This window comes from Callorhinus ursinus, unplaced genomic scaffold (assembly GCF_003265705.2).
Source record: "Callorhinus ursinus isolate GAN/ISIS: 27379988/994484 unplaced genomic scaffold, GSC_fseal_2.0 scaffold13, whole genome shotgun sequence".
Classification (NCBI taxonomy): Eukaryota; Metazoa; Chordata; class Mammalia; order Carnivora; family Otariidae; genus Callorhinus; species Callorhinus ursinus.
The window spans coordinates 26,903,047-26,974,726 of record NW_027397075.1 but is presented as its reverse complement, the minus strand read 5'-3'; the positions used below and the strand labels follow the sequence as shown (position 1 = coordinate 26,974,726).

General features: G+C 46.4%; 1 protein-coding gene, 1 non-coding gene and 1 pseudogene across 2 annotated transcripts; all 3 read right to left on the bottom strand.

Annotated features, from left to right (window-relative positions):
• Nucleotides 1-33,344: 33,344 nt before the first annotated feature.
• Nucleotides 33,345-34,014, bottom strand: LOC112828660 (large ribosomal subunit protein uL1 pseudogene; annotated as a pseudogene).
• Nucleotides 34,015-37,467: 3,453 nt separating this feature from the next.
• TBX19 (T-box transcription factor 19) lies at nucleotides 37,468-61,383 on the bottom strand. Its single transcript, XM_025877892.2, has 8 exons — nucleotides 61,173-61,383; nucleotides 50,911-51,175; nucleotides 49,479-49,613; nucleotides 46,668-46,729; nucleotides 45,377-45,438; nucleotides 43,542-43,730; nucleotides 41,652-41,787; nucleotides 37,468-38,275 (listed from the first exon to the last, which is right to left on the bottom strand). Exons 1-8 carry the CDS (start codon nucleotides 61,373-61,375, stop codon nucleotides 37,990-37,992), a joined length of 1,338 nt encoding a protein of 445 aa, XP_025733677.1. The 5' UTR covers nucleotides 61,376-61,383; the 3' UTR covers nucleotides 37,468-37,989.
• LOC112828914 (U2 spliceosomal RNA) lies at nucleotides 46,002-46,200 on the bottom strand. Its single transcript, XR_003209612.1, has one exon. It is a non-coding gene; the product is annotated as a U2 spliceosomal RNA (small nuclear RNA).
• Nucleotides 61,384-71,680: the final 10,297 nt, after the last annotated feature.

Here is a 71,680-nt window from a genome sequence, read left to right as displayed (position 1 = left end):
CTCATCTGAAAACCTCATTAGACACAGGGAAGAAACAAGAGCCAGATGTCCTGCCGAAGAACTGAATCAGGACAAAGCAGGTGGGAGCCAAGGAGACCCAGGCCCAGAGCAGCTGGGGAGAGAGAGAGAGAGAGAGGCTGGGACACAGAGCATTTGGGGGCAGGCCACAGGGAGGACAGGGAAACGTGAAATGCCAAAAACAAGGCTGTGGAGATGCAGCAGAGGGTGAGGTCATTCTTACAAAGGGTTTCTCCCAGAGAACACAAGTGAGACTCTCGCAGAAGGAATCAAGAACTCACACAGAGGTCCCTGGAAGGAATTATTACTCTTCCTTGCAAAATGCATCACTGAACAAGTATCATCATTCATAAATGATGGGAATTTCCCTGAGGCAGGAAACTGACACAACCCTTTCTGGAAGGTAATTCGGGTCTCTCTAGTAAATACTTAAATATTCAAACCCTTTGATCTAGCAAGTCAACTTTTAGAAACTTAATCAACAGAAGTGCTCCCACTCTCAGAAACTTCTAGAGAAATCTGTACAAAGACACTCATTGTTGACAAGACATGCATTTTTGACTCGTTTTGCCTGTGAAATTTTTTGCTCATTTCCTTTTACGAGAAACATTGTGCATCAATGAGGTGGCTGCTTAGGATTCATGACGTCATTTGACTTCGTAAAGGAACCAAGACCTAGTATTTTATCATTTGTTTTGAAGCTGATCTCCGCTAGTAGACCTGAGTCCCTTGAGGGCAGGGGCCACGTTCTAGCCACCATTCCTTTTCAGACCCGCCACCACACACACTCTACAGTACGTGCTCAAGTGCTATTTGTTAAATGAATTCAGGGCCTTGCCACCTTGAGCGCAGTATTCTGGAAACACAGCCGGTAGAGACCTGCCTCACTCTCGGCTGTTCCCCTCTTCAGGCCATCACTGCTTTAGGAAGGCAAATGAAGAAGTTCAGGAGAAAGAAGGAGGAGGAGAGCATGACTGGCAATTTAAGTTCTTAAGATGAAGTAAGTCAAAGTTTCCAGCTTATTGTCCGTACCTTGAACCTCCTGAAATTATATGCAGCCCTTTTCTGGGGAAACTGTGTGTGGCTTTTAGGAGCTTCTCCAAGAACTCACGTCCATGACACTCTAAAAAGTGACGAAGAATCACTGAGCCGAGGGGCACCTGGGTGGCTCAGTCATTAAGCGTCTGCCTTCGGCTCAGGTCATGATCCCGGGGTCCTGGGATCGAGCCCTGCATTGGGCTCCCTGCTCCGTGGGAAGCCTGCTTCTCCCTCTCCCACTCCCCCTGCTTGTGTTCCCTCTCTCGCTGTATCTCTTTTTCTCTGTCAAGTAAATAAATAAAATCTTAAAAAAAAAAAAAAGAATCACTGAGCCTCGCTATTTTGACTCAGAAAAGGCTATGTTCAGACAGTCTCTGCCAAGGAGTAACAGAAAGCCACAGAAGAAGGCCAGCCAACGTCAGAAATAGAGCTACAAAGGACTACAAAATAAACCATGACACTGATGTGCCAATCTTCCTTTTTGCAACCCCTTACTATGGTGTTTCAAAGCCCTACAATTTTAAAGGGTGCTTATTATAATCCCTACCCAGCTGCTAAACTTACCTTAACACTGTCGTCTGCCCCAGCGAAGTGTGAAGTGGTGTTTTCTGACTTCTAAGAAACTAAGAAGGCATAAAAGAATCTCAGAGAGGAACAAACTGAACCTTCCAAACATCACCTACAAAACAAAACACAACATGGGGTGTGTACTACACCATTCACCTTGATAGTAAAATTATTAATCAAAGACTTTCAGGCAGGCAGGCAAAAGCAGTTGATTTTCTGTGACAGCATTTCATTAAACTTAGCTCAGAATCATTTTGGGAGTGAGTGAGGAATACTGTTAAGCCATTTCCTAATTCCTCAGAACACTGGCTTCTCCCCATCTAACACAGCCACTATTGTTTTACAAAAACGGCAATCAATTTAGCCTCAAGTTACTTGCTTTCAAAAAGCTCTGCTGTGGGGCACCTGGGTGGCTCAGTCGGTTAAGCATCTGCCTTCAGCTCAGGTCATGATCCCAGGGTCCTGGGATTGAGTTCCACATCCGGCTCCCTGCTCGGCGGGGAGTCTGCTTCTCCCTCTCCCACTCCCCCTGCTTGTGCTCTCTCGCACGCTCGCTCACTCTCTCTCTCAAATAAATAAAATCTTTAAAAAAAAATTATTTAAGCAGGGGCACCTGGGTGGCGTCTGTCTGCCTTTGGCTCAGGTCATGATCCCAGGGTCCTGGAATTGAGCCCCACATCGGGCTCCCTGCTCAGCGGAGAGTCTGCTTCTCCCTCTCCCTCTGCCACTCACATGCTCTCTCTCTCTCTCTCTCTCTCTCTCTGTCAAATAAATAAATAAAATATTTAAAATAAATACAAATTTTTTTAAAAAGAATATATAAAAGTGCAGATAAATATGTGAAAAGACACTCCATGTCATATGTCTTCAGGAAAATGCAAATTAAAATAACAATGAGCCACCACTGCACACCTATTAGAATAGCCAAAAATCATGAACACCAATTGCTGGCAAAGACGTGGAGCCACAGGAACTTCCATACATTGCTGCTGGGAATGCAAAATGGTACCGCCACTTTGGAAGACAATTTGGTATTTCTTATAAAAGCACACATATGGGGCACCTGGCTGGCTCAGTCATTAAAGCGTCTGCCTTCGGCTCGGGTCATGATCCTGGGGTCCTGGGATCAAACCCCGCATCGGGCTTCCTGCTCGGCGGGAAGCCTGCTTCTCCCTCTCCCAGTCCCCCTGCTTGTGTTCCTTCTCTCGCTGTGTCTCTCTCTGTCAAATAAATAAATAAAATCTTTAAAAAAAAAAAAAAACCCATACACTTAGCACATAATCTAGTAAACACTTTCCTTGGTATTTACCCAAAGGTGTCAAAAACTTAGGTCTACACAAAAACCAGAGATAGCATCTTTGTTCATAGTTGCCAAAACTTGGACACAACCAAGATGTCCTCCATTGGGTGAATGGATTGATAAACTGTGGTCCATCCAGACAATGGAATATTATTCAGTGATAAAAAGAAATGAGCTATCAAGCCATGAAAAGACACAAAAGAACCTTAAATGCTATTATTAAGTAAAAGAAGACAATCTGAAAAGGCTACATACTGTATAATTTCAATTATATGACTTTCTGGAAAAGGCAAAACGACAGAGACAGTAAAAAAGCAATGGGTTTCCATGGGCTGGGGAGAAAGAAGGATGAATTGGTAGAACACAGAAATTTTTCAGGCAGTGCAAACACTTTGTATGATACTGTAATGATGGATACATGCCATTTTTGTTTGTCCAAACCCACAGAATGTACCGACACCAAGGATGAACCCTAATGTAAACTGTTGACTTGGGGTGATTATGATGTGTCAGTGTAATTTCATGAGTTACCATAAACACACCACTCTGGTGGGCATGCAGATAATGGGGGAGGCTGTGCACTTGTAGGGGCAGGAGGTATATGGGAAATCCCTGTACCTTCCTCTTAATTTTACTGTGAACCTAAAACTGCTCTAAAAAATTGTCTGTAAAAAAATCATGCTGTAAAATCAAATGTTGCTCAGTTAATGTTTTTAAGCAAACACATTAGCATCCATGGTCAAGTACTGCTGGCCATCAGTAAAAAGGAGGAAGAAGATGTGAACATTCCTACAGAAGGACAGGCAGTGGTGCTTCAAGGTATCACACCTGCATTACAATTCACTCACTCTCAATCATCTTTGTCTGTCAGCTCCCCAGATGCAACTCGGTGATGATTTCCCCAGAGACCTGTGTCACTTCCCTAATTTCAACCTTCCTGAGTTCACTCCCCTCATGTCTCACTGAAGGGCGGAAAGAAGAATCAAATTTACCTATCACAACCATCCTGCCAAAGAAAAGAGGATGATACTCCCTCTCTCAAGAGAAGAGGGTTGCTTCCTTTGCACGTGCATTTGCCACATACATCAATATTGAAAAAAATAGGTTGATGCGCACTAGAAAAGAAATTGAAGAAGACTATTTCCCAGGAGGGTTTAGGGTTCAATGTGGGAATATTCTGTTTGTCTACGAGTGGGACTAAATATTTCCACATTAATACTTTCAATTTATTTATGACATTTCTATGAAAACAAGAGGATTTTACTTCCTGGTAAGAGATCATTGATGAATATTCAGGAGTAATTGTTGCATGCTGTGTATCTCCCAGCAGTGGGGAAATGAGCCTAATGAGCCTCTATGACCTCCTGAAAACCTGTGTTCTCCTCTTACGAGTGAAGGCACACCCACGATGTATTTCTCACTACCTACACTCCACCACGTTTGGACAGTGGTCCGTGCGGCTAAATGTCAGAGACATTTCTTAGAAACCTGTTTCTTCGGGGCCCCTCATCTCCGTGCCAGCCTTCCAGTCAACGGAGGGGGAAAAGGAGACAACAACCAAAGAGATGGCAGAACCCATGCTTCCTTTTCCACACCTTCATCCTCAGTGCCAGGTCTGACCCTCAGCAGATGGAGGCCCCATTCCGACCCTCTGTGACACTTTCAATTTAAAGAGGTTTAAAGGGGAATAAGGGATAGGATTGTGGAGATTCAAAGAAGTAATGGAAATTAGAAGCATTTTACAGGCACTCAGTTTGTCACACCATCCTTCCGCTCCGCTTCCAGAGTCCCAGTGTTCAAGACTAGGAGGCTCTCAGGTACACAGGCAAACGTCTGGTATTTCAGTGGCCACCATTCATCCCTTTGGCTTAATCAAGGCTTTTTTCTAGACTCTCTCTGAAAAATGAAAGGATCCCTGGGGTGCCTGGGTGGCTCAGTCAGTTAAGCGTCTGCTTTTGGCTCAGGTCATGATCCCAGCGTCCTGGGACCGAGTCCTGCATCGGGCTCCCTGCTCCGCGGGAGTCTGCTTCTCCCTCTGCCGCTCCCCCTGCTTGTGTTCTCTTTCTCTTTCTCTGACAAATAAATAAATAAATCTTAAAAAAAAAAAAGAAAGAAAATGAAAATGAAAGGATCCCTGAGATGGAAAAGTGCAGGGCATTCTAGAGAGTCAGGGTTTCAATGAGACAGAAAATTGTACTAGTTATGATATTTCCGTGGTAATTTACAGTTAACCAAACGCTGACAGACCTAGCTTCCCGCAAAGGAAGCAATTCTCACTAACAAACATGTGGCTTAAAAAAGGAGATCTTTTGGGGGATTATCATTTCCACATAAGATATCTGATGGCTCAAAATACGGACCTCCCTCCACCTGCCCGATCCTATCCGAAGTAAAAAACTGAACACAGACCCAAAGCCAATCCCACCATCCAAGGTTGGAGCTGGCCAGTCGTCCTTACCTCTCCTGCCTCCCACATCTAGTGGGGCCCCTAGTCTGTTGCTCAAGGATCCCAGCTCTGCCAGTGTCCCAATCCCAGGGACCCTCACCTTCCTGGGAGCAAGCGCCTGAAGGGTCCCAGGCCTGTCTACCCTGTGTTACCCTGCTTGCAACTCCACTCTACACAATTCAAAATAACAAGGCTTCACTGAGGACCTACTATGTGCCAGGCCCTAGGCATTAGGATACAGCAATGTAGGATTAGATCCAAAGGTCCTTCTTCCCAATCAGGACTCTCTGCTTTGATTATGCACCAGAATTGCATGGATCTTTATGTCAATGGTGAAAGTAGTAATAATAATGCCTAAAAGTTATACAGAATTTAGGATGTGTAAGGCACTAGTCTAAGCATTTGCCTATACTAACTCATCCAATCCCCATAAGACACTGTTCATGTTTAACAAATGACAAACTGAGGCAGAGCAGTGGCCAGGTAAGGCTACCCGCCAGTACGTGGCAGAGAAGACATACACAGGCAGCCTGGGAGCGATGGAAAGAGAAGCAACGTTCAATGCAACGTGTATTAGCTTAAACCTTACTAGGTGCTCAGACCAAGGAGTCAGAGATGAATGGAAGTGCCTCCAAGAGGGAACTTCCTTCCTCTACCTCCTTTCGTAGACGAGGCCAGCCCAGGCAAACACACCTCCAGCACAGAGGGTATTCTAGCAGATGGGGCCTCCCGCCTCAAAATCCCCTCACCCACTGTGTCTACCCTCCCTTCACCCTGCTCTGCCTGCCTGCACCCTCCACCCTGGATGCCAGAGTCACCCTGGCAAAACCCCCTTATTCCGGTGACTTTTGGCTCTACCTTGCACTGCCTCTGTGACCCGATTCCGACAACCTCCAGCTTTCACACTCCCTGACTTGGGTAATAGGTCCGCCCATCCCCACCTAACCTGTACTTCTCCCCACCCGGAGGTACCTTAAGATGCTAGCTTAGACTTTGTACCTATCAACACAACATGCATGCTCGATCCACCTCTGCTGCTTTGATTCACCTTTATTCATTTATTCCTTCAACAAATAATGTCCATCTACCATATGCCAGATAATGTACAAAATGCTTTACTGGCAAGCATGATTCCTTGCTATCCCCCCAAGATCACCATTAGGGTTTTATTACCTCCATTCTATATATGGGTAAGCTGAGTTCTTGGCACTTCTATCAAGTTCTTGGGGAATCGTTTGCCAGGCCGGGAGCTCCTCGAAGTTGAGCCTCCCTTTCCCTTTTCTGCCCCAGCCCTCCAGAAGGCACTCAGCAAATAGTTATTAAATTGCGTTAGATTAACAAGCCAGCTGGGTGCTCTGAGCAGCCTGACTCCTGATAATATCCAGCAGAGATCTTGCTGTTCTGAAAGCCCCTCTCTCATTCATGTTCACACAATAAGACTTGACCTGAACACCACCTGCTTTATCAGCGGCCACCAGACACTACCAGAGCTTTGCAAATGAGAAATGGTTAGGAACCTCGCTCTCACCACATCTCCCAGGGAACAGAACCAAAAGCAATCATCTGGGGTGAAGCCTGGACCCCTGCCAGCCAGGCCTCTTCCTGGGGAGATGAGCTCTCAGTCTGGGCACCTGGAAATAAAAGGCACACAGCGTCTGCTCCTCATTGCCCTGGAGGCCTTGACAGCTGTCAGATGTTCTGACATATCCTGACAATAACGAGCCCATAATTCCTCTTCAGGGTCTGGCTCAGTCATCAGATCCCTGGGTGATGCCATCTGCTGGGGGGCAGGGGGAGGGGCACACCCAGAGATTCTGATCCCCAGGCAGCAACCCGGGATTTGTGCCAGGCACAGAAGCCTGACCTAACGCTGCAGGGTTTAGAATTCAGAGCCAATAGACCAAGTGTCCCCAAGGAGAAAAGCAAACGATTTTCTGAAGACAGTGGGACCTCTTGTTTCCTCTTAGGAACCCATTAATAAAATGATAATAAAACTAAAGTCTTAAAAGAACATATTTAAAAGAACATATTTAGATCAATTGTTCCCTTCAGCAGGTTGTAATTCCTGTAACTCTCAGGGAACAGCTTTGAGCTCTGCATAGCAGCTCCCACACAAGACACAATCTGTCGCAGAGGGGATGAGTCAGCCTCCAGCAGGGAGGGGACCAGGTCAGCCTGCCGCCCTCCCTACAGCAGCTCAGCAGCTCAGCTGGGTTTTCTTGCAAGATGAGCTTTTCACCTGCGTTCCAGGTCATTTCTCTCTGTTTTAAAAGGAAGAGTAAGTAGCTCAGAGGCTTCCAAATTACGAGGAAGTGGCCTGTCTAAGAAGCAGGTGTCCTCCTTCAGAGCAGGCATGGTGCCTGCCCAACCTTTCCCCTAGCCAGGGTTTTCAAAATGCAAAGCTCTACAGACATCTTTGACCCCTCATTTCTGTGTGTTCCTCCCATCTTCAATACCCCCAGCTATAAAGTGACTTCATGCGCCGTCCTAATGGGCGTTGCAGGCATTTACTCATTCATTCATTCATTCATTCATTCACCAATGCTTACTGAGCATGATTCTGCACCTCATGCTGTGTCAGGTGTTGGGAAGTTAGGCTGAGGTGAAAGCACAGCACCCGACCTGGGTGCCGTCCACTCGGCCCTTTTTCTTACCCTCTCTTCCCCCAGTAACAACAAGGGAAGCCCCGCAGGTGAAAAGCCAAGGTTGGACACTGGCCTGCCCGCCCTGGTTCCAGGGACTCCCGCCTGCCCCTGGCCACTGCCTGCCAGCCCCCCTCCCCCTCCCGTGAGCCTCTGCCCCAGAAGCCAAGCCAGAGCGAGAGGCCAGGCCGAGCTGTCTGCAGCCCAAGCGCAGAGCCGAGCAGGGCAGAGCAGGGCTGCTCCCTCCCACCAGACCGCTGCACCCACAGACCAGGCTCCCTGGCTGCCCCTGGCCATGGTGGGGCGTCTCCTGTCCCGACTGGGAACTGTGCCTCCGACCCCCTCCCCCTGCAGTCCGCAGTTTGCCCGGGGTGGGGGGGAAGGGGGAGGTCATTTTGTCTACCTCTCCCTTAACTGCCTACAAGAATGTCGATCAGGGGCCCACCCGAGATAACTTTTTATATCAGTAAGACTTATCTGAGTGATAGGACAAACATCTGTTTCCCGAACATTTGCTCTTCCCATCTTCCTGTGACCTGTCTCCCTCCCCTGGAGGCCCCAGACCCCTACCCCTTTCTCCTTAGGTCAAGATGCATACAAGTCTCAGTTGCCTGACTGGCTTGGAGCCTCTCGTGTCTGTGGGGCTCCTGTACGTAGGAAATTAATTTGCTTTTCTCCTGTTAATCTGTCTCATATCCATTTAATTATTAGACCAGCCAAAGGACCTACTAGGGAAGGGAACAGTTGACCATCCCTACAACCCCCACAAACGGGCATGGACTCCAGCACTTGAAGAGGTAACGGTCGTCAGCCTCATGCAGGGAGCAGCTGTGACCTCCGGAGTCAGGGTCAGCACCTTTGGGCTGGGGGCAGATGACAAGCGCCTTCCTGTTCTCCGACCATTCACAAGCACAGCTCCTCGCCCCGCATGTCCTCGCCCGCCCCGCGCTTCCCTCACCGCGGCCAGAGTGGCCTTTTGAAAATTTCTATCTGGCCATGTCACTTCTCTGCCTAAAACCCTTCGATGAGGCCACACAGCACCATGGCTGAGATCATGAATGCTAGAGCTGGACTGTCTGGTGTCAAATCCTGACGATCCCATTACGACCCAGGTGACCTTGAGCGAGTGACTTAACTTCCCTGGGCCTTGGTTTCCTCATCTGCAAAGTGGGGATAATAACAGTGTCTATCTTTTAAGAGTTGCTTGAAAGACTGACTAAAGTCAACACTGGGCTTAGAACAATATCTGGCACAGAGTAAGGGTTCTGTACGTTCTTACTGAATAAAGAACGGGTCCCTACTGCTTAGCATTTAAACTCCAGCTCCTTAAATGGTCTACAAATGTGTCACCGTCAGCTCCACCGAACTTTCCGGTCTCTCCTGGCACCCCAGGGTCAGTGGGCAGTGCTCCAGACTCAGGGCCAAGTGCAGACCCTGCATGTACCTCTGCCCCTCCATCCCCATCTCCCTCCCCATCCCCCGCCTTTACTTAGACTTTCTTCTGTCTGAAAGGTTCTTCCCCACTAGCTCGTGGCGTCCCTGCCCACCCTTCTGCTCAGCCCCTGGCTGCATCAGGTTCAGTGGCCTCTCCCTGTTCTCCAGCTCCCTCAAGGCACTTCCTAAACTATATTCTAATCCCTTGCTTCCCGCTAGCCTCAAAAACCCACTCATCTTCTCAGCATGCCACACCGTGCTTATTGCCTAGTAGGGGCTCAATAAATATTTGATGAAAGAACAAATGTCCAAGCTGTATGATAAATTAGTCATCAGCCATATTTCCAACTCCCCAACCATTGCAGATAGAATCACAATTTGGACTCTGCTGTCAGTGCCAGGAAGAAGGTTCTTCTCTTCCAAGGTTACCCACATCTCAGACAGACGGTGGGGGGGGGGGAGAAGGGGCACAGGCCGAGCCTAGTTCCCCAAAAGGTGGCAACTGCAATGTTCCAGAGAACACGGGACCCCAAAGCATTGAGGAAAGGACGCCTGGACACTGGGTGGGATCAGAGACCTGACTGTCCCACTGACGCATCAAACAGCTTTCTTGCCTCTCTGGGCCTCAGTTTCCCCACCTTTAAAATGAGGGGCTTGGCTTTGTGCTCTCTGAGGAGTCCTCCAACTCTGAAAACAGTTGAGTCTATGCAAATACCGAAGATGACTTTATTCAAGCCAGGTCATCCCTCCATGCCAAACATCCTCATTGGCTCCCCAGCACCTTAGAGTCAATACTCAGCGCCGTACCTGCAACGGGATTGTGTGCTCTCACTCTGGCCTTCTCCTGGCTAACTCCCCACTTCCCATCCAGGCGAAACTCTGCCTTTGCCTACTGGAAAGTCCCCTTCCCTGTCCCTCCTGTATCCACCTGAAGTACCTTCCCTCCTCTTTGCGGACCTGACATCCTCCTTCGTTTCTAGAACCAAGTCAAACCTCGGCTCCTTCATGCAACTGTCCCCAGCCACCCAGCCCACTGGGATCATGACCTTCCTTGTTTGTCTACCGTTCAGGTCTGCATAAGTGCATCAGACCGCATGATTTACTGCCTCAGATCCTGCCTTCGCTGGTTCCTACATAGGAGAATTTTCTCCTCAGTAGGAGTGAGGGCTTCTCAAGCAAGAGGCCCTGTCTTCTTTCTTGCCACCCCTCCCTCTTACCCTGCCTCAATAATCCGTGAGCCAGAGAAGAGGATTTGGTGAACAGTGGCTGAACAGCAACTTGCTGGCTGAATCATAGGTCTTCCGAGTAGTCACAGGTGTTCAGAGGAAAGGGCTAGATGCGAGCGATGATAGAAGGCACCACTGGTTTATCAACCACAAAGACAGTTTTCAAAAACAAGATGCCTCAGGGTATGCCACCGGTCTCATCAGCAACCGGCCAGTCACCTCCCTCGTGTACCTGAGGCTCCTTCCAAGAAGAGAACCACACATTCCTACTGTCATCTTCCTACTCTCTCATCTGGCCCCTATACATCCTTGGTCCCATCCCTGATGGTACCAGAAAAATCAAAGCTGAAAGGAAATTCGAAAGAGAAAAGCCTATCAAAGCGCCCCACCTCCCTGTGGGCCTCCTGCTGAACGCCAATCCGTCAATCTGTTCTGGCCTTGTGGACCCAGTCTACTTTTCATGACTCATTTTTTACCTAAAATGGACTCTCCTGACTGCTTATTTTCTTTTCGCCAACAAGAATGCCAGGAATCCCTACCCAGTGGTATCTGTTCTGAGGTATCCAGGGTTGCTGCTCCTTTCGTGAGTCTTCCAAACATAGAAGATTCTAGCACTCACCTCCTCACTTCCCTCCCTTCTTCTGTGCACGCTTTCCATGCTTTGTACTAATAATCATCACAAGCACACTCGCCAGGGGCGGCAAAGCCCTTCACAGCCCCCATCTCGTTTCCGTGGAGAAGCAGGCTTGCCAGGAGCCCTGCCCCTGAGCCCTCCACAGCTACCACCATCCCCAGACCTCCAGCAGATGTCTAGGGACGGAGGGGCCCGCTGTGGTAAGGGAAAGTCCAGACAGAACGGCAGGAGCCGGGAAAGGTGGCAGGGAAGGACCGTGACAGGAGGACAGGCAGAAAGCCAAAACCCAAAGATCGAAGTGAACGGGTCAGCGGAGATAACAAGACCCATTTAGAAACCTCTCTCTACCTCTCTGGGTGTCATTTCCAGCTGGGGCTTTTCTCGGTGTCATGATAAGGTAGAGCTGGGGAATAAAACTGAGAACAGCACTTCCTTTCCCCCAAACACCAGATGGTGCCAGATACAGATTTCTTTCGGCCACCGTGGTCTGCTGATTTAGAGCAGTCCTCCAGCCCAGCACCCCGGTGGCCCCTGTACAAAGGGACGGCACTCCATTTGTGCCTAAATCAGCTTTACCAAAAAGACACTTCCCGGGGCTCCTGGGTGCCTCAGATGGTTAAGCGTCTGCCTTCAGCTCAGGTCATGATCTCTGGATCCTGGGATCGAGTCCCCACATCAGGCTCCCCGCTCAGTGGGGAGTCTGGCTTCTCCCTCTGCTGCTCCCCCTGCTTGTGTTCCCTCTCTCGCTGTGTCTCTCTCTGTCAAATAAATAAATAAAATCTTTAAAAAAAAAAAAAGACATTTCCCTATAGAATTATTTTTATAAAGCATGGCTAGGTTCCAGAACCACCTGCAAAAAACCTATTTCCACCCAAAATGTAGCTGAAATAGTACACGCTCAGAAAAAGAAAAACCATTTAGTGGAGGAGGTGGTGGATGAGTGTGAAATACGGGATGAATACAGAGAAATGATGTTAAATAATGAGTAAAATTGGGTTGAGAGTTCCTTGAGGGCGTGAGCTTTTCTTAGTGAATTATCTGTCTGCCTTCCAGGTCATAGCTCCCAACCCATCACTGAAGGTTTTTTGCTCCCTGAACTCCGGTGCTGGAGAATAAAGACAGTTTCATTAGAGGCGGAGAAGGAGGGACCTGACGACCTGTGTGGATATTGTAGAATGACTTCCAGGACCTTCGATCTTGATTATCCCAGTTGTCTATTATCACCTCCGATCTAGAACTTTCCTTGCCTCAACACAGATATGTCGGTAGCAATATCCATGCATTTATCAATAATACCAAGAATCTCTTTTTTGGTCCAAAATGAACCAAACAAATTAGAAGGGAAAACAGAGGAGCCCAGAAAAGGAAGTAAGTGAAGGAGGGAATTTTCCCCAAGGTATCTGGGCAACGGTGTGGAAAGAAAAGAAACATTTTTAAGCTGGAAGAAGAAAGACAGCAAAGAGAGAAAAAAGGAGGAAAGAGGATGGGGGGGGCCACGGAGGGGAGGGAGGAGGGGAGCAAAGGAAGGTGCCAAACATTTACAGGCCGCGGTTAACCCGCTTACAAATGGAAAAGTACCTTCCTCCAGGATGTGAGGATGAAAAGAAAGAGCCCACTAGAATATGAGGCACAGTGCTTGGCATCCCGTGCATCCTCAAACAAACACGGCAGCCGCCATTCTTGCTACTACCATAGGCCTCCTAAGAGTGTTCCAAGACCAGCAAGGTTGCAATGAGGACTGTGTCACCTCATGCCAACCCTCAGCTGTGGCCCACAGAGAGACGCACTGCACATCACCAACCAGGACGCCAGGGAGAGGAAGAAATAGCAAAAGCAGAGGCTGCTGGCTGGGGACTGAGCACAAACTCACAGCGTGACCCAGGCATGCAGGGCAAGGCTGTTCCCCCGGCACCTGGAGGTCCCTGGGAAAAGGTGCGTTCAGCAGTGGGGGGACTGGGGACTTCTGCCACATTGTCCAGTTACCCAGCAACCAACCCGTTCCCTGTTTGGGAGAATTTCCTATTTTGTGAGTCTTTATAAGAAAGAGTCTGCTGCGTTCACACTATAGAAGACAGTGAACCGTATCGCGCAGAATGATAACTAAGGCACCTTGTGCTCCCTGCCTCATGACCCACCAGAGCCAACCTGGTGCCCACTCATTTGCCAAGTCTGCTTCTCCAGCTCCCCAGAGCTCCTTCTTTATGGACACCCAAAGGAGTCCCACCTGGCACCCAGCTCAGGGGATCTGCACTGCCTGCCCAGTGATGACTTTGTCACTTCATCAGGTCACCTCCTGCCTCAGGAGCAAAAGAGCACCTTGAAGACCCGCCATTCCACCCTAAGCAGAGATGCTCTGCACCCCGCACCCAAACCAAGGGCCAGCAGCCCCTCCTTCAACGTCTCTGGTGCCCCGAGCCCCTACCTCCCCTGACAGCCCTTTTGTTCTTGAAGAACTCTGATTGGGGGCAAGTTCCCACTTACAACAAAATAGCATCTGGCTGTTCAAAACTCCCCCCCATGAAACCTATCTGTTCATCCCATTTTCAAAGAGCAGTTACTTTGTCATAGGATTGAAACAAAACAGAGTTCCTGCCTTTATGCATTCTAGTGTGGAACCACCAACCCAGAACAGAAAGCAGTTACCGAGAACAAAGGCAGGCCTGCTGCTAAGCTCTTTGCAGGAAGACATTTAATGCTCACAACTTCCCTGTGAGGAGGTACAACTATCACCCCCTCCCCCAGGTTATACATGAGGGGATGGAGTCCAGAAAGGTTGCCAAACATGCTTGAGGTTACACACCTGGAAAGAAACAGGCCCAGGGTGTGAACCCTGCAGGCGGACGCCACAGCCCAGCATCCTATGCGAGGCCCCACTGAGACAGAACAATGGCCCAGAACAAATGTCCTTGTTCAGTCGCTGACCCGTGCTTTGAAAAGAAGAGCAGCGAAGCGGGGAGAGGGGAATAGAGGGTAAAGGGTGGTGGGCTGACGTTCACGTGCTCAGGGAAGCCCTGCAGGAGCAGAGGGTGCAAGCGGGGGAGGCCCAGGGACAGGGAACTCGTCTGGCCCCTGATGCCACCTGCAGCTAGTCAATCCCACCTCTGTATGAACAACTCTCATGTCCCCCTTGCCCTTCTCTGCGCCTCCTTCACACACCCCTACTTTCTGTGTTTTGTTTGCTCTGGAGCCTGCTAACCACCTGCAGGCCGGCTCTGCCCACACCCCTGGGGCGCACGACTTCCCCCACGGCAGGTGAGTGGCGGGCGGCAAGGCCGGCCCGCATCCCCTAGCTCCACCCAGACCTGCGAATCTCTGAATTCTCATGATCTCTTCAGCTGCTGTATCGAATTACTCCCAGATCTTTTCCCAGAAACAGCTCGCAGTCTATATTTGGACTGTTGCTTTTTTTAAATCTGTGAAGTTCTAACTTCATCCTGTTAGTTTCAGCCCGCTATTCCAGGCCACTGAAATTATTTTTGAATCTCTGGCCTGCCATCATTGTTACTAGGTTCCACGGAGCTTTATCTCATCTGCTGGATTATAAAATGTCTCTCTCTTCAATTGAGGCATAACTAAAATTTTTGAACAGGTCAAAGCCAAGGTCAAAGACAAAGTCTTCTGCCTCAACCAGAGCCCATCCTCCAGGCTCAGAAAGGATGGCCCTGTTTGTTCCAACAGTCTGGAACAACTGACAACAATAGCATCCAGTCAAATATGATACTCTTCTCCCTTGAGATAACACAGAACACACTTTCCTAATGTCAGGCAGAACTGGCAACACACAATATCCATAGCTCTCCTTAAACTTGCAAATTAATTGCCCTGTTTTTAGAAATAGACTGATGTTCATTTCTTATCTCTTTTTTTCCTATAGGAACTGATCCCTGCACGCATTTCAAAATATTCAGCATCTCTTTAAGAAATGGATTTTGAGGGGCGCCTGGGTGTCTCAGTCAGTTAAGCATCCAACTCTTGGTTTTGGCTCAGGTCCTGATCTCAGGGTCGTGAGATAGAGCCCCATGTTGGGCTCTGCACTCATTGCAGGGTCTGCTTGAGATTCTCTTCCCCCCACCACTCTCTCTCAAATAAATAAATAAAACCTTTTTTAAAAAATGGATTTCGAATGTGATCTGTATTAAGAGCTTACTTATCTGCCTGCAGTTCTCGGATTTCTCAGCATTATCTGCCAAAGTCTGAAGTCCTAGCTACATATTTCTTCAGGAAAATTCACCATCACTTTGTCCCAGAGGAGAGGGGCTTGGCTCTTTTTAATTGTCCATTCTCTCTTCTGGAGAAAAGGAAACTGGAAACACATTGGGGGATAAATAAGCATGAATAAATGCAATAAGAGAATCAGAAGAGATAATTAATTTTTTAATATTGAATGAGCCACTCCATAGAGTAAGGATTTCTGAATCCAAACAAGATTTCAAAAGCCTTTTCTATTATGCACAGCATCTTGTAGAAGTCTGCCCTGCCTAAGCCCCCTTCCTAACATGTTTTTCCCTAGGTATTGAGTATAATATTCTTTCCTTTTCTTTCAAGCTTCCTCCTGCAGGCAGCACCCTGAGTGGGAGGGCCAGTGGAAGAAGCCTGCACCCACAGGTGCTCGACCTGATTTCTCCCTGGCGCAGTGCTGGTCTGTTTTGAGTCACTGCACAAGTTCACGCCACCACCCCAAATCCACCAACCTTCCCTCTGTATGGTCTGTCTTCAAGGAAATTGTTGGAGGTGTCAAAGCAAAGGGATGATATGAATCTAAGTCGATGGGTGAACACTTCCCCTCAACAAAAGGTGAAAAAAAAAAAAAGAAGAAGAAGACACACACTACAGTGAAGGAAATAAAAATAGAGACACCTGATTAAGATCTCAGTGCCATTATGTACCCAGGACTTGAGACCTGCTGACTTTAGGACAGCACACCCTGCTTTCTTCCGGCCATTCTAGACTTTCATGGGAAATGAAATGATGCCTTTGAAAAAAAGAGTAAAAAAATGATCATTCTTAATGCTAATGGGCATATGTCAAAAGTAGTGTACTTATTTTTTGCCTGTCATAAGCTAACTTGGTTCAATCATTTTGCATCGTTAATGCAAAGCAAGGGTCAATACGAAATTCACACTCCCTGGAAGTTTCCCTGAAGAAACAAAGAGAAGACAAAAAATATTTAGACCCAAAGTTTTTTGGTGCAGCAAAAAAATGTCAGCCCTGCACAGCCCCAGTTACATATTATGCACTCAAAAATATTTTTTGAAAAGCTAAATAAGTCCAACAGTCTGATAATGATTTAATAAATTTTGGCGAACAAGATGAACAAGAACATGACGAACAAGATGGAATATTATACAGAAATTAAAGTTACAATAGAAAGCCTGTAAAAATATGAGGATGATTGCACAGTATAAAATTAAGTAAATATGCTATATTTCATAATAACATCCACATTGATGGCAATTAAATAGATATATGCACACAGAAAGATGATAATATGCAAAAATAGAAATAGTTATGCAAAGTGAGAGCACTGAAAGCTATTTTTAAAATTTTATTAACTTTTCTTTTATTCTGTTGTATTTTACCACTTCAGAATTGCTTTTTGCAGGGGCCCCTGAGTGGCTCAGTTGGTTAAGCGTCCAACTCTTGGTTTTTGCTCAGGTCATGATCTCATGGGTCATGAGATCGAGCCCTGCGTCAGGTTCCACACTCAGCGGAGTCAGGGAGTCTGCTTGAGATTGCACCACCTGTGAAGGGAAGAGACTGTAAAGATCTTTGGGATATATTTAAACAATTATTTTAAAAATCATTTTGTATGACACTTGGAGGGTTAAAATCCCTGTCCTAGTGGGAGACACTATTAGCCTCCCTTAGAACTGCCCAAACTGGATTCTTCCTTCTTGAAACTTAGTTACTTGATTTACTCTCTCAATAAAATGGAGGTTGAATATCTACTTTGCTGCTGGATTCTCATACTCTTTCTGAAAATACAATCGCTCTCTTTTTCTAATGTTGTCACCTAAACTTCCAGGGCTTGTTTTGTAAGTGCCTCTCAGGACTCATCTTCCCTTCCAAAAGGTCACAAAAAGGAGTGGCCCGAATTCGACACATCACCAAAACGAGCCATTTGCTGGGCAGGGGGCACTGAGAGTAGCTATCTCTTGGGATCAGGCATCTGGGTGAATCTCCGGGGGTTCTCAGATGGCTGCCTTCTTCTCCCCAGAACACATGCAAAAAAAAAAAAAAACATATTTTAAACAGGCAATAACCAGGCTTTGTTAAACACGGAGGGTGCCGTGTCCAGAAGGAAAAATAAGCACCCATCTTGTAGCCCAGGAAGAGTGTGGAAGAGAGAAGGGAATTCTTCCCAGCTCAGCCTTCGTGCTGTTAAGAGGGCAGGTAATGAAGTGACTGCATAGAGATGATCCTCAGGCGGAGGAGGAGTATGTCTCCCGCCCAAGCACTAAGGAGCTTGTAGGAGGGCAGAGATTCTTCCACTAGATCTCAGGGCCAGGCCATTGTATAACAACCTAGCAACTCTGATCAATTAGGAGATTGGGTCCACTAGTTTCTATTGAGCTTCGCTACCTCCAAAGTACCAGGCATTAGACAGGTGTCACCTCCCTTGGATCTCACAACAGCCCTGCAAATTAGGTATTATGATCCCCTACTCTACAGAGGAGGAAGCAAAGTCTCAGCAAGCTTTAAAAATGATGTCAACTCACTCATCAGGGCAACGGAGAGCCAGAGTTTCAAGCCAGGTCTGCCGAGCTCCCAGAATGGTGGTGCCTTTCACACTCCCTAACGCTATTTACCAAGCCATCCAACAGAGGAAGAGTTTGGGGTGGAAGGAGAATCTGGTCCTTAGCAGCACCCAGCAATTTGCTCAGAGCCCGAGAAATAAAAGACTTGCTCCCCTGGTTTGTGCTCGTTTCCTCTCTTTCCAGTCTCCCCATCACTGTCATTGTGTCCCCTAAATTTGGAGAGCATTCATATGGCTTTTCATAAATAAGATTCCTTTTGTTCTACAATAAGCATGCTAAGTTTGATATTCAGGAAAAAAAAATCAGTAAAACCACGTTTAAAATTCAGAAAACCGAGGAGACAGCAAGAGAAAACATTATGACAAACTAACCAACATACAATTTTCAACTTGGTTTTTAATCTCTCTTAACACAGTTCACACGTCCATCCATTGTCATTATGAGTGTGTATCCAGGACCTAATGATGTTAAATCTGGAACACTTTAAGCCATCCAAGCAAGGCTTGGACCTCAGGGACCAAGGAATTGGATTCAGGTAGATGCTTTGACCCCGCCAAGAGCCCACACCTTTGACCTAACCTTTCCAGACACAACACTTGCCCTCATCTGGATTTGCCTCCCCGGGGCGCTAGCGCATGCGCATAAAATCCACCCTCCCCCCGCCCCCCCGCCCGGGAACTCAGCCGGGACTCTCCAGACCCTTGCAGCTCCCGCTCATACACAACCACCTGCTGAGCCTTGTGGGCTCAGGACCCCTGGCCCCAAAAGTCGTTCTGAGGCGGCAGCTTTAAACGGGGTGACAGTCACCATTTAGACTGGCTGTGTGCTGGGACCCCAGCTTACAGTCATCAGGGCTCCTAGGTGTCTCTTTGCAAAAGAGATGCAAAAGATGCCCGCGCGCCGCCTACCGGGCAGTGCAGACTCCTCCAGCTATCCCTGCGGGGCGGGGGCGTGGGGGCGGGGGGAGAGTAATACGCGCATGGGTGTCAGGGCTCAGAATGTGGTAGATGCCAGGTGACCTCGGTAGCCCACTCCTGCAACCCGGTCTCTCCTGAAAGCGGCTCTCTTCTGGGTCCATGGGTCCCCTGATCTGCGCCCCAGCTCCCGCCTGCGCAGTAGGCACCCCCTTGGCTGCCCAGGACGGCCGGGACCCTCCAGGTCTGTGGAGCGTGGGCTGGTCCTGAGCCACCTGCAGAGGCTCCTGAGGGGAAGGAGGCCCCCCACCACACACATCTCTTTTGAGGCGACAGCTGCCTCTTGGGACTTGCTGCCCGGTGGGGCCTGGAGCTTCTCCAGCAACTAGAGCTACCCTGAGTCATAGGAAGATACTCAGACCAGCCCTCCCACCACCACCCCACCCCCACCCCCGGCATTGCACCTGAATTTCCTCCAGACCTGCCTGGGAAAATGTTCTCTATTGAGTAGATTATGGCTTGCAACGAGGCAAATGACATGTTCCTCCAAAAGACACTGTGACCTGGCCTCTCTTGAACCTCTTGCCCTGTTCCCTGTTCCTGGAGCCACTGAACTATATGAACAGGACCAGGAGGCACCCCTCAGCAAGGCCTTGGACAGCTGGAGCCCTCCAGGCCCGTGGAGTTAGTACCCATCCCCGCCTGCACGGCCTCATTCATGGAGGGAGCCACCAGCCCAGAAGTGCCATTAGGGGGGTAGCTGCAAATTGGTGATAGTCAGTCCCCATTTGAACTTGATACCTGATGAGGACCTAGCAACCACGGCTCCCAGCGGTCTTTTCCTGAAGACTGACCTGTTCTGCCCTGGGAAGACAGTAGCGTTCCCTCTTCCCTCCAGCTCTGCCATCAGGGTAGGTTGGGGCTTGGCATTATGCTGATGCCTTGTTCACCCAAGAGGCCAATCCTGTGAGCCACCTCTCCTGCCCCTTGCTGTGTCCCAGGTCCCTGTCTTCCCTGAGGTGCTGTGCACATGCCCCCCTTCAGCAGATTATGCTGTGCAGCTCGGGGCAGACATAGATCTTGAACAGATGAGTATCCTGTACCAGTACCCTACTATATCTTTCTGAGCCTCCATTTCCCAGTTAAAACATGTGGATAATAGTCTTTGCAAAGGTCAAGTTAGATAAAAATACCTGACATCTCTTTGTAAGTTATAAAGCACCATGGCCGTATTTTTGCATGCTATATTTTATACGTGGATTTCCTTGATATTCTTCTTGTCCACCTCCTCATTTGCATGCACTCTGGCAAATGGAAATCTGAGACACAGCGGAGTAATTCTGGAGACACAGAAAAAATGCAAATTATGAGCAAACCTAGCATTCATACACAGATCTATCAGGAAATGCTTTACATTATAAGCAAAGAATTAATTTTGGTGAGGTAATACGTGAAAATAGAATTGTAGAATTTGAATGTATGGGCTTCCAAGTCTCATTCATTAAGCCAAGAAGGCTTTCTGAAGAAGGAGGGATTTCAGGCAACATATAAATATAAGATGAACCTAAAATGCACTTATGTGGGTGAAGTGGTCCACTGACCCAGCACAGCAAGTGGATGTATCTCATCCATCACCCCGGCTCTTAGGAGAACACACGGGGTACACGGGTCATGTTCTCCATTTCACTGAAGTCACAGGGAGACCTCGCAAGATGAGAAAGTCAACCCGGCCACACGGATTGCAAAATCGGGTTTCTAATCCTCGGTAAACCTACAGCTCTCCGCTGCCCTTGGAATGGAAGGCTGCTTAGATGATGACAAATGAGAAGAAGAAGAGACGTCTGACAGGGGCTCTCCTGCTCGCACCCACCCTAGCTTCCTCTCCACAGCCTTTGGTAGCACATAAATAGCTTTCAGGCAAGCTGCAAAACTGGTCCTCAGCAAGAAGATTGTTTCTTCAAGTGCAATAGGCTCAGCTGAAACAGGCTGGCTTCTTGGGGCGCCCGGGTGGCTCAGTCGGTTGAGCGGTGGACTCTTGGTTTCAGCTTGGGTCACGGTCATGGTCTCAGTGTGGCAGGATCGAGCCCCACATCCAGCTCCATGCTCAGCACAGAGTCGGCTTGGGATTCTTTCCCTCTTCCTCTCCCTCCTGCTCTGCCTTTCTGCATGCTTGGTCTCTCTTTTTCAAATAAATAGAATCTTAAAGAAAGGAAATAGGCTGGCTCCTTAAAAAAATCCTGTTGAAGTAGTAGTAGTACGTGTGAGAGTGGGGAGCAGGGATGAAGGGGGTGGGTTTACTAAATTCTAAGAACCGTTTGGCCTTTGGGAGACAGAACTCAGGTGTTCTGGGCCCTAGCAGAGCACTTGTTTTCACACACACCCCTGCGCACCCCCCTTTGGTCCTTTTCCTTCCTCTGGGATGCAGCTTGATGCGATGGGGTCAATCATCTACTCTCTGAAGGCTCTGCCTTAGGAGTAGATGGATTCTTCCTCCTGAGCTAATCCTTGTCAACTAGAAAACCCATCTTGACATCTGTCTGGGGTCCATATATTATCTACAAGATGCCCATTAATACTGCAGGGCCTGCGGTCATGGATCAGAAGGCGGACATCACTAAAGCATGCAGAACGACCTCCTCTACAGCCGACTAATTATCATGAAACTTTCACATTTAACTGCCAAGCTGCCAGAAGAAAGGGCCTCAGAAAATCACAAGTTCTGCCTCCTTGCAACCTCCAGTATCAAATGGTCAGCTCCGGTGCATCAGGACCAAAATTGTATTGTATGGTCCTCAGAGGTGTTTCATAAACAATGGCCTGTTTGGGGTCTTGTTTGTTCCGTTTGCCTATCCTATTCAGAAGGCAGCTTTTGTCCTGACAACGTTTCACTTATGGCTATTGCTGTCTTTAGAGCTGCTCATCTTGCATGGGTAGGTCTCTCTCTAAAAGGAAAATCTGCAATAACACTTTTTTTTTTCTTAAGCTCTGCGGCAGAGGACTGCGGGGCGCAATAGGGTCGGCGCTTTGCTGCCACCTAGTGTCAGACCTCGAGGTTGCAGCGGGAAAGAGGCAGGGGCCGCTGGAGATTGGGATCCCAAGACCCTCACAGCCCGTGGTGGTCCCAAGTGAGGCCTGGCAGGCTCCCGAGCCCAATGCTGCATGGAGACAGGGGTGAGGGATTGTGCAGAGTTCTGGGTCACGACTGATTTCAGGAGGCTGACCATACATATCCAGAGGCAGAAAACCCAAGCCTGCCCCCCAAGTCCTCACCAGGGCAAAGTCGTTGTGGCCACCACTCTCCCACTCCCCGGAGACCTTTCCTTTTTTTTTTAATACTGTGACTTTTTTTAAGATTTTATTTTATTTATTTGACAGAGAGAGAGAGCACAAGCAGGGGGAGCGGCAGACAGAGGGAGAGGGAGGAGCAGGCTCTCCGCTGAGCAGGGAGCCCGACAGAGGGCTCGATCCCAGGACCCTGGGATCATGACCTGAGCTGAAGGCAGACGCTTAACCAACTGAGCCACTCTCACCCACAGACTTTTCCAACTGGCCTCGGTGATTTTTTCCGCCTGAATCCCACGCCCCTCCGCCATTGGTGAATAAACGGATAAAGGCAGAGGAGAGAGGGAAACATTAGCAGTGTGATATTTGGGCTCCGCAAGCCCCTACAGAAAGTTTGAGCACTAAAACCAAGACTACTGAGGGAGAGAACACAATCTTAATTAAATCCGTGCCCAGAAATCTCCAGGAGACACCAGCCATTAAGGTGATGTGCGTGGTTTCTAGGAAAGGCTGGACAGGACCCCGTGACCCAACTACAAACAAGCACTCAAGGAAAGAAGCTAAAGCTAATTTAACTAAACATATGTCTGATGGTTGTTTGTGGTCCGCCTGCAAGTCCAAAGCCCCAGGAGCACCTGATGTGTATTCTGTATGGGAAAAAATGGAGAACACTCACACAAGATTTCCTCGAACCTTTAGTAATAATGCTATGAACTTCACTTAATCAGAAGGATGGGGGTCGGGAAGGTTTAATTATGTTTTCTAGTGAACTGAGAGTAAAGACAGAAATTGTCTCTTATCCAAGAAAGTGGTTTCTGGTAGTTACAATGCCCACGGTCTGTGTCCTATGAATATTTCTGTTAATACATGGCAAGAAGACTCTGAGATGTGCTGATCAAATTTCATACTGCGTAGGCTGGGGAAGATTGATAATGTGCTAGGCGGCAGAATTTCATTCAAAAATCGTTCAACAGGCGAAAATTCAACAGACTTCTAAGAGATGAGACTAAAGCCTGCAAATAGCTTTTTGTTTCACAAATTTGATCACACAAATAAAGGATGTGCAAACTTGGCTCGATAGCAGCGGATATGGGTTGCTACCCGCAGGTGACCTGGCACTGCTGCTGAAAATGCCAAAACAGTCTTTGGCGACACCCACAGAGACTGTTGTCAAAGGTGAACAGAGGCAGATGCTAGTTAAAGTAGTCAGGACGGATTGAATCAGGAAGAGGGAAGAGTCTGGCATGAACTGAACTCCACTTCAGCTTGCACAGAGGTAACTGGGTGTCTGAGGGAATGCGGGAGTAGAGTTGGGGAAGGAAAAATGATGAAAGGGGGAGGGGGTTGGTCCGTGTGACACCCCCGTCTGGGGGTCTGTGTGACACTCCCATCTGGGTTTGCAAACTGGCACTTCCTGAAGTTAGGCTCCTACCTCTCAGAGGCTGGGAGACGGAGTATTGCTGGAAAAACAGGAAATTCCTTTGACAGCCTTGGGTTTCCTAGCACTCCATCTCCTATCTCATCCTCGCTCTGTTCCTCTGCTTCTCTCCCAACTGCCTGGATTTCTCTGCCTCGCCAACAGCAGGGGAGAGAGGGCGAATGGAGGACCCAAGGGCGGAAGGTGGCCCCACCTCAGCAACTTGGGTCATCGCTCTTCCATTGTAGACTAGCTGAAATTGAACTGGAATCTGAAGACTAATGCCAGATTCCTGGGAAAGAGAGCGCAAAGAGCCTGGCTTGGGTCAGGAGGAACAGGGGAGGCAGAGGGGTTAAATGTAAGATATTACCAACACTGCTTCAAGGTTTTCAGCTCCCCCGGGGGGTGAAGGAGTCCAGAGCTATGTGATTCACCCACACTGAGTGAAGAGCGTGATTTCAGCGATTTCATCCGCAAAGGGGGTGGGTTTACCAGGCCCTTTGCCAGCCTCCTGCAGGACGGTCAGGACCAAGGACACCTGATGCCATCTCAGGGAGAGTAGTTCACTGGCTCACATGCTAATCAGGTTCCTATTTCCTAGAACTTATTTGGGGAGTTCTAAAAACCCCTCCTCAGAGTTTCAGCGCTAGGTGAGGGCCAGTATGTGCTGGCTCTCAGAGATTCCCACCGTGGCTCTTTTCTCCCCAGCCAACATTCATTCAACCTGAGAGCACTAGTCTGCTCTAAATCTGTGTCCTCACCTGGCTTTCCTGTCTCCTCTTTATTACACAGACGGTGATGCCCTGGTTGTTTTGGTCTTTCCAAGTCAAATACCTTTTTCTCTCAAAAATACTAACTTTTTACAAGTTGTGAGAGCCTATTTTGGATCACAAAAGCTGATGTGTGCCAAGTGCTTGCGACAGGGGTCAGTAATGCACGCCGACAGGGAAGGTTCAGGTAGTGACTTCAGGGGCTGTGGAGAATCTCAGTTTTATTCTGCTTCATGTTAGAGATAATTTAGAAATAAGGGAGCTATGATGTATATGACCAGTGCTCTTTCCTCAGAGACCAGAGATACAGGAATCCCAAAGACCTTTTAAAAGGGGGGAGTGGGCAGCAGAGGGGGAAGAAAATAGATGGTGTGACCATAGCCAACTCTGGCATTCCCATAGGGCATGGCTAAATATGAGAATATTCAGCATTAAGGTTGCACAAAAGGTAACTCTACCCTGCCCTTTCTCACAGGCTCAGGAATTAAAGGTGTGAAATATAGTCAAGCCCAATTTCACCTTATCAGTCACCCTAGATTCACATAGCTCTTTTCCTCTCGTTATCCAACTACCAGCCCCTGTTATATTCCCCTTAGAATCTTGCCCATGCAGTCTCTGGACCCATTTGCTGGATACCTGCCTTGGCTTCAGTCTTGAATTTGCCTACATAGATCCCACTTGGGAGCAGGGGACCAGGGCTGTCTTTCCTTTGGAACACTGGAGTGCCATATATTAAGTTGACCCTTTGCCCCGTGCTAAGAGGATCCATCCTGGATCATGGAAGAGCCTCAGCCAAATGAGCAGCTGGCTCACATAGCCCAAAGCCTGGCAGCTGAGGAGAGCTGGGACCATCCCAAAGCCCCATGGCACTGAGGCTAGAGCAACTGCCCAATGACACGAAGCTCACTGGCAGACAGCAAATCTGGGGAAAGTGCCTGGTTCTCCAGCAGAGGGTTCTCCTACCAAGAAGTGCCTTTCCAGCTGGATCCAGAGGCCCCAAGTGTTTAAACTTTCTATGAGCAAGGCATGCTGATGGGCCACTTGAAACACAAAGAGACATGATCCCTATCTAGAAAGAGATTACAGAGCAGTCCAAGAGACATGGTGTACTCATTAAGGGGTGAATAACAATCTAAGGTAGTAAATAGAATAAGTGAAAAAATGTCTGTTGATCACAGACCATTTCACATAGATTACCTGATTGGGTTCTTGCTGCAGTTAAGTCCTTAAAGGATTGCTCAGGGACAGCACTGGCCCAGATCTCATTCCCTTTCTAACTCCTCTGGTCCTGCTGTTAGAAGTTCTGTTCCCTTCTCAGAGATTCCTTGAGGAGTCCAGTCTGCCCTTGGGCAAGGCTTTGCTCCTTGGGACACACTCTCAGCTTCTCCAAAGATAAGAATGTATGACTGGCATGATGGTTGATATCCAGGCTAAGATGTCCATCTAGTGGCTAGAGAAATAGGGATGAATCTTACCATCAGACACAGAATCAGCTCCTGTGTGGATGAAGGTTTCCAGATCTGCCCCAGAAGTCATCGCCGCGGCCTCCATGCTCACCACGTTGTGCACAGCACCACTGCAGGGTATGCCCGGCCTGTTCACAGTGCACCTGTCTCCCTCCATGTGAACGGGAATCGGGTTTATTTCAGCTCAGGGTCACCAGCACCCATGCCTGGCAGGGCCAGTGCTCAGTGAGCATTTAGTGCACCGTACTGCGTTTAGTTGAAATCAGAGGTATTTGTAGGTATTTCACCTTCCTTTCCTTTTAGTCTGTATCTACTTTAGAATTTTGTACAGCTTACCTAAAGAGATGTCTTCTGTTGTTGACCAGTGCTACCAGATCCATTTGTTCAGTCCTTCTTCCATTCAGATGCCCCTGATTTGGCACAGAGTCGATATTCAATGTCTGTGATGTACCGTGAGAACAACCTGCCTACAACCCCACAGCATGAGAGGATGAAGACCTAAGACTGTCCACACTCACCTGACTTTACTATTCCAGGATATTCTTTCCCAGGAAGATGAAGTAGCAAATTACATTACTGTTTGCTTCAGAAATGTCCTAGGGCGCCCGGGTGGCTCAGTTGGTTAAGCATCTGCCTTCAGCTCAGGTCATGATCCCAGGGTTCTGGGATCAAGCCCCACATCGGGCTCGCTGCTCAGTGAAGAGCCTGCTTCTCCCTCTCCCTCTGCTGCTCCCACTGCTCGTGCTCTCTCTCTCTCTCTCTCTCTCTCAAATGAATAAATAAAATATTAAAAAAAAAACACAGAAATGTCCTAAAAATCCATACATCTGAATAACACATCATTCAAATAGTCCCTTTCTGAGGCAACTAGACAACTAGCAACTAGACAAACTTGCTTATTAAACTATTTATTCATCAAGACCTGCTTCAAAAGCCTCATGTCACTGTTGCTGCCAAACTTAAACTGTTATATCATGGGCTTTGTCCAGTCCCAGATATCATCATTGAAACGCCCACTGTAAATCAGACCCTCAAATTCTATAAACATCCATCCTTGATCTTTCTCTTCTGAGACCATTAAGACTCTGTCAAGGTGGTGTGTACTCCTTTACTGCCATAAGTAATAAACTCAATTTTGCTTTGTCAGCAAGTTTTCCTGGTGGTCTTTTGGGGGGTTGGCTCACTGTGTTTTGTTCAACTGAACCCTGTCCCAGGCCTGGCCCTGAAGCTGTCCTCAATTCAAGATCAAAAAGCCCCAATCCTCTGTTGGGTTCATGCCAATTAAGGTGCATCTGAAGTCCACAAGCCAATGAATTGGCAAATAAATAATATTCTTCCCAGTAACACAGGGCATTTGTAATGGATTGGGGTTAAATTATCAAGATTGAACTGTTAATAGATTCTAGTTGCTACAAGAGAGAGGGCCAGATGTCTCTAGGGGAGCCGATTATGGTTGTCACTCGGATGCATCAAGATGACATAACTCTTGCCCAGTCCCGAGGAGCCTGACAAGAACGCCAGCCATCTCTGTCATAGGGTTTAAGGGCCTGCAAGCAGAGGTGTCACAAGCCACCTCTAAGCACCTGAATTGCCACAGTGTGAGCCCCATTCTTTTCATTTCCAGGACTTTATTTTTTTAAGCAGAGTTAACATCTTATCATCATTTTAGCCATGTCCTATGAAAACCTGCAGTCGGAAGTAGCTGCCATGCTGTTGAGAGCAAAGCCCTTCCTTGGAACAGAGAAGATAGTATCCCAAGAGCAAGAGATGAAGCCTCAGTGGCAAAATGCCAAGGTGTTGGACGTTCCTTGTTCCTAAATCTCTTGACGTGGAAGACTCTGCAGTAAGAGTGAGTACAAAAATGACCCGCATTTAACACTCCTCTCTGTATCTACACCTCTCATGAAGCAAAATGGCTTCTTCTCGCCAGGAAGCCATGTGGGAGGGTTACATGAGTGATCGCTACAGTCTTGTTGTATAAAACCACCGAGACTCAGGGTTTTACCCGCTGCCACATCCAGGTCCTTAACAAAGACGCAGACCTTCATAGGCACTGAAGGGAGGAGGTATGGAATTTGTCTTTTCTTTTGAATGTGGGTCGAGCAGAAATAGAAACATCACCCCACAGGAGCACAGAACTAGGGAGATGCTTTTCTACCCTGCTACCTTTTAAGTGCATTGCACTGAAATATTTATGCTTGCTGCTTTGCAAATATACAGAATCGTATAAATGCTAAACTCATAACATTATTAATTTATTGGATATCTGCAGGCCTTTAGCTCCAGGAATGTCGGGAGTTGTTAAACGACAAATAACTTTTTAAATTCCAAGATAAAATAATGAAGTTAGCAGGAATGAATGGATACTTAATAAAGGACAGAAGCATGAGGTCAAAACAGAAGAAAGAATTTCACTTCCATTCGGAAACACTAGTTGAGCCTCTACCACAGAACGGGTGTTTGTGTTTATTGTTAGAAATACAAAGATGGAGATATAGCCACCGTTCTGGGGGAGCTTCATCCAGTGTGGGAGAAAGAGGCCTAAAAAAATAAAACAGAGGCAGTTATAAGAACCCTGACCTTCAAAAGGTGACATTGTCCATAAAAGAGTAAACTTGGGAAAGTCCACCAACTGGCATTGGAAGAATTACGTGGAAGATTATCCATCTTTGTCTGGGCTCTGAGTGGGAGAAAAGTTCTCCTTTCATAGTTTTAAAACTTTGAACTGAGACATTGGATTTAGGGTCAGTTAGTCTAAAACCTTGGATCTGAGACTCTGGACTTAGCACTGGCTCAACATTTGGGAACAAGCAAACCCCAAGTTGCAAAAGTAACATTAAAATCAAGACTGGACTACTATGGCAGATAGGTTTTTTCAACAATGGCCACAAGAACATTTCCCATGTCACATTCTTTTCTCCCAGTATGGCTTTGGCATGCCTCCTATCAAAAGGTGGAGTTCACATTCCCTCCTCCTTAAATCTGGATTGGTTGGAACTAGGACAGAAGGGATGCCATGACTTTCAAGGCCAGGTCATAAAAGGCAAGATAGTAATTTTTTAGATTTTTTTTTTGAGAGAGAAAGAGAAAGTGTGCACATGACCAAGGGAGGGGGGCGGGGGGAGGGGCAGAGGGAGAGAGAATCCCAAGCAGGTTCCACACCCAGTTCGGAGCCCAGTGCAGGGCTCGATTTCATGACCCTGAGATCATGACCTGAGCCAAAATCAACAGTCAGACGCTTAACTGACTAAGCCACCCAGGTGCCCCTAAATAGACTTTATTAGAGCAGTTTTAAGTTCACAGAAAAATTGAGAGGAGGTTACAGAGATGTCCAGTGTGCCCACTGCCTTCACACACACACATAGCCTCCCCATTATGATTGTCTCCCACCAGAGTCCTTACCATCAGTGAACCTACACTAACATATCATATGTGCCCCAACACCACAGTTCACATTAGGGTTCACACTTGGTGTTGTACATTCTATGGGTTGGACAAATGGATGACACATATCCATCATTATAGTATCTATACAGATACTATATGCCCTAAAAATACTATAAAGGTACTATTCACCACCCCAGAAACCCTCTGTGCTCTCCCTATTCATCCCTGTCTCCCACAGTCCCTGGAAGCCACTGCTGTTTTTATTATGACCACTACTCTTTGAGCCAGCTTTTTCCTGGTTCTCTTCAGGATGTTCACTGATGTTCAGGCACCATGCCGTGAGCCTAAGCTTCTACTTGCGGAGGCCATATGCAGGCATTCTAGCCAACAGTTCCAGCTGAGGTCCCAGCTGACAGCCAGAGCAACCACGAGACACATGATTAACAAGCCTTCAGATGATTCAGCACCCAGCCTTTGGTTCTTCTCAGCTGAGGTCCCAGATATTGCGGAGGAGAGACCACCCATCTCTGCTCTGCCCATTTTGAATTCGTGTCCAACAGAAGCCATAAGCATTATAAATGGTGCTTGTCTCAGTACCACTAGGACTAGAGGTGGTTAGTTATGCAGCAATGGTAACCAGAACAGTTGGAGATGAGCTAGATGTAAAGAATAGGAGCAAATGTAAACCTTTTTGAAAAAACACTCACAATTCAAACCAATCAAAAGTACAAATACACATGTAAGAATTTTATCATAAACACAAGTCAGCAGACTCAAGAAGCTAGAGAATTAGTCCCCAAGAACCCAAGATAGCAATACAATCAGGAAGAGCCCATAAAGTAAGTATCTTTAAAGTGATTTAAAATTTTTTTTAAATAACAAGCCATTGCAGGCGCCTGGGGGGCTCAGTCATTGGGCGTCTGCCTTCGGCTCAGGTCATGATCCCAGGGTCCTGGGATCGAGTCCCACATCGGGCTCCCTGCCCAGTGGGGAGTCTGCTTCTCCCTCTCCCACTCCCCCTGCTTGTGTTCTTGCTCTCACTCTCTCTCTGTCAAATAAATAAATAAAATATTTAAAAATAAATAAATAAATAACAAGCCATTGTAAAAATTAGGAATAGATTTTGCTGCTGCAAATAACACAAAACCAAAAATAACTGACTTAAACAAGATAGAAGATTTTTTTTTCTTATGTAGACAAAGCCCAGAAGAAAAAGGTTCTGGGGCTAGTATGAAGGTTCAAAGAGGTTGGTGAACTCAGAATCCTTCCATCTTGTTCTTCCATCATTCTCAAATCGTGGCCCGGGTCCTCTCTGCCATCACCACCAACTGCAGAAGGAGGGGAAACAGAGGCGAGAATGATTGCTACACCACACCTTCCATACCTGTGATTCTCTCCTCACTCTGTGCTCTCTTATGTCTCTTGGCTGCCAAAATCAGCCAAGTTTTATGCAGTCATCAATGATCTCTTCACCTCAATCTGATGTCCTCCTCTCAGGAACTCGTTTAATTACTAGCTAAATAATAGGATAATTTCTATTGCCCGCAGCATTGTAAGCAATAGAAAATTGACTTAGATATTCACCGCAGATAATATTTACATAATAAAAGAGAGTTTTTGTCTTAACCCAAAAGAAACACAGATTGGAAAAAAAAAAAAAACCTGGAGTAGGTCAGGCTCCAGAAGATACATACTTTGGGGGTCCTTTTTCTTTGGCTTTCAAATCCTATCACATACTGTGATCAACTCCATTCGTGGGTGATGCTAAACCAATGTTTTCTCATCTGAAAAGAGAATGGACTACAATAAATACATTCTAAAACCCTCGTAACAAAACAATCTTGCAACAATCAGAAATGTGCAGGGGTTGAATTTACTATGCTGCGTTGGAATGTGGTTGTCATTCGGGGGGAGGGAGAGAGTAAGCACCTGGGAAAAGAAGATAGACACTCTCTCTGCTAGTGATCCAGAGAGAAGGTGGGAAGCCACAGAAGAAAAATGCTTGCTTTCTTCTGGGCATGTCTTGGTTTGGATATCAAAGAATTTTTAATTATCTACTGAGGGTATTTCAACTAATGAATGAAAAGATAATCTTCCAGGATGGAGGGCTAGCTAGACAGGGCACTAAAGACACAGTGTTCAGACACAAAAGGGTCCCTCCCTTTCCATTCCACTTAGATGAAGGTCAAGAACAGGTGAAACTAATATACACATTGAAGGTGATCACAAGAGTGTTTATCTTGGGGGTGAGCCTTCTGGGATGCTGGAAATGTTCTCGATCTTATTGGGAGTTTTATAAGTAGATATATTTGTAAACATTCATCAAGCCATACACTTAATATTTGTTTACTTACTGAATGTTACATCTCAATACAAATAAAAATCTTTAAAATAGACTCCAATAAATTGAAGGTGATTGAATTCTACCAAGTTTTCTAGATGTATGTAACCGTCATGTTTAGTTTCCCTCTATAAGCAATAAGCCTTCAGAAAAAAAGACGTTTACAGCTTGGTGTGAGTATCACTGCGGAATGGTCACGTGTCCACACCGGAGCCAGCCCCAGAGCCCAGTGCAACAGAGGCTCTGGTGATCTGAAAGATTCATCAGGAATCTAAAAGTTGCAAAAGCTAACTGCCCCACCTCACAGAACATTCTCCCTCCATTGCCAACTGACGAGGATCTGGGTTCGCTTCTGCTAATGGGAACAGCGGTTTCCCTTGCAGCCACTTCTGTATACTTGGGTACTCATGATCCAAGACCCTAACAGCAGCCTAAGAACCGAGATGTGTGTGGTATTACCAGGCAGACAAGCTGAGCAGTGGGACAATGAGCGCGTCCCCACTAGGACCCAGCCAAGCATGGGGATAGTCTCCACGAGTCAATCAGCGAGAGATGTTTGTCCATCTAGAGCGTGACTTGTGCTTAGCACGGAATCTAGCCAGTACGTTGGATCCTCCAACGGGAAAATCTTTGCCTGAAGGGATCATCTCAGTCCCTTTTCTAGGCTAGACTAGTCATGTGTGCTAACAAAGCTGTCTACTTGCCACAGCTTTTAACCATTTGCCTTAATAGGTGTTTCCAATTCCATTTTGTTCACAATAAATGTCAAGTTTCAGCTCCATTTCCTCCATTTTGAAGGCATTTTTGGTGCATCTCCACAGGCCTAACATAGCCTGTAACATAGTGTAACTTGGACTTAATGAGCCTTCTGTGTGTTTGACCATGTTCGGCTGCTTGTTCTTCCTGTAGTTAATGGGACACCAGTAGTGAGTGTCAGAAACCCCCAAACCAACCAACACAGCAGGATGGAATGTGAGCCTGGCGGCCCCCCACTAAAAACCTACAGGGTGGGAGGAGGGCAGACAGTTCCCCCATGAGTGTGGGGAGGGGGGTGTGGGATTCTTGTCCCAGAAGTTTGGGGTGCTGGGCAGCCACAGATGTCTCTATAACAAGGATAGAAAAGATGTGATATCTCCAGACAACAGAAACTCTTCCCTTAGGCTTTTTTCGGCACCCTGTATCCCCACCCAGACCTCTGTTCCAGGAGGCCCGTGTTTGCTCTGTCTACCAACCTGTCCAGGAGCCACCAAGGGGTTCAGTGAGGTGGGAAAGGGTAAAGAAAATAAAAGGGAGAAGTTGAAACAAGTTATCAGTGGAATGCTTCGTTCTCCAACTTTGACATGCAGTTTATAAAACCGAATTCATATTCTCCAAAATTGTGATATTTTAACTTGCTGATATTCATCCAAATCTATTCCAGTCTTGAGGGAAAGTGGCAAATACCTACTAGGCTTCAAATATCTTTTATTGAGGTTTTTTGAGACATTTTTATTTCCTTCTTTATGAACTCTGCTCATGTCATTGGTGATAACAAAAAGATGATGATGGTGGGTTTTTTCTTACATATTCATAGATACACTTTATATATTAAGGAAAATGCCCACTATATTAGGAAAAGCAATATTTTCCCAGTTGTTAATGGTTGCTTTATATTTTAACTTTTTTTTTTTTTAAGGGTAGCACTAGGATTTATTGAACTGTGCCTTAGAACAGGCACTGGGGCTTGCCCGTGGTGCTCTTGATGTATAAAGCCTGGATGTTCTGCCAATTCTTCTTGAGGAAGGACACCAGGAAATTGACCACTAAGTGGATGTTGTACACAAGCTCGTCATCTGTTATCTTCACGTGGCCAACAGCCACTGCTAGACACAGCACCTTCTTCATCTGGAATTTGATGGTGGACTTCACTTCATCCACTTTGGCCACCATGTTTTCATTGTGGGTCAGCAAGGAAGGGAACTTGCCAGCCTTATTCAGGCCTGGGCCCAGTATCCGTGGGATCTGCTTGATCAGAGATTCTGAAGCCAAAAAGGCATCATACTTCTTGGCCAACTTCTTGACTAATTTCTTATTCTTGTTGAGTTTCTTCAGCACCTCAATATCCATGTGGGGAATATCCACTGCCTTGGCCTCATCACAGTGCTGCTGATCCCCCAAAACACATATGGAGAACTTGGGGCAGGGAGTGGACTTAAGCCTGACGGTGCCCAAGAAGCGTTTGTCCTTCTGAGGGTCATAGTTCTTCAGACTGATCTGCAGCTCCACCGTCTCCAAAAACTTCCGGCGCTTGCACTGGTTCCCGTGCAGGACTTCCCGCACCGCCTCGTACAGGGTGTTGCGGGAGACTTTTCTGCTCATGGTTCTTCGCGCCGCAGTAACCGGAAAAGCTATTTTAACTTTTTATTGGTGTTCAATATATAGAAAAAAGTTTACAAATCTTACTGTTCAGATAAATAAGTTTTCACAAACTGAACATACATGTAAAACCAATATATAGGTCAAGAAATATAACTGTAGAGGAATCACAAGAGAATCCCTTTTATTCACCTTCCTGTCTCTACTCAGTTCCAAAGATAACCATTATTCTGTTTTCTAATATTATAGAGTAGTATGTAAGTTTTAAGGATTTATGAAATTTAAATCAAACAATATGTAATTTTTGTATCTTGTCTCTTATGTTTGTGATACTACATTTGCGGTATTGTTTATAATATTATGTTTTTAAATTTCCTCCATTCTATTTTGTGTAGCAAGTGATCAATGCATATAATATTGCATTATTTAAATTATACCATGTTTATTTATCCATTTTGTTCTTTTTTTATTTAAATTCAATTAATTAACCTTAACCACACAGTTTTTTCACTCTCCTCCTATTACGTCCTTCTTCCCAGTCCTATGAGGTGCCCACTGAGTGACAGGAAGCACCTGGAAGCTTCTGGCCTAGGTACAGTGGGCTGAGGTGTTTGGTGACAAGGCTGATTCACCTGGAGCAGGGTGGGCTGGTGAAGTCACACAGACCAAACAAAGGCCCCACAAAGGGAGACACCTTCACAGACCAAGCTTTGCTAAAAGAATTGTATTAACTCTTTATTCCAATGGGATATTTTTTTAAGATTTATTTATTTATTTGAGAGAGAGAATGCAGGGGAAAGGGGCAGAGGGAGAGGGAGAGAATCTCCAGCAGACTCCTCGCTGAGCTTAGGGCCTGACGTGGGGCTCAGGCTCACGACCCTGAAATCACGACCTGAGCGGAAACCAAGAGTCAGACCCTCAACCGACTGAGCCACCCAGGCAGCCCTATTCTGGTGGGATTTAAGTTTCTCTTAAATTCAGTGTGATGGGCCTAAATCTCTGAAGTGGCATCCTTATTGTTTTATAATGAGCTGGGTAAAGAGGGTGCTTGAGCAAGGAAGTGGTATTAAAGTCTCCAAAGTTTGTCTGGTACATCAGAGACTCTGTCATTCATTAAAATGACTTAAGCAACCAAGGGTTGTTCTCCCAATCGGAAATTAGACTATCTAGAGAAACCACCAGAAAGCATATCACTCTGGCTGCATGGCTGACACCACACAAATGGAGACCCTCGATGCAGAACCAGCTATCGTGTCACCTGTTCAAAAATCATGGCAGGGTCCAGGCTGATGAGACGTAATCACCCCAAACTCAGCTAACGTTTACTCTGTCGCTGTACAGAGGACCCAATCCCCCGAGCAAGATGGATGAAAAAAGAAGAAGGTTATCAGCTTCTTTCTGCTCTCTGACCTGGGCCATGTTTCCCGTCTGCTCCAGGCTGGGGGGAGGGGGACAGAAAGGGCAAGACCAGAGACAGGTTCATGGACCTAATTGTGCTTGCTGAGCTCCAGGTGCATGACCGACGGCTTTGGTGACCAGGGCAGAGCCTGGGGCAGGCCTGCTGGGCAGCTGCAGGCTGCCATAACCTAAACTTCTAACAGAATGAGAAATGGCCACTTTTTAAAACTTACCAAAATAGCATCTTGCAGAGATGCTAATATATTAATATCTTAAAGGCCTCTTACGCTGCCACAGGGGAACTAGGGGGCCAAAAACACTCCTGCCTCAGGGACGTGCTGAGCAGGCAGCTTTTCAAAGAGCAGCCGTGTTGGTACTTGGGGCCTCAGTCACTCATACATCAGTTAGGGACCTGGAGCGCTGGGCAGGCAGCCCCGAGAGCATCAGGTGGCTTCCCAGGACACCATGTGGCTGGAGGAGCATTGTTTCCAGAGAGCGAGTCCAAAAATGGAATGGCACAGAAAGATCGGGCAGTGCTAACCACAGAGTGGTGAAGGTCCCTTCCCTGTGGAAACAGCCAAGACTCAATAGTGTCATGTCTGGACACCCCAGACTAAGGCTTGGCATGTGGTAGGCTTGCGTGGGCTCAGCTGATGGAACAGAGGTGGGAGCAGGGTCTGAGCAGAACCTTCTTCCACTGCCTCAGGGACGCCCCACGGGAGCACTCCGTCGGCGCAGGGTGATTGATAATGGTCTGGGAGAGCGATGCATCGCACCGGTCTGGAAACTTCACTCCTGTAGTTAGCGGCGCATCCCGCAGTGGCAGAAAAGGAAAAAGGCAAAGCAAGGGACCAGCGACTTTGCTCACTGGCTCCATTCTTGCTGTAGCAACAAACTTGGCCGGGGCAGAAGTCGAAACTCTTACCTGAAATGAGGTTCCTGCAAGATTTATCACTCTATTTCTCTATTCTAGGCAAGTCAGTTCCAAACTTGGCTCTGCGACTGTTATCTGGAGCACTTGTTGACATGCAGATTCCTGGGCTCCAGCCCTAAAGATTCTGATCTGGTAGGGATGGAGTGTACCCAGGAATCTGTGTTTCTAACAGGTGCTCCTGGTCATCCTGGCACAGGGGAATCCAAGGCCAATATTTGGAAGTAACCGCTCCAGCCCACACTGTCTCCATGGCATCAATCGCTGCAGATGGGCCAGGGCTCAGACAGGGAGCCCAGGGGGAGCACTCAGCATGTTCTGGGCTCCCAACACTGACATACTAGTGTGTCCTGGACACGTGTCTCCAGCTCTGCCTCATAGTGGGCCCCATGGCTCTCGTTTTTAGCACACGTGCACTACACACCAATTGCACTCGGTCCATTTATTGGGCACCTACTATAGACAAGGCACAGTACCAGGTGCTGTGGGGTACAAAGACAAGGCTGGTCCTCACCCTCAAGGGGCTCACAGTCTAGTGGGAGAGAGACACACTCACAGGTAAACAAAAATACAAGGCAGAATGGGACGAGCTCTAGCACAGAGGCAAACCCCGTGGGAAGGCAGGTATCGGGGCAAGGTCCCACGTGCCGAGGCCCGACAGGTGTTGGATGCAGGCAATGGCGCTTCGGCCAGTCCCCGGGGGACAGGCAGCATTCACACAGGTGAGACTGACCTGAGAAGGATGTTTCAGGCCCGGGGAAGGCATAGAGGGGGGTCCCCCGAAAGTATGCTGAATGTCTGCCTTGACCGAAACATAGGCTGCTAATGGGATGAGGAAGGGAACTGAAGCTGGAAACGTGGTTTGAGGCTAGATGGTAGGGGGTGTCCTTATGGTCAGGATGTCTGACTTCGTTCTGTAGGCAATGGTGAGCCATGGAAGGTTTCTTTTTTTTTTAAAGATTTTATTTATTTATTCATGAGAGACAGAGGAGAGAGAGAGAGAGGGAGAGAGAGAGAGCAGAGGGAGAAGCAGGCTCCCAAAGAGCAGGGAGCCCGATGCGGGACTCGATCCCAGGACCCTGGGATCATGACCTGAGCCGAAGGCAGACGCTTAACCATCTGAGCCACCCAGGCGCCCCATGGAAGGTTTCTGAGCAAAGAAGGACATGATTTCATTTCCTCAATTCTAGGCACATGGCTGTAATACATGATTAGCTCTACTGTTGATAACTTCATTCTGGGGACTTACACCCTCTCTTGGTCTCAAAGCAGAAGCCCTGTGGCCACAGATACTTTCCATGGCTGCACAAGGCTAGGAAGCCTTAGTCCAGGTAAATTCAGAGCTCACTTAACAGCTTTGCATCACCTCCACAGAACAGGAAGCGGGGCCTTCTAGAATCATTTGAAAGTAAGGGGCAGGGCCAAGGAAGGTACTCCATGAACCCTGGTGACCTAAGCATGTCATGGATGAGCTGCAGAGAAAATGGGAGTGCGAAAAGAAACCAGGGAGCATCACCAAACTAAACCACCTCCCATTACCCACCCCACCCTCCAGCTCACTGGGTGGGGAGACCCTGCAGTCTAACTCCCTAGAATCAGTAGATAGGGTTTCTAAATGCTCTATACAGACAAGGTTCTCCAGTGACACCTTCCCTAGGATCCTGCCTAGCTATCCAGGGAGGAGGGAGAATGGCGCCCTCCCCCACCCGGGCCACCCCAGCCCGAGAAGGGATGTGAGGCCACTGCTGTCCAGGTGGACACGGCGATGCTGGTCAGCGAGGGCTCCCCCAGAACCTCCACACCCGCCGAAGTGGGTGCCTGGGCAGACAGGGGCGAAGTCACAGCTGGACTCCCCAGAAGAAACGCCCCCGGGGAGCTGGTGTGCACATCGGGGCCGGGCCCGGCTGGGCCCCCGCTGCTGTTGCTGATGGTCCACAGGCACGGGTAGGGACTGTAGAGACAGAGACACAGAATGCTTGAGGATGCTTCCAGAAAGGCCAGCCAGCTGCCCGGCACGTACAAGGTGTGAGGAGGCCCAGGTCCAGGAAGAGGGGGCCCAGCCACGGCTTTCTTTCTAGCTCTGACACAGAATAGTCCTGTGTCTGTGGGGAAGCCGAGGCGAGCAGGGAAATGCAGTGCAATAAGCATATAATTAGGCATTCTGACCTAAATTTCCACACTTGGCCCTGCCACTGGCAAGTTTGATTCTGAACACAGCATTTCATTTCTGGAGGCCTGCCCTGGGGCCGCATGGATGGGCAGGAGAGCAACAGGGCAGTGGGGAGCAGGGGGGATCTGGACGGCAAGGCCTGCAGGGAGGGCCGCTCCCTGGCAAGAGAACTGACGTGGTGGAGCAGCCAGGACACACAAGTGTCGGGAAAAGCGGGTTTGCATCCCAGCTCTACCGCTTACTCCTTACCATGACACCTTGGTCCAATTTACACCTCTGAGTCTCAGCTTCCTCATCTTCAAGACTCGGAGTGATAATTATGCACACATTACAGATGTTGTTTGACGACTGAAGAAGATGAGCAGATGATGCCTAGCACACGGCACTCACCAAAGGGTGGTGGTTATAATGAACTCTTCCATTCCTGGTCTCCACCCAACAGCTCTGGTCCCTGGCAGAAAGGCTGGGGAGCGAGACCTCCTTGTTGGACTTCTCTTATTCTAAAGCCCTGGTTCACAAACCTGGCTGCATATTGGAATCCCTTAGCAAGTTCCAAAATAATCCTGATGCCTGGGTCCTGCCGCCACAGATCCTGACTCAACCAGTGTGTCATTTGGCCCCGGGGATCAGGATTTTTAAAAAGCTTTCTAGTAGATCATAATGGGCAGAAATATTTGCACCCAAACACAGACAAAGATGCCTGCTCTTGGAACAGGTGGGATAAACACCCATGCTCTAAGCCTTCGGCCATCCCCAGGTCCTGACATTTTAGAGTCTCTGTATTTTCTCATACTATACTGCGTGCGAATAGGCTCATCAGGCAGTGTCGGCCGTGGGCTATTCTCTAGCAGAATCTTTATGGAGTCAGTAGTGGGTTAAACATGCTACTGAGGGAACGAGAGGGAGAAATACCACCTGCACTCTGTGCCCTAGTCCAGAGACTACAGACCTCACTAGGCCAGAGGAAACCCACAGAAGGCCAGCCTTTGAGCGTTTGTTGTGTGTTTGGGTGTTAGCCAGCTCGGCTTGCTGAGATTTGGGGCCTGATCTCCAGAAGAGACGCTTCCACAACATCACTCAGGGCAGGGCCCCTTCCTGATGCCTCCCGGGCCAGTGGGAAAACCATGCACTCAGTTATACCTCTTACTGTGTGAACTTCAGGATGTTTTTAATGCTTCTGAGCTTTAGTCTCTCCAACAGTAAAATAGGAATTTTAACGCCAGCTTTGTGGATGTCTTTGATACTATAAATTACTTCCATAAAGTATCTAGGACAGAACCTGCCACATAATTGTTTAATATCTTCAAGGACTCACTGTCTCCCCTCCTATCACAACCCGAATCCACGCTTTTCCCTTAGATAATCCAGTCGAGCACTGTCCGATAGATATAAAATGTGAGCCACAACAGCAAGGCTAAATTTTCTAGTAGCCACATGAAAGAAAGGAAAGAAAGGAGAGAAAGAAAGAAAGAAAAAGAAAGAAAGAAAGAAAGAAAGAAAGAAAGAAAGAAAGAAAGAAAAGAGAGAAAGAGAAAGAAAGGAGAGAGAGAAAGACAGAAAAAGAAAGAAAGGAAGGAAGGAAGGAAGGAAAAAGAGAGAGAGAAAGAAAGAAAAAGAAAAAAGGAAAAAAAACGAGACTTAAGGTTAATTATATTTTATGGAACCAAAAATATTTAAAATATCATTTCAATATGCATTTGAGGTTAAAAAAAAAAGTTGAGATTTTTATTCTTTGTTTCCTGCTACATCTCCAAGCTTGTGTGTGCGCCTCACTTCCAGTACACCGCCACTGGGACCCGCGGCATTTCGAGGGTTCAGTGGCCACCAGCAGCCAGTGGAGGCTGCGTGGGGCAGCACGGCACGAGACCCTGACCGCCACAGCAGCATCAGTACCAAAACCACCAAGGTCAAGCGTACAGCAGCACCCACGAGGAGAATCGCAGGCTCCAACACAGACCTGTTCATCAGATTGTGCATTTTAACAATATCCCAGGTGATTCTAACACACATGTAAGTGTGAGCAGGCCCACTGTAGCCTAAAGCGCTATGATCTCCTAACATTTTCTAGACAGGCAGATCACACATCATCGGACATCTCCCAAGACCCCGCTTTTAATTCTGAATCCCTTTCTGGACCTTCTCAAAATCCTGCATACCTGTGTTGAACTTAACAGCTGACGTTTATATAGAACGTTACTGCTCACAAAACATTTTAATGCATTTTCTCCTTCTGGGCTCACCACAACCTACGGAGTAGCTTCTATTATTTCCATTTTTGCAATTAGAAAGCTGGAGCTCAGTGAGGCCAAGAAAACTGCATGAAGGCACAAAGTCAGTAAGAGATAGAACCGGGACTAAAGCCCAGTCCGTCAAACTCCAAGGTCCCTTCCTGTCCTCTCCCCCACACTCATTTCCAGAAGTCAGAACGAAATGCAGGTCTCTGGTGTGCACATTATGCCATGGGTCCTACACACTACACTCTACTTATTACCTGGGTTGTGGGCCAGGCACCCACAGTCTGTCCCCCTGTTAGGACGGGTGGCTTATGAGAACACGGACAATCCACAATCTTGAATTTTCAATGTCTATTTACACTTATTCCTTCAACCTTCCTATAGTCAGTATCTATCTGCTACCATCACAGTTTACAGTATTTCTGACTGGTTCAGGACAAATGATTCCAGGCCATAATGTCTTTTCCCTTTTAAAAATAGAATACCAAAGCTACAGAAGAAAGAGCATACAGCTGAGCAAGTGCTTTCCCCTCCCTGCTCTCTGGGAGAGAAAAGTCCATCCTGGGTGCCTGGGTGGCTCAGTCAGTTAAGCATCTGTTTTTGGCTCAGGTCATGATCCCAGGGTCCTGGGACAGAGCCCTGCATCGGGCTCCCTGCTCAGCGAGAAGCCTGTTTCTCCCTCTTCCTCTGCTGTTCCCCCCACTTGTGCTCTCTCACTCTGTCAAATAAATAAATAAAATCTTTAAAAAAAAAAAAAAAAGAAAGAAAAGTCCATTCTGTTGTTACCCTCACTTCCTGGTGGCTTAGAAGTCAGGACACTAGCTTAACCCAAGCCACTCTAGAGAAAAGAATGAGCTTGAGTCTCCAATGCTCACGTCAACTCCCAAGACCACCAATGAGCAAGTTGCTGGTGTTGGTCTTACCTGGGCCCTGGATTGATTGGCCCGCTGGTGTGGGGTACGGACAGGATGCTGGTGTGCGGTGTGGAGGACAAGGAAGTCCAGCTGTCAGCTCCGGAGAAAACTTGCAGGTTATTGCTGGAGCCTTCTATCAAATTCACTTTGGGGAAATAACAACAGCTCAGTTGATGAAGCATGTAGAACATATAAAGACGGTGGCCAATGATACCATTTTATGGCAACATGTACCCACGGTTTGTTAGTACTTTCTGAGGGAAACAGAAAGACGGAGGCTCTCAGATATACTGAATGTCAACCATATGCCACATACCCTCTGTTCCAAATCCGTCCCCCCAGACACCCCAGGTCCTCTCCCCGCTACGCCTTTGCTCACACCACTCTTCCCTGGAGTGCCCTTTGCCTCTCCTGGGTCCCTCGCCATCCACCCTCACTCCTGCCCACTCCCACCTCTGTCCCCTTCTCTTCATCCTGCAAATCTCAACGGAAGCGTCAACCCCCCTGGGCAGCTCAGGCTGTTCTTTTTCCTTCATTCCCACAGCACCTTGACTCGTGTGTTTCATGGAATGTTTCTCAAACTTTAATGTGCATGAGAATCACCTAGGGATCTTGTTATAAATGTGGACTTTTTCTGAAGAAGAACCCGAGAGTCTACATTTCTAACAAGTTCCCAGGTGGTGCCGCAGGTCCGAGGACCACAGGGGAGCTCGGGCTACACTGTGTTATGATTCGTTATTTAGGTATTCGTGTAGCCCTGAGCTTCCTCCGGGGAGAAACCGTACCTTCCTCACCCTCTATCCCCACCGTCGAGAAGAGGGCCTGGCGCCCAGCCGGGGCTCAGAAGCTGTGTTTTATGTGCTGACCACACGAAGGAACCAGGACACAGTGGGAACGTTGCCCACTTTCTGGTATCATTAAGCTCCATTTTATTCCTTCCTGGCAGAAGCTTCCAAGGTTGCTGGGGGCGGCATGTGAAGGGACACAGACAGGCAGCTGGTGACCCTCGGCAGACAGAGCTCGGGGTGTCCCAAAGGGTGGGATCTTAACACTCTCCTCCATCTCCCATGCCGTGAATCTTACCTCTTTCTTTCATTTAGTGTTGTTCTCCCCACGTGAGACTAGAATCTCTGTCGGGCAGGGTATTTTTCTAATTTGTTCGTGGACAGAACCCAGCACATAGACAGCCCTCAATAAATATCTGTTGCATGAATCATTGAATGAGAAGTCAGTCCTTGGCTTCCCTTCTCCCTCCCTCCCTACAAATCTAACAGGCAGGCAAGGCCTGGGCTTACGCAAGGCCAAGGCAGGCGAGCGGCAGTCAGTGGGGAAGAAAGCACACAACCACCAGCTTCAACTCAGAAAATAAGCAGACGGCAAATGTCACCAAGACTGGCTTCGCATGCCTCCAACTGAACCAAACCAAAGTCTGGTTGCACGGTCACCCAGCTTCCCAGAGATCTTCCTAAAAGCTCTCCAGTACTGGGCCCACTCTCCCCTGGATGGAGCCATGGAATACGAGTGGTAGAAAAGAGCCACAGGAAGACAGTGAACTGAGGATCCCAGAGCCCCCACAACTTGGCTCTTAGAGATGCAGCTTGAAAGGCTGAGTCCACCGGCGCCCTGGGAGGAGGCCCTACACGCCCATTAGAAACCAGGAGACCCCGCCTTACAAAATAATTATAAGACACGAATAATGTCATAATTACAAAATCAACTATTAGTATATAAAACAAAACCTTAAAATAGTAATATACAATACTATTACATGTATTAGATGAAAGGGATGCCATCTTCAGAGACTTCTTTTTACTACTGGCTATTGACCCTTTCTCCACATCGCCACCCCCACCACCCCCCACCCACATCCCCAAGGGCTTAATTAGCAAAACCACACACCTGAGGGAGAATGGTTTCTATGCATGTAGGCCGAAGGGTAGGGAGCCTGCCGGTGCCCTCGGAGGCCAGGATAGTGCTCACAGCCATGGTGGGAGTGAGGAGCAGACAGAGGTAAGGGGGTAGCATACTGGTAATTGGCGTTTCCTGCTGTGCACACTCCATCTGGATTGGAAAAGATCCAGCCTCCCACTGGAAAAGACAAGAGGAAGACACAGGGACCGACCCTGAGCTTCCACACCAGACATCAGGTGTCCAGCCACTTGGCATACCACGTCTCTGTGTGAGCGACACTGAACATCTGCCCCGGAGGCCAGCCCCACTGCCACTCCCCTTCCATGTGAGCAGCTTCCCTGGCTGCTTAGGACAAGGATGGCGGTTCCTATCAAAGTTTGGAAAGCCTCTTGAGGAATGCTGGAACAGAGCTATCTAATGAAAGACCCTTTGAATGAGTAAGTTACAGAAATGCAAAAGTTAAGTTGCTTCTGACTTACTTGAGTTAAATTAAGTCAGTCTGAGAAGGGGATGTTGGATGTATGTGTCCTCTCCAGCTACTCGGGAATGTTTAGTGTGCCTACACAGGAGTGAAGGTCTCTTTCTGCCCAGTGGGAAGGTGTCTGCTTTCTCACTCCCAGCAAGAGGGGCCACCGTGGCTCCCCTCACCACCCTACAAAGGATTCTGGAAGCAAAAAGTGGGGAGCTGGCTGGCACACCCTGACGCAAGAATCATGCAAAACATTCTGGAAGACTATAAAACATTTCACAGAAATTGGTTTTTGAATGAAAAAGACAGACAAGAAATGGAAAGAAAGAAAAGGCATCCAAATTGGAAAGAAAGAAAGAAAGAAAATGTTCTCGATGCAGGTGTCCAGTGGGCAAAGCCAGGCTTGGGGGCGCCCGGAACCAGGCTTCTGCACACTTGGCTCACCACGAGTAATGGACACAACGGAAGACGTTCGCTGAGAAGACTGCAACACGTGAGCTTAATAAAGATGCGGTTCTGCCCACGGGGCCGGTACTATTACAAAAGGCTTGTTTCTCCAGCTTGCTTTAAAAAGTGCTTTCCTGCGAGCTGCTCCCTTTCCGCTCCACACCGGAACATGCACAAAGGCTTAGGGGAAGCAGCCAGGAGAGAACCCCAGAGCCCGACGGCGGCAGAGAGCGCCTGAGCGCACCACTGGGATTCTCAGTCATGTTTCTCCAACTCCGGGGTTAACTTTCCGCCCTGACCTCACTGGCCCGGGGTTTCTGCTGCAGCTTCAGGGGACCTCCTCCCTCACGGGGCCTCCCCTGCCATCCAGACATGGGGAGCCCAGAGCCCTGTTAGGGACACCCAGCACCTGCAGAGTCCCCAGCAGCCTATCACTCACCTCACCTGGGGCTGTCCAGTCAGCCACCCAGACTCCTCCCCACGGGCAAGGCCACAGCCTGCCCGAAGCACTGTGGTGGGAATCTACTCGAAAATGAGCAAACACTAAGAATAGGGGCGACCCAGGCCAGACCTCCAAGAGGGAAGAGCGGAGAGGTAGGAGATACTCCCAGAATGCACTTGGGACAGTCCTTAGCCTCTGGGACAAGAACACGCCAGTCTGAGAAATCCATCACTCCCGTTCCTATCTCCCGCCTGAGATTCCGTCCAGCCCCTCAGGAGGACCAGTTCTCTCTGGGAATTCTGGAAAGGGCATACACTTGTCTCGAGTGGAAGAAATAACCTGTTGAGTCTTGAGAGAAGCTCTGGAACGGGCCATGAGCACTCGCGACAGGTAGTGTCTGAGTGTGGTGGGCGATGGGTCCCAGTGCCCCCCAGGCACGTCCCACCCAGTGTTCACCCAACTCACGGTGAGAGTAGGCCACGTGCTGGCTCTCGGAGACGGCTTCCGGAACGTCTTTGAGGTGATTCCTGAAAGAGAGCGAAAGGGTGCCCTGGCTGTCCAGCATATTATACAAGTCCAGCAGAAAATCTACCCCAAATTCTCTTTGGAAAGCAAACATTTCTTGGAATAAGAAAATCAAACACCTTTTGTCTCAGATCTTTCCCCCCTTCTTCATCCAGGGTACTTTATCTAATGTGCAATTCCTCTTTGAATTGCAACCTAATGTGACTCCAATTTGCCGTATTTACAGCTATCCCTACTTAGTTTGATCTCACTGGTTTGTGGTCATTGGTCCTGCCTGACAAAATTCAAGCAATAACAGCAGCTGGGATTTGCGTAGGACTTTGGGGCACGAGCGCATCTGTGATATGCTAGATCCCCCAATAATCCTGCGAGGAAAATATTGCTATGCCACTTTGCAGATGTTAAAAAGTGGGCTTCAGAGAGGCAACGTGACTTATGTAAGATCCAACAGCCAGAAAACGGCAAAGCCAGGACTCCAAGTCAGGACTACCTACTCAAAGTCCTGTTCATCTCACACATGAGATTTTCCTCAGGCTTTTAGTTATCTGAAATTAAATTAAATCAAATATTAACAGGACAAAGTCTGTCGATTGAAGTCAATTAAGTACCAATGTTCTTTTTTTTCCAAGAATGGAAAAGAAAAACACAAAGATGTAGAATCACTAGCCTCAAGTGGTAGCATTACCATTCACCACCCCAGAAGTCTCTAAACTTATAAGAACGGATACTACACTTGATCTTAGCCAAAAGGCCAAAGAAGCGATCCCCAGAAGTCTCTGAATGGTCTTTCCTTGGACCTGAAAGATATGAAGCTCTCACCTTTATGAACTACTCATCTGAATCACTCCCTCTCCTGGACCACATGTAGTTTAGGAAAAAAAAACCATTATTGAAACCATACTACTCAGAGAGAATTGAAGAGGAAGGGCAGAGTGAATTATTAAAAATCTAAATCACTTCATTATTTTTTTTGCATGTGCCTGTGTTACTTTCAAGAATCGGTAGTAAAACAGAGCTGAGCAAACATTGCCAGTTAGAGGTTCTCCTGGAGCCCTGTTCTGAGGAACAGACGATTAGGAGTTCGTTGAATTTTGTTGATTTTGTTGAATATGGAATTGAATGTTACCAACCTATTTCTATCAAAGCTAATGCAAGCTCCTTTCAAGATGAGCATAAATTTCACATTTGCAGAAGTCAACTCATAAGATTTTACTGAAATTTCTCTACTCACCTTTCCTTGGCATCCAAGAAGGCTTTGGCAAAAGGGTTGTACTTGATTTTGAGAGCTGTTATCTTACGTTTGCAAAGACAAGAAGCGTTAGTGAAAGTGGAACATGTATGAACAGTTAGAGCCCTTTATCTTCGCCTGTGAATTTCTGTAAAGTCAAAATAACCCCCCTCACTTGTTCTCCCTCTCCATGTTTCTTTGCTCAGTTCTGCACAAAATTACCAGTGCGCTGTCTCTGACAAAGAATGTTGTGTTGTGGCCCGTGGTGAAAATGGGAAATGCAGTGTGATGTGAGCAAAGAAAGAGCAAAGCATTAGAAATGTGCAAAGCCCAAAGTGCTAAACCCGGCATCCTTTCTTTTATTTATTCATCCTTTTTTTTTAAAACATAATGAACACCCCCCTCACATCAGTTACTCTTCTAGTCCCCGGGAACACAGTCAGAGTGATGCAGGTGTGAATCCACATCTCCCAGACCACGGTCCAGCATCACTCCCTGAGTTTAAATGATCACTTACTCAGTGATTCAGATCACAGAAACACAGTTTATCACTCCCACCCACTGCCACTCCATCCCACGGCCTTCGCCGACTTCATTCTTCAGAGCCACCGACATCATATACACATATATGATGTATATTTGCTCATGGCCTCTCCCCGCGGGATGTACAGACGTGAGGGCAGGACACATCTGTGATGCCCACCGCGGCATTCCCAGCAGGCGGTCACAGTCAACAGATCTTTGCTCGATAAAGAAAGCATTGAAAAGAATGTTTATTTCAGCAAGGGCCTGGCAGAAGGAAGAAAAGTTAAATGAAAGCACCACTCTTTCTGATCCAGGAATGGGGGAGAAGTCAGAAGAGGGAGGGGAACCACAGGGTCTGATGTCCAGGTCTTTCTCCTGGTCTAAACCTGGAGGGGTCAAGGTGCATAGTGAGACCAGCATCTACCCATGGGCCCACTCGCCTCTCAGGGTGCACCAACATCGACTCGGCAGGAAAGTGCTGACAGCAGAGGGAGGCTCTGAGGTTGGACTTCCCTGGGCTTGATTCCCATGGGGCATAATCAAGGCTGAAATACGGCATCAGGCGGCTAGGGTAGAGTCCCCAACACCCCACAACATACACAAACACACACTCTCGAGAGTTGCAAAAGCCACACCCTCCCCTCAAAGACCCAGACTCCATCTGAGGAAGAGAAGCAGGTGTGGGCTGGCCATCTTGAACACAGCATGATTTCGCCTACGAAGACAGTACCTGTTGAAATGATCAAATATTTAACCTCTGTTCCCACCGGACTGTCAGAGGGGCTCAGCCAAGAAGCCAGACTACTTGTAGAAAAGAAGTTACATTTTTCTCTGCACATCTGTGATGCGAGTTCAGTCGACAGCTCAATGTTACCTGTAGGCACTAAGGTAGTATTTCCAAGCCCGGATGCTCATCAGAATCCCTTAGGGAGACTTTAGAAACTACAGATTCTGGGTACCATCCCTGGAGATTCAGACTCAGTTGGCTGGGAGGGTGCCCAAATTCTTTAAGAGCTTCCAAATAAAGAAATGCAGATGAAAGCAGTAATAAGATACCTGTTGGGGTTTGTTTGGTTTGGGGTTTTTTTTTTGGTTTTGGGGTTTTTTGTTTGTTTGTTTTTTTAACCTATCAGGTTATCAATGCTGCAAAAGGCTGATAATCCCCACTGTCAGGAATGGTATGGGGACTGAGATGAGTATGCTTTGAGGGAGGCAATTTGGTGATACTTCAGGATTCTAAACCCACGCTCTCCTTGATAGAGCAATGTCATTGCTAGGTGTTCATCCATGCAAGCAAACAACAGTGGATGTGGATGTTCCGGGATATTATTTGCAGCATTATTTATGATAGCAAATAAAATGACTATAAACAACCTAATGTCCATCAGTGGGGAGCTGATTGCCTGAAATACGGTATATCCTCTGCAGGCACTTCAGAAAAAGAGATAAACCTGAAAAAAAAAAAAAGAAATTTGCAGACTAATACGTACGACATGAACCAACCTATGTGAGGAAGCCCGTATTCTCATATATATTTATATATACACAGAATATGTGTGGGGAAAAAACACACTTGAAGCTATGATTTGTAGTGTCCTTGCGGAGTGAGATTCAAAAGGCAGGAGAGAAAGAGATCATTTTTACCTTTTCTTCTTCATTTTCCCTGAACATACTTCTGTACTATTTATTTATTATGTGGGGGTTTCTTTAATGAACATGTATTACTTTAAAAAAAAAATTTTTTTTTAAGTTTACTCAGAAAGAATCCAACCCTCCCCCAGCGCTTCTGATGACGAGCAGACCTGGGAAGCTCTTGAGTGTGCAGATGGACCCAAACATCGTGCCCACAGCTAAGCCACAGAGGCCAGATTCTGGCTCCTCGGCTCTAAGGGCCAGTGGCTTCCTTCAGGCAGGAAAGACCTAAGCGTGCTCAGAAGATCTAGCAAACAGGATGGACAGCATAACACAACCCAGAGGACTGCAGGCGCGGCTCAAGTCTCACAGACCTGCTCCTTGGAGCGGGAGCTCACCCAGCTCTGTGTGGGCCAAGGGCCCACGGAGCCCTGATCCATGCAATGCACAACCTCCCCTTCTTGGCACCCAGAGATGAAGCTCTGGCAGGCCGTTGGCAAATAGGCAAGAGAGAGTGGAAAGGGCTACCCCACTGTTTAACTTCATCTCTACTGAGGTCACTGAGATCCTGGAAACCCAGCTTTCATCCACACGTGGCCCCCATCCTCCCACACCCTTCCAGGGGACATTTCTGCACACGCGCCCACACACGCTTACCTCCTCGTTCTGATAGGCCGTCACAGCTATGAACTGGGTTTCAGGGAAGGAGCAGTTCATCACCATTCGATGGGCACCTCCAACACGCACTATGTGAACCTGGGGCTCATATTTATGCAGAGAATTCAACATTATCTGTGGAAGCGCGAGAAGGAGAGAAAGAGAAGCCTTGCAGAGCGTGCAGCTCGACGGCCCACCTGGCCAGGGCCACCATACCATTCCCCTCGCCTGAGAACTGAGGGGGGGGTGCAGTTTTCCAGAAGCTTCCAGGGAGCCTAACATCAGCACTTATGCCAGGCTTGCCAGAAAGTTTTTCTAAAGAGTGTCAGTTCTCTGCCCAAATCCTTCATCCATTTTTTTCCTTTCTCCCTATTTTCAGAACAACGATGTGGATTTTGATCCATTAATTGTTGTTCTTCATAGGAGGAAACCTGAGATCTCAAAACACTGGCATGGCTGCATTTCGCAAGCGACTACCTGAAGGGTGATGACATCGGACACCTGCCGGTCACACTGCATCCACTCTCTGTGACAAACACGGAGGTTTACTGCAAGTCTTATGCTGTGAAACGGGGGAGGCAAGAACCGTTTACTTTTCAATTTCCTGTTTTAATAAACACCTGGAACCTTCTGAACACTGCCAGAACTTGGGTGGCTCACCTCCTCCTGCTAAAACCTGAGCTCCCAGGTCCCCGCAGGCTAAGCACGGGGGTCAGAGGAGTCACGAAGACCCAGGGCTGAGAGGCTCACAACACGAAACAGCAGGGTCGGCAAACCTCTCCCCCAGGCACGGCGCTGCCCCCGAAACCGTCCACATTTTCTAACATAAATCACAACCCTACCCAATACCCTAGTATTCACAGCCCTCCCAGAGAAAACAAAAGAGGAAAAAGCCCCAAATTCTTGTTCCCTCTAATTGGAGACCTTAAATAAAACCTTCCTTATTTAAGGTTTGTTTGTTTTTCTGAAAACCCAAAGCCGCTTCACTATTCTATTGACAATTATCATAATGTCCCAGCAGAGACAGCAATTATTTCATTTAGGAGCAGCTTTTTATTAAGGCATTTGTCTATTGCCAACATGCCACTTACACCAAAAAAGAGGAGAGAGAAAAACAGAACCCTGGTACCCACAAACATCTCCTCCCCAGGGCTGGGTAAAAAGCACCATACACAAGACAAAACTATGAAAGGACCCTTGATGATTAAGTAAACGGCAGCACTCTCTCACTCTCTTAACATCAGGAAGTCCATTAAAAACCGAAAGCACCAATTAAGAGCTGTTTATTCCTGTTCACATTTGGACTCCAGGGAATAATTGGCTTCCGTGGGAGAAGAGGCCGGTGAGGACCCCTCTAATTGCCTAAATGCACCCTTGATATTTCTTGATTGGTGTTGCGGGGCGGCCGGGTGGCCAGGCGACCCGATCGTACCTGCCCACCTCCATTGAGCTTGTTCGTCAGCTTGACTTTGCTGAAGGAGATGGGAGCTTTCATCCAGTGGGCCCCGAAGTTGGGGGAGTCCGGGTGGATGTAGACGCAGCTGTGGCCGGAGACCTCTGGCTTGCCTGCGGGCACCCACTCCCCATTGACGTACTTCCAGCGGTGACTGTCCGTGGGGACGAAGTCCAGCAGGAGGGAGTACATGGCATTGGGGTCCAGCCCCGTGACACTAATCTTGAGGACGGGGAACATCCGTCTAAAAGAAAAGGCAGAAACTGAGGCACAGGAGGGACATTAGTGTGTGCGGGACACCTTGCGCCTTGTCCAGCCGTCTCTCCGCTCTCAGGAGACCTGCCGTGGAGCGCCTCGGGGTGCAGAGAATGCCCCAGGGCAGCTCCCCCAGTTCCAACAGAGCCTCTTTTTACAAATGCATGTTATATTGGGCTTTTTACTTCAAACCATTGTGCTCCATTTTAAAGTCTGAAAACCACTGTTGTAGTCATTTGACAGAGGAACCTAAAGCCCAAAGTGCTTCAATCAGATGCCACATTCTCACAGAGAGCTTTCTTCAGACTTCCTCCTGGGGTACATCAGTTTTCACACTAATGCCACAAGCCAGTCCTTCCCCCTCTCACAAAGAACACCAGCTCGGAATGACAGTGATGGCATGAACAGTGAAAACATGGGTTCATGGTAAAGCAAGTGAGGGAATGCTTGGCTCTACAGTTAGACCAGTTCCTTCCCTGCATGACTTCTCAGAGCCTTTAATATACTAATGTGCGCTATAAACCTCTGCGAAGATAGGGTCTGTGCACATACTGAATTTACATGACTGTGGAACCATCCCTTCACTGAGCATTTTGTGGGAATTTGTGCTCAAGACGCACCGACCTGGATTCCTCGGTCCTTCTGCCATCCTCGAGAACAGTACCAGCAAGTTTGCTCTCACATATTTGCAGAGGCCCCTCACCTGCCTTCTCATTGCCGCTGGTTTGTTTTTCCTTCACCAAATGTACTAAGTTGTTCCAGATTATCCTTAAAAGATCTGGTTTCTAGACATGCCCCCCCCCACCACCACCTGATTGCCCCAGACACTGTCTTATTTGTCAGTACCTCTTTTAAAATCTGAATCCCCAAAATGAGAAGCTAACAATCCAGAGTCTAGACACTTGCTGCTCAGAGCAGTCCCTGAACCAGCAGCATCGGGATCAGGTGGAAGGTCATTCGAAATGCAGAACCCCAGACCTCACTCTAGACCTACTTGTCAGAAGCTGTGCTTTTCCAAAATCCCCAGGTGAGTCACAGGAACATTAAAGCTTAAGATGTGCTGGTATAGAGCATCTTTAGCTTTTGAGAAAATAACTCAGGAGATGTGCGAGGGAATGAGGGCAGGGGGAGTCAGAGGACTGTGCTCTACGAGGCTGGGAGGAGAACAGGGCAGGTGGCCCGGAGCGGGAAGCCGGGATGGACCGGACCAGCTGCTACTGAGAGCAGGGGTCCGCGGATGCCAGGAAGGGGGTGTTGAAAGCAGGGAGTGGTGCACACGAGGATCTGGAAGGTCACCAAGGACATCCTACTATGGCCAGAGGTGTCCAGCATTGAGAGGAGGTAGAATGGAATTGATACGTATGGAAAATGAAGGAACTGACAGACAGATGACAAAGGACAGACCTAGAGACAGACTCGAGCCACGCAGGCTCCCGGTCTCCTGAGCTGAAATTACGTGGGCTTCCTGAGCAATCTGGACATAGATGGGAATCGTTTTCCCTTGGCGCATTCCACCTCACTGATATTTTCTTTCCTGGCTCCTCTTCCAACTTAGTCCTCCCGCTGCATGGAAGGGTTCTGTTTTTGCCCCCCCCCCCCCGCCCCGCAGTCCCCTCTTCTAAATGCCCTGCCTTCGAGACCACTTCCCATCTCTTTGCACAGAATACAGAGCCTGGTCCATGTCTCTGGTCCGTGTCTCTGGTCCGGCACTTGGCAAGGATTCGACAGTCCCTCTGAGAGGCCAGATAGAAGGGTGATTTTGAGTGAAGGTACTGGCTCCATCTCCTGCCCTTCCTGAAGCTGCCCTCCAAGCTTCCAAGTCATGGTCTCGCTCACCCAGCCTCACTGAGTTGTGGCAAGAACTCCATGAACTCTTCATCAAAGTGCTTATTCCAATGCCTGCCACCTAACAAGGTCTTTTTGCAAGTGTTGGCTATCCTGTCATCACAACCAAGCCCTTCAGCTGGCCCCACTCTCCTTCTGTTCCAGAATCCGACCATGGGGCAGTGACTTCAGAAGTTGGAAACACGAAGGACATCAGCTTCACCTCCCTCCCGCCTGGCTGACAGGTACCACTTCCCTCCACTTTTCTCTCTGGAGAGAAGTCTAGGCAGAAAGGGGAGTGACTGCTAATGGCTTTGGGTTTCTTTTTAAGGGTGATGCAAATGTTCTGGAATTAGCTAGTGGTGATGGTTGCACAACTTTGTGACCATTCTAAAATCTACTGAACTGTATACTTACGAAGGGTGAATTTGATGGCATATGAATTATTTTTCAAAAACAGCGAATCAATAACTTATACCACCTCAACTTTTATTCTCCAGCTGGCTCACAGTCATTTGCAAGGAGACCCTGGTCTTGGGGCACGTGGGTGGCTCAGTCGGTTAAGTGTCTGCCTTCAGCTTGGGTCATGATCCCAGAGTCCTGGGATCGAGTCCCACATAGGGCTCCCTGCTCAGCAGGGAGTCTGCTTCTCCCTCTGCCCCTCCCCCCGGCTCGTTCTTTCTCTCGCTCTCTCTCAAAAATAAATAAATAAAATCTTTCCTAGAAAATTGCTTGACTACTATTAAAGCTGATTAAAACTAAAGTTTTGTTTTTAACCAAGAAAACCTACAAGAAATTGAATTTGTTTTATGCTTCACAGAGGGAGACATGAATATTAAAATCAATCCCGTGACAAAGGTACTACTTAAAAAGATAGTAAAAAAATCCTGCATTGGTTGAATTGTCTTTGTTAAGTGTATGAATATTAAGTTTTCCTTAATGAAAGACCATGCAATTAAGATAAATTTCAACTTTGTCTGAAAGTATCACATAGACTGAGGGAGGCTCATGAGAGACAGAGAGAGAGAGAGAAGCAGAGGGAGAAACAGGCTCCCAAGGAGCAGGGAGCCCAATGCGGGACTCGATGCCAGGACCCTGGGATCATGACCTGAGCCAAAGGCAGAGGCTTAACCATCTGAGCCACCCAGGCGCCCTAAATAAAATCTTAAAAAAAAAAAAAAAAAAGGAGACCCTGGCTTTGGGATTATGTGTGGGAAATGCTGAAGGCTCCCTCCCTCCCTCTGCTCCCAGCAGAGCTGTCTCTCCCCTCCCTCGGTCTTGGTGGGCTCAAGGAGAGAAAATCTAAATAGGAGGTTAGGACAAGTATATGAATTAAATGAAACTCCTAGGGGAAAACCTGCATCAGATGATGCATCTCGAGTCCAGGTCCTGCCTGAGCGCTGCGTGACTCACCTCGTCACTCCTGTCCCTTAATGACATGATGATAACTTTCATGTAAAGGAAAATGATGGTCCTCCCCTCGGGAGCTTCCTGTGGCATCGAAATTCGTCCACTTGCATATTCTTTTGCTTTTTCTTCAACAGAAGGATTTCATCTATTCTTTTCTCTTCATATCAGAGGAAACTATTCCCTTCCACAACATATTTTAACGTTTTCAATTATTTTAATAATATTGGAAGTATAGAAAGCAGAAGCCCCCTGAAAGGCACAAATGCCATTTGCCAAGAATCACTGAAGTGGACATCAGAAATGATCCCAGGGGCCACGCTGGGTCACTGTCAAGAGCCTGGCTTGTTTCTGTGAGCTACACAGAGAGATTATCTGATATCCGGTCCATTGCTTTTTCTGAAACGCTAAAGTTGTCTGGTTTGGTCTTATTTTAAGAACACACAGGAATGAGGGGCACCTGGGTGGCTCAGTCGGTTGAGCAGCTGCCTTCAGCTCAGGACATGATCCCAGGGTCCTGGGATCGAGCCCCGTGTCGGGCTCCCTGCTCCGTGGGAAGCCTGCTTCTCCCTCTCCTACTCCCCCTGCTTGTGTTCCCTCTCTCGCTGTGTCTCTCTCTGTCAAATAAATAAATAAGGTCTTTTAAAAAAACTGAAGTATAACTGACACACAATGTTACATTAGTTTCAGGTATAGAACATGGTGTCTCTCCTTTTTGATTTTTCTAGAAAATAAGTATGGGTCACAAAGAAGGGAAAAGTCCCCTCAATGTTTTCCCAAATCTTAATACCTAATTAGAGGTTTATTCACTCATTGAAAGAATGATTTTTGAGTGCCTGCTCTATGGCAGGAACTGTCCTAGGTGAGGGTTCACTGGTTAAAAAAAAAAAAAATACGGACCCAGTGTCTTGTTGATGAAGCTTATCTCGAAACACCAGAAGTCAGACAACAAAAAATGTAAACAGGCTTCTTTTTTTAAATATAGAAGATAATCTTCAACTGCAAGAGTGCTATGAAGGAACAAAAGTAGGTGATGTCACATAGGGAAATTAAGAGTGAGAAACTACTCTAGATAAATCTTAGTAGGTCCAGGGGGACAGTAAGCTAAGACCCAAATAAGGAGAAGAAATGAGTCCCATAGACATCAGAAATGACTCCTATAAATGCAACTACACACAAAAGAAGTAGCAAGTAAATGGCCCTGGGGTCCAAATAAGCCTGGACCTTTGAGGACTACTGAGGAAAGAGAAAACCAGTGTGACTAAGGCAAAATGAGGAGGGGGGATCTAATTTTCATTTCTGCTCTCCTTCCTTAACTGTATCACGCTAGGTCTCACAAAGAACACAGCATGACCTTTAATTCCAGAGTAAGGGACTGTGTAATGGCTTTTCTCCTTTCCTGCTATGTTCAGGAGCTACACCTGATGTTCTAAAGAACCCACGACCACATGAAAAGGTTCTCAACATCATCAGCCAGCAGAGAAATGCAAATCAAAAGTGCAGGGAGGGATCATTTCCCATTCACTAGGATGACTGTGATTAAAAAGTGGACAATGACAAGTGTTGAGGAGGTAGAGAAACTGGAACCCTCATACATTGCTGGTGGGGATGTAAAATGGTGGAACCACTTTGGAAAACAGTCTGGTCATTCCTCCACCAGTTAAAGACCGAGCTGCCATATGACCCAGCAATTCCGTTCCTAGACGTATATGTAAGAGACATGAAAACACACATTTACACAAAAACTTGTATCCAAATGTGCACAGCAGCATTGTTATAATAGCAAAGAAAGCAGACACAGCCCACATGCCCATCAACTGATGAATGGATAAAAAAAATAGGGCTCATGTATACAGGAGAATATTACTTGGCAAGAAAAAATGCTACAACAAGGATGAACCTTGAAGTCATTACGCTAAGTGAAAGAAGCCAGTTACATATTATATGATTCCATTCATACGAAATGTCCAAAGTAGGCAAATCCATACAGATTGAAATAAGATTAGTGGTTGCCAGGGCTGAGTAGGATGGGGGACTACGGGGGTCATGGCTAAGAGATGCAGGATTTCTTTTGGGGATAATGAAAATGTTCAAAAATTATTTGAGGGAATATATGTATAACTCTGTGAATATACCAAAAACCACCGAATTATACACTTTCAGTGGGTGAATTGTATGGTATGTGAATGATCACAATAAAGCTCTTTTTAAAAGTAAAGAAAAAAAAGTAAAGAAGCCATAGTGCCCTGGCTTTTAGAAGGACACAGCTAAAAAGTTACAGAATGGGGGCGGCTGGGTGGCTCAGCTGGTTAAGTGTCTGACTCTTGATCTCAGCTCAGGTCTTGATCTCAGGGTTGTGAGTTCAAGCCCTGCACGGGGCTCCATGCTGGGTGTGGAGTCTACTTAAAGGGGGGGAAAAAAAAAAACCTTTGCGAAAAGTTACATAATGGTGTATTGCTTTATTCTCTTTAAGTACTTCATCTGCCAAGACTTTTATAATTATTTTTATTTTGTTACACAGCTACACTTGTGGTAAGCCTAGCATAATGTATAAACTTGCCAAATCACTATGTTGTACACCTGAAAATAATGCAACACCATGTCAATATACTCAAATAAAAAAAAAACTTATTTTAAAAATGCTTTTATTCTTTTATCACCACACAAATGAACTAAGGGATGCTATGTATTTTTTAAACTCCGTTATCCCAGTGAGGAATAAATAAGTCAGTCCCCTTGCCACAAGTCTTGTAACCAGGACCGGAACTCATCCTAACTCTAGGCCAAGTTCAGCTCCTGTGCCTCACCTCCACCTCTCTTTCCACTTCACAATGAGCAGGATGCATTGTCTGGGGATACTCTATGTATTTACCTGTGGGCAGCATGCACGCCCAGGCTTTGTTTTCCAGGATGAACTGCACTTCTAATCCAGTTAACCTTTCCTCCTTTTCTTTCCAAGGTATGGCTAACCACAGAGAAGCCCCAGAGTCTTAGAGGAGCTGAGAAACATGTAAATTGGTCCCTAATTCAGGAGTGGGGGAAGAGGAGAGAGGGAGAGAGAGAGAGAGAGAGGGAGAAGGAACAGGAAAGCAAACATGGCAGGATGAACAAGCACTCCCCCAAACCACGCTGAAGAACCATAGGTGGTTTGGCTTTGCCCGTGAGCTCCATGCTCCTTTGCCAGGAGGCCAGTTTCTCAGTTTCTATTTTCCTAACAGGTGATCTCGAGAGCCAGTGCTGCTGAAGGAGGCTATGAGGAGTAAGGTTTGCAGGAAGAAAGGGGTCAGCTTTTGTAGGTGGGGGAACAGCGGAGATGGTTAAAGATAAAATTCACTCGCACCTGTGAACACCTTCCTCTATCTCCTCACAGAACTATAATATTCATGAAATGCTCATCGGAGCATTTGGAGTGGGGGGGCGGCGCGTATGCCCATGTGTATATTGAAGCTTGCGTGACCTGGTTAGAGGCAGATTACACAAACACATACGATCCTCATCAATTGTAATTGTAAACTTGGGAGAAAAATGTCTGTGGGCTACAGGGCACGGAAATTTATTTGCCTGATGCACAACCTCCATTTTCTCCCCTCCTGCACAGTCCTCACATCAGCTCGCTGCCCTGAATCACTGGCAAATTCAGCTTAATGATTCCCAACACTTATTTCCTGACAACAAATGGACGCATCAGTTACATTCGAAATGCGTCCAATTTCTGGAAACCTGTTCAAGGCCAATCTAATCAGAACTGAGTCAAAATTAGTCAACTGTATGGAAATATATATGAAATATAGCATTGTCCCCTAAAGTGAAGATGTTCTAGTAAAGAGGTATCATAATTGTTGTTATATCTGAAAGACAACTGAGTATGGAAAACTAAAAGTTATACTTAAAAAGAGGGAAGGAAAAAAGCAGGGGAAGAAAAGGAGGGAGAGAGAGGGAGGCAGGAGAGACGGAGGGAGGAATGAAGGTCGTCAGGATCCCAGTTTCTGGGGATAATCCAGAGGAAAATCCTCTACTACTTCTGATCCATGTCAGAGGCAAGCCTCCTATTTATATATACAAATGGGTCTCCGTTTGAAAATGAGACTGAATTCTTTCATCAGTCCATCCTATGTTATTTCAAAACTTTCTCTTTTTAATTTTATTTAAAATCAATTAATTAACAGAGTGTATTATTAGTTTCAGAGGTCGAGTTCTGTGATTCATCAGTTGCATAGAACACTCAGTGCTCATCACATCACGTGCCCTCCTTAATGCCCGGTGCCCAGTTACCCCATCCCCCCACCCACCTCCCCTCCAGCAACCCTCGCTTTGTTTCCCAGAGTTAAGACTCTTATAGTGGATAGGAACTGTCTGATGACCCCCACTAATGCTTCCAGAAATCCAGAAGTCTGCCCACAGGGACTGGCAGGTTATGTGAATGAAAGGGGCTGGAGCTGGGTGTAAAAGAACAGAAATTATCTTCTCCACAGAGAACAGCCACGGGGGCAAGTGCCCCGGGCTCAGGAGTTGGTGTGAAAGGCAGGGGTGAAGCATCCGGAGGAGACGGGCTGGGTCTGCAGGCAGAGGACAGTGGGTACAAGGGAGATTCACAGGAACAGATAGATAAGAGAAGAGGGGACAGGTAACAAGATCTTTCTGTATCAAGAACAATAGGGTGTCACTAACAACTTAATCTGTGAAAATAAAAAAGATTGAGAGTAATTCCAGGCCAAGCTCGTTCATTACCAACACACCAATTTCTTAGATGTGTGCCTTCCCTTCTTTATCCAAAGTGTAAAGGGAACTGTCTCTCTCCTGGAAAAATCTTGACCCTAAGGGGTTCAGAGACCATAAGAGAACCCAAGAGAAGATTCAGTTCACTGGAAAACGGGAAAGGGCAGCAGGACCTCCAGAGATAAGAATAACCAAGTTGATTGTAATGAGACTTTTCTACAAAGAATATTTTTCACATATTTAATATGAAAGGACATTAAACATGGGAAGGATTTTACATTTTAAATATGCAGAAAAATATCATATAGGTGAACACAGGCAAAAGGAAGCTCTTCCTAAATTGTAAAAGTACATGCCAATATATCATATTATAAAATAAAATCTGAAATGGTTTCAGAAACTGTAATTTCTTCCTCATAGGAATAGACGAACTGTATTTTTACTTGGTGACTGTGCTTATTTTACTTTCATAGATGGCCCCTTTGACAGCCAAATAGATAGCGTGAGGCTAAATATTAGCACAACCACTACCCACTGCATACAAGGAATAATAAACAGTTCCACCTATTACTGGACATCACAAAACTTTTACAATTGCATCATCATTCAGCTGTGAAAGGAAAGAAAGTAAATCCAACTAGAAATTTGGGGGTGATTCTCTGAAATTAAAAACATATTTTCTATTTCTTTCTACCAAAAATAATGGATAAATATAGATCAAGAGTAGGAACAGACGTCGTTACAACTGCAAATATTAAAAGTAACAAATCCTATATATGAAATAAGTAGGGGACCCATTTAGAGACAGCAAATAGAAATATCAAGCTTGTTTGGTTGGTATTCCAAGCAAGATTAATATTCCTTCTACTAGGAGTGATCACAATTTATTGAAATGCCCTTATTTCTGGCACACCTTCCTCTTACAGAGCACTTTAATGCCATGCAGCAGCGTCGGAGTTCATAATTCTCCCAGAGAGACAAGGGATGGTTCATTTTCTATAGTGTGCATTTTATTCAAAAATAGGAAAGCAAGACATCAGGAAAGGAAGCATTTTGCACAAGGACAAAAGCCTGCCAGAAGTCCTGTTGGCCTCAACTTTTCTCTCTTAGCAGAATTTCTCCTGAGGGCCACGATCGGGGTCCTGTTGAAACTAACCATACTGAAAATGTCTTCTGACTTTTGTGCTTCTTGACCTTGTGAAGCAAAGGATCTGTGAGCATCAGCTGAATGTTGGGAGCCAGTCTGGCCAAGCTGGGAGCAGAGAGATTTTCTTTCCAAATATTTGCGTTTCCTCTACGAAGAGAAAGCTCCCACTGTTACCTTTGACAGCCACTTAGCCGGGCTGGATTTAATAGAATCCAAGAAATGCCAACAGAGATCAGTTTCTGTTCATCTCTAATTTGCTGCAGTGAGAAAAAGGAAGGTATCTTCTCTTTTCTCAGGCAGTGCATTACGGCTTCGGGATGGTATTATCACTTCCACAGCTCTCACGTCATCACAAACATACACAATATCAAATGAACACTCACCACAAACCCACACCGGGAAGCAGAGGTAGCGAGCGATTAGCAATGAGATTACATTTGCCCTTTGACTCCCGATCTTCAGCTGGTCCAGAATTTCCGGCAAGTTTGCTATACTTAAGAGGAAAGATTCAGCTTCCAAATAAAGTTGACTTTCACCTTATCTGAACTGAGTTGGAGCTCAGGTCTGCCCCAGGATAGGCAGTCAGTCAAAAAGTAATATTCTCTTCGGACTAATTTCCCTAACGCATAGGGCAGGCCCCCACTTCTGGTACCTTCCCAGAATTTCTCCGTTGAAAATGCATGCAAGGTGGCTTCGTCCTCTACTTCTCTGTTGATCTCAGGAAATTAATTAAGTTGGCTGGGGGAGAGCCGAGGGAGACTGTCCTTCTCCTGAGCATTTTAATCAACCTCGACTGCCTCTGAGTGAAGAAGGGCAGCCTCTTCGATAATTCAGGGGACTCACCACCCTTGCCGAGCCCTCCCAGCCCAAGCAGGGCCGTGGAGAAACTCACCTGCCATTCTTGGTCACGATCATTTCATTAGTGACTTCCTTGAATCTCTGCCAGAGAGGGGCATCCTCCAGGATGATCTGAAGTTGCTTCTCCGTAGGGTCACCTTTCTCCCTCCCTGCCTGCAGCTCACTTTCTACCACGTTGAGCAGGCGAGAAACAGCGCCATCGCTGCCCTTCTGGGTGCCCAGCTCGCTCATGGCCATAGGCCCCTCTCAAACTTGGTTGAGAAGCGTCACCTGTCTCGCCTGCTACCACCTCCTTCCTCCTCTCACTTGCCTGCTTTGCAAACCCAGCTGGGCAGTGCCTAGGGAGCTGGAGAGAAGATGCCCTGGCTCTTGCCTAAGCTCCTAGCATGACACCCCTTAAAGTCTCCAAATTATACCACCAACCTGTTAAGCTTTAGTGGGGAGGGGGAGGGAGGGGAGAGGTAGGAAGAAAAAGCCCTCTCTTAATTACTCATTGGATCAGGTGGGAGAGAGCCTGGCTCTCCCATTGGCTGCTGTGCATAGAATGGACGTTTAAGAAGAGTACTCCATCCAAATTATCAGGCTTTTATCTTGTTGTACCTGAAGAGGTCTAATCACTGTTTTGAGGACCATTTTCCCATTAATTAAAATTGTTCCAGGCCCAGACTGCCAACAATCAGGCAAATCATGTTTGTGTATAAATCGTGGCATGTGGCACCTATAGGAAAAGAAGTCCTGGGGAGGATTGGAACTTGATGCCAAAGCAGGCTTTCCAGACACAGTCAAGAACCCAAATCCCACAGCTATCTACTAGCCCTGGATAGAATAGCATACATGGAAGGCCAAAGGCACTGTGCCAGGAACATGAAAGTTGTACCAGAGAGTGAAGGAAGATGCTCTGTGCGCCACCCACTCAAGGGTCAAGGTCCAGAGGAAAGGAAAGAGCTAAGATCTCCTTTCTCCCCGGGCACCCCCACCTGCTCCTCTCCCTCCTGAGGGATCCTATCACATGCACGCCCTGCTCATCCCAGGGGCCCTCAGTGCCTCCCGCAAACAGAAGGGCTCTGAACCTTGTCCTGCCTCCCTTAGAACTCAAAGCCCCAATTTGTTTTTGTCCAGCCCTCGCCAGAGGGACAAAAAAACTCATTTAGCATCATATTACTCTCTCTCTACGGAGGCACTCTGCCCTCAGTGACTGAAAATAAGCTGTTGACATTATGATGCAGAGCAACTTTGATCCAGAAGGATCCAGAAGGATCCAGAAGGGCTCCCTGGCTTTTCTGTTAGACAGTCCACGACCTATCTGGCATTCCGGGGTGAATGCCCACATGCCCTGGTAATATACTACAAGTGGAAAATGCTTCTCTTACCCATGACACACAGTACAAATTGGGGAGGTGAGGGAAAGGACAGAGGCAGCTAGCTTTACCTTCCCAACCTGGAGTAGATCCTGGGGGTTATGAGTTTTTCTCTCACTACAACCAAAACAGGATCAAAACAAAAGGAAAAATAAAAGCAAAAATGATAAGATAAAGTCAGGGTAAAGATAATACTTAAAATGCACTCAGGGCAGGGGCGCCTGGGTGGATCAGTGGGTTAAGCTTCCGGCTCTTGGTTTTGGCTCAGGTCGTGATCTCAGCTTCGTGGGATCAAGCCCCGTGTTGACGTTGGGCTCCATGCTCAGCAGGGAGCCTGCTTGAGATTCTCCCTCTGCCCCTCCCCCCACCCCTGCTCACACTCTCTCTAAAAAAATAAATAAATCTTTAAAAAAAAAAAAAACTAAACTAAATATACTCTTACTGTATGATCCAGCAATCACTTTCCTTGGTGTTTATCCAAAGTTGTTGAAAATTTATGCCCATACAAAACCTGCACACAGAGGTTTTTAGCAGCTTTATTCATAATTGCCAAAAGTTGGAAGCCACCAAGATGTTTTCTAATAGGTGAATGGGTAAATAAACTGTGGTACATCCAGACAATGGAATATTATTCAACACTAAAAAGAAATGAGCTATCAAATGTGAAAAAACATGGAAAAACCTTACATTCATACTATTAAGTGAAAGAAGCCCATTTGAAAAGGCTACATACTAGAGTCTGTGACATTTTAGAAAAGGCAAAACTATGGAGACGGTGAAAAGACTGGTAGTTGACAGGGGTTGGGGAGAAAGAGGGATGAATAGGTAGAACAGAGAGGATTTTTAAGGTAGAGAAAAGGTATCTCTGTGAGATACCATAACGATGGATACATGTCATTATACATTTGTCCAAAACCACAGAATGTATAACACCAAGAAAGAACCCTAATGAAAACCCTGGGGGGGTGCCTGGGGGAGCTCAGTCAGTTAAGCATCTGCCTTCAGCTCAGGTCATGATCCCAGGGTCTTGGGATTGAGACTCAGGTCAATATCTCAGAGTTCGAGCCCCATGTCAGACTCCCTGCTCAGCGGGGAGCCTGCTTCTCCCTCTCCCTCTGCCGCTCCCCCTGCTTGTGCTCTCTGTCAAAATCTTTTTAAAAATTTTTTTAAAATTAATAAAAATAAACTTTGCTTTGAAAAAAAGAAAGCAAGCAAGCAAGCCCCGGACTTGGGGTCATGATGATGTGTCAATGTAGTTCATCAATTGTAATAAATTTACCATTCTGGTGCAGGATGTTGATAGCAGAGCAAGGGGCAGAAGGTATATGGGAAATCTGTATACTTTCAGCTCAATATTGCTACAAAATTAAAACTGCTCTAAAAACTAAAATCTATTAAGGGCAGGGAGTGGAAGGGCACTCTGCATATGTGACTAAATTAAGGATCGGGAGATGGGGAGATCATCCAGAATTATCAGGGAGAGCCCAGTGTAATCACAGAGGTCTTTATATGATGGAGCAAAAGGATCACAGTCAAACAGCGGTGTAAGGGAGGAAAGCAGCTGTCAGAGAAGAGCGAGGATGCCACACTGCTGGCTTTGAAAATGGAGGAAGGAGTCATAAGCCGAGGAATGTAAGAAGCCCCCAAAAGATGGAAAGACAAGGAAATGGATCCTCCCCTAGAGCTTCTGGAAGGAACATCTGCCAACACCTGGATTTTAGCCCAATGAAACTGATTTAAGACTTTGGACCTCCAGAACTAGAAGATAAATCTGTGTTGTATGAAGACACTAAGGCTGTGGTACTTTGTTTCAGCAACAATAAGAAACTAATACAAAGACCACAACACATCCATCCAAGTGGAGATTTCAAGAAGGTACGGCTTAGAACCATGGCCTAAGTGTGGCTCTGAGCTTCCTCTTCCAAAGAGGGGGGATCAAATCTGGCATAATTACACTGTGTTCCTAAAATAAAAACAAGCCATTTGCCTGGGAGAAAATTTTCCCATGAATCTTTATAAAGAAAACACTGAGTGATACAGTGAACAGTGTTTCCCCAAATAGTCCATAATATCACCAAACTGAGGATCCCTGCCTTCAAAGAATTTAACAACCTAAGAGGGAGAAAAAGGCATCGGGCCAGAGAACTCTAATACAGAGTGTGCAAAGTGTTTTGGAAGTACCAATAAGGGAGAAAAGTAGGAAGTAATAGTGTTTGTTTCTTGTCAGTTACATCCCAAATCGTCAGCTCCTGAAAACTAGGTTAGCAGGTTAGCTCATGAGTCTCCTCAACCTGGGGGCCCAGGAGGGTACGGCTCTTAGGGAATAGCACATGCAATGGCCAACCCCAAGTGAGGGTCCCCTCACAATAAAAAAATGGTGTACACTCTCTTGGCTTTCAGTCTGGCCTCTCTAGACAGCTACTCCACTTTCTAGGCTGTCTCCTCTGAGATCTGTATTATATTAGATTTTTTTTTAATTTATGAGATCTTTATAAAAATATTCTATTTTCTTTTTTTATTGTATTATATTAGATTTTAGATGGAACCACATGAAAGTCCTGATACTCAACCTCTGTTTTACCTGGAAAAAAAAAAAACAGCAATTTCATATGGCTCAACCTAATTCTTGGATTTGAAACTAATATAAAATGCCTGACTAATACATCTATATAGTAATACCATTTTACTTGGATAATTGTTTTCTAGTTACTAAGTTATCTTATCATAGATGACTTTGAGAAACATAAGAAAATAAAAACTAGGGCTCCTGGGTGGCTCAGTTGGTTAAGCGACTGCCTTCGGCTCAGGTCATGATCCTGGAGTCCCCGGGATCGAGTCCTACATCGGGCTCCCTGCTCAGCAGGGAGTCTGCTCCTCCCTCTGACCCTCTTTCCTCTTGTGCTCTCTGTCTCTCAGTCTCTCTCTCTCAAATAAATAAATAAAATCTTGAAAAGAAAAACTACACATAATTTTGACACCCAGATTTGACTTCTCTTAACAAGTCTGGCATAGATATTTTTTACCTACAAATATACACATACTTTCTGCTTTAAAAAACGGGATTTAAAAACAGCATGGCAGCTTGAACACATGCTTTTATATCTGCTTCCCACCAAGCCCCTCTAAAATGGCACTAAGGAAATATAAAATGTGAACCCACAAAGTTGAAGCATACCGAAGAGGAAATGGGGGCAGATAAGAGATGTCAACCAATGCTGGAAACTGACAAAAAACATGGCTGAGTGGTGACTACTGGAGCAGATCTGAGAACGCTGAAATCTAAGCTTTGCAGGCAGAAGCCAGTAAGAAGCAAGCCAATGTGTGCCACAGAACTCTGAAATATCTCAGGCATTGGATACATCACATACCTCTGAAATGGAGCGGGTGGGTGCTTCTGGCTAGGACCAAACGGGAAGAGTTCTTGAAATTTTATAGAAGAAACAGTTACCTTTTGAGATCCCCACCCCTCAGCCAGGCCCCCATTGCAGCAAAAAACAAGAGACTGACTTTCAGAAGAGAGAGAGTTTGAGAAGATTTGTACTCAGAGACAGCAGTCACTGTTGGGGGGCAGGGGTGAGGACCATATTGAAAACAGAGGATTAAGACACACTCCTCAGGTAACAGATTTGATGAGTCCTCAGTGAGACAACCCATCCCCAATTACCACTGACACCAATCAAATGCAGAAAGCCAACATTTGTAAAGCCCTTCCCAGGCACACAGGCATTCCGTCAGCATTTATGTACCTCACCCTTAAATATAACCACATATATCATCAGATATCAGACATGCCAGTCAGACCAAAGGAAAAAAATAAGTTAAAAAAGGAATTCTGAGAAAACAGAGACCATTCTGTAATCTCGCCTAAGATTTGGGAGTCCTTTTCCAACCTCATTCAGGTTGTTGGCAGAATTCTGTTCCTTCTGGTTGAAGGACTGAGGCCTGCAGCTCCTAGGAGCCACCCCTCTCCATTACCATCTCAGAACTTGGCTGTTTGTTTTTTTCCTCCAGGCCAGCAGAACATCTGCTGTGCTGCTGCTTCATTTTGCTTTTAAGAGCTGATATGATTAGGTCAGACCCACCCAAGATGCTCTCCTTTATATTAAACCACAGCCAAATAATTAGGAATCTTAATTACATCTGCAAAGTTCTTTTTGCCATATAAGGTAACATAATCACAGGAGAGATATCTCATCATCTTCAGAGGTCCTGCAAAGACTCAAAGGGAGGGGATTATATGGGGCATGTCCACCAGGGACAGAAATCTTGGCAGCCCTCTTCAAATTCTGCCTACCAGAGTACATTAAAAATAAACAAGTGGAAAACCTGAAGCAACTACGAACTACAAGGGAAAAAACAAGTTGTCCAAAAAATGTAATCACAGTATACTGTGGCTTAACTGGAAACACAATTGTAAAAACATAAATATTAAATGTTGATTTAAACAAAAGTCATGATATAAAATGAGAGAAGGAGAAATTTATACTGCAAGGAAAAGGAGGTGCTAAATTCTCATCTCCTATAGTGGGAAGATAGTAAATAATGTCTAAAATTGAAAAAGCAAGAAACAGCAGTATGGACATAATGCCTAGAAATCTGGAGAAAACTGACAGAAGTAACAGCAAAAAGAGAGGAAAGTGATCGCCTCTAGAAAGAGAGAAACAGATAAATGCTGTTTTTTTCTTATAATAAGTTTTTAATCTTATGAGTAAATAAAACACTAATAAAATTTATTTTATAATCCAATTTTTTTAAGATCTTATTTATTTGACAGTGAGAGACACAGCAAGAGAGGGAACACAAGCAGGGGGAGTGGGAGACTGAGCCACCCAGGCATCCCATATTGGAAAATATTCTTATAAACTGTTAAATTTTTAAAAATTGGCTTATGAGGTGCCTGGGTGGCTCAGTCGTTAAGTGTCTGTCTTCAGCTCGGGTCATGATCCCAGGGTCCTGGGATCGAGCCTCGCATTGGGCTCCCTGCTCCGCAGGAAGCCTGCTTCTTCCTCTCCCACTCCCCCTGCTTGTGTTCCCTCTCTTGCTGTGTCTCTGTCAAATAAATAAATAAAATCTTAAAAAAAAAAAAAGAATATTTTCCAATGCTATCAAATAATAGCCTACATTATTATTTTAATGTTTATAAATCATTCCATCTTATGAATGTTTTATTTAACCTATCTTCTATTCTTAAATATTTACTGGTTCTCTTCTGTTTTTTTTTTTTAATAATTTTAAACAATTTGACAAAAATTCTAGACAATAAATATTTGGGAACATCCATGATTATTTTCTTACACTGTATTTTCAGAAATAATGCTAGTTGATGAGAACAAAACATGCTAAGCACTTCATATGCATTATCTCATTTAATCCTTATCACAATCCCATAAGGTCGTGCTATGATTATAACCAATCCATTTTTAGGTGAGAAAAAAACATTGAAACTCAGAGTGGTTTTAAGTAATTTGCCCACAGGCATCTAGCCAACAAATAGTAAGGCCAGTATTTGAGCCCAAGGAGTAGTTTATTCTCTTAACCATTATGTTATAAGTACTTAGTAAATAAGCACTGCTTATATACATGATCTCATATAATATTCATAACCTGGTAAAGAATCATTGCCACCACCACCACCCTTTCGTTTTTAAATACAGGGAGGGCACTCAGGCTCTGAGGAATTAGACATCCTGCTCATGTCACATACCAAGTAAATTGCAAAGCCATTTCAGTCTGGGTTATTCTCATTCCAAAGGCTATTACTAGTATTTTATGTACTAGCAAGGGATCAATCACTGTATATATTTAAGAAAAAAAAAGGCTCAGAACCCCTCATGGAGCACTTGTCTTGCTCAGAGATAATATGCTACTCCGGCTTTCCATTACAGCAGGTTGCTGCTTTCTGAATTACTCTCTAAGAGCCTCTCTTTTCCATCCCTAGCAAAACTAGGGGTTCTGGTCAAGCTTCTTCAAAAATAAGTCACTCGGGGTGCCTGTGTGTCTCAGTCTGTTGAGCATCTGCCTTCGGCTCAGGTCATGATCCCAGGGTCCTGGGACCTAGCCCCCGCATCAGGTCCCTGCTCAGCAGGGAGTCTGCCTCTCCCCCTACTCTAATACTCTCCCCTGACTAGTGCTCTCTCTCGCTCTCTCTCAAATAAATAAAATCTTAAAAAAAGAAAGAAAGAAAGAAAGAAAGAAAGAAAGAAGGAAGGAAGGAAGGAAGGAAGGAAGGAAGGAAGGAAGGAAGGAAGGAAGGAAGGAAGGAAGAGAAAGAAAGAAAGAAAGAAAGAAAGAAAGAAAGAAAGAAAGAAAGAAAGAAAGAAAGAAAGAAAGAAAGAAAGAAAGAAAGAAAGAAAGAAAGAAAGAGAAAGAAAGAAAGAAAGAAAACAAGTCACTCATCTGTTCTCTCTTCAGGTGTCTTTGTAGCACAATGCTTTCCTAAAATGCAGAGTTTAGTCTTAGATAATACATGATTTAATGTCATATCTTTATCATTTAAAAATAGAACTTCAAACCTGCATCTTAGGGCTAAATCACTAAACTGTTTTGCCTCCAGTATCATATGCCATATTACTTTTAACCTAAAACCTAGCAGCTAGCTAGAAGGCCCTCTATAATTACTGTTTATTGTTTTAATACATCAAGATGCAATGAGGTAGAAACTGCTATTTAAGAAAAATCACTGTTTTTGTTTAATTATATGCTTTTAGAGGCATTATAATATTTTTTTAAAGATTTTATTTATTTATTTGACAGAGAGAGACACAGCGAGAGAGGGAATACAAGCAGGGGGAGTGGGAGAGGGAGAAGCAGGCTTCCCACCAAGCAGGGAGCCTGATGTGGGGCTCGATCCCAGGACCCTGAGATCATGACCTGAACCGAAGGCAGACACTTAACGACTGAGCCACCCAGGCGCCCCGGCATTATAATATTTATTGAGACATTTTTAAGAGACTACTAATATTTCATAAGCATTTTTTAAAGAATATTTTTGTTTTTAAAACATATTGCTAAAACATAAAATAAAACATATTGCTATCTTTGAGATAACCTAAAGGTATTTTGATGAAAAACATTGAAAGATAATATTCCATTAAGAAAGCTAAAAATAGTTTTAAAGGAAAATAATGAATAATAAAACTAGTAGGTTTTAAGTCAAATATTACATGGTTCTTCCTAGACTGGGGAATACTGCACTTTCAACAAAGTGTCAAACACACACACACACAACCAAAAAAACTCAACACAACTAAAAATATATATACTATTCCTAATCTGTGAAGAAGCTATGCCCTGGTGATTTAATATCAGAATGGAAATGAGGGGGGCGCCTGGGTGGCTCAGTCGGTTAAGCACCTTGCCTTCAACTCAGGTCATGATCCCAGGGTCCTGGGATCGAGTCACGCGTCTGCCCCCCCCAACCCATGCTCTCTCTATAAAATAAAATAACATGAAATGAAATGAAATGAAATGAAATAGAATGGAGATGAGGAACTGAGATATCACACAAAACACTAAGCACCTAAAATCCTGGCCCCTTGCGAGCTGCAGAGACAAGCAACACTCTGGGGTGCTCAGCCACACACCATGTCTCGTCCACAATCCACCAGTGTAATTGCTGCTCCAGCTTCTCACCAACACTTCCCAACAGGCACGAGTGGTGTACAGGGCCTGCCCCACATTCCTTATGAAGAAACAGATACACAACCACACAACCCATGTGCCAAAATCCTCTTTACAGAGCATTTGAAGTGTAACGAGGAAACTTGCTGTGTAAGTAATTCTATTGTGAATTCTATAAGAAAGCAAAGACCTTCTTCTGTAAAAATCCACCCACCTAAGAATTTCGTGTGGATCTGGATTTTCACTTATGGGCCTACTTCGAAGAGGGCTTGGTGCTTACTCTGTGCTAGGCACCACGTGTGACCGCAAGGAGCTTGGGATTGGAGGAGACTGACGAGTTACCTGCAATGCAAGTTTGGCAGGGAGTTCCTCCAAGGAGGAAGAACAGGAAAGGGAGAACCAGGGACTCCTTCACAGAGCAGGGGACACTTAAGCTGAGTTTTGAAAGAATAGTGGTTTGCCTTGGGCACAGAAGGAACTATATTCCAGGAAGAGAGAATATGCGATAAAAAGGTCAGAGGACTAAAAACACTGAGCATTTAAATAATATCAAGGAGGTCAGCCCATGGAATACTGGACCACATGACAGTGGGCTTTGGATGTTCGGTGTTGGCACAAGTAAACGATTTTAGGTAGCACGTGGACTCACGTTGGTTATTATCATAGAGAAATGTAACCAGCATGTGAAACCTATGCCTCTAAGGATAATATTTCTTAGGCCAAGTAAAAGGTAAAACTAGAAAAGAGATGTAGTTTAAATTAAAATGTTAATAAGGCAATAGTGAAGGTAAAACTCGAAACTCGAACCTCACAAAGGCAGTGAGATGACCAGTGCTTAGCAAAAGCTGCCGTGCGTGATGAGGAGTTGCAGGGTGATTTGAGGCGAGTAGACACACTGAGGAGAATAGTATTTTAGGGTGAGTGCTTCAGGTGGTGTAGGAGCTCAGTGGGGAAGCAGGCAGGCAGGGGAGCCCTGGCGGGGGTGAAGGAGAGCAAGGAGGGCCAACGGGGAAGGCCTCTGCAGGGGTCAGTGCTCCTGAGAAGGCACGGTCCACGGAAGCTGTTGCCCCTGGTATGGCGGTCAAAAGAGAAGGCACGTGCGGTCACACTCAAGTGTCTGGCAGGACAGCCAGGTGGGGGACAGGACAGTTCCCCAGGACAGAACACGGAGAAGAGCTGGGAGGAACAGTTTCCATGTTCCCCACGGGCAGGGCCATTCACTTCCAGGAAGAGTCAGCACAGCCTGGCTGTGAACACACCCTTGGACACCACCTCAATGTTCGGAACTGGGAGCTGGGCCAAGTAGATGCCCGGTTCTGTGACCTCTGGCCTTGAATGCTGCTGAAGGGATTAAGAGGGTATAAATGTTCCTCTCCTGCCTGATGATTCAATAAAGTTCTACCTCTCGGGCCCAGCAGCTGCGCTGCTGCTGGGGGCGGGGGGGTGTATTAATTAGGGTGTGCAGTCTAGCTGACACCTGATAGCACTGCTGTGTCCTCTGGCACACAGCGGCCCGTGTCTTGGACTTAAAGGGCAGGAATCGAAAGCCAGGCAACCTGAGCTC

Coding starts and splice junctions, on each gene's coding strand:
- TBX19 (XM_025877892.2), bottom strand. CDS start 61,375: ATGGCCATGAGCGAGCTGGGCACCCAGAAGGGCAGCGATGGCGCTGTT. Junction 49,614..50,910: donor AGCTCAATGGAGGTGGGCAG/GTACGATCGGGT, acceptor GCGCTTCCACAG/ATAATGTTGAATTCTCTGCA. Junction 43,731..45,376: donor GCACGTGGCCTACTCTCACC/GTGAGTTGGGTG, acceptor TGTCTTTTCCAG/TGGGAGGCTGGATCTTTTCC.